This window comes from Drosophila obscura, unplaced genomic scaffold (genome assembly GCF_018151105.1).
Source record: "Drosophila obscura isolate BZ-5 IFL unplaced genomic scaffold, ASM1815110v1 contig_36, whole genome shotgun sequence".
In the NCBI taxonomy this organism is placed as follows: Eukaryota; Metazoa; Arthropoda; class Insecta; order Diptera; family Drosophilidae; genus Drosophila; species Drosophila obscura.
The window spans coordinates 79,104-151,192 of NW_024542824.1; the positions used below are offsets into that span (position 1 = coordinate 79,104).

The 72,089-nt window shown below is 43.9% G+C and overlaps 3 protein-coding genes across 3 annotated transcripts; 2 read left to right on the plus strand and 1 right to left on the minus strand.

Moving 5' to 3' along the window:
• Nucleotides 1-14,080: 14,080 nt before the first annotated feature.
• Nucleotides 14,081-14,958, plus strand: LOC121404705. Its single transcript, XM_041594768.1, has 2 exons — nt 14,081-14,302; nt 14,356-14,958. Exons 1-2 carry the CDS (start codon nt 14,081-14,083, stop codon nt 14,956-14,958), a joined length of 825 nt encoding a protein of 274 aa, XP_041450702.1.
• A 382-nt stretch (nt 14,959-15,340) lies between these two features.
• Nucleotides 15,341-16,852, plus strand: LOC121404706. Its single transcript, XM_041594769.1, has one exon. The coding sequence runs from the start codon at nt 15,341-15,343 to the stop codon at nt 16,850-16,852; it is 1,512 nt and encodes a 503-aa protein (XP_041450703.1).
• Nucleotides 16,853-67,908: 51,056 nt separating this feature from the next.
• On the minus strand, nt 67,909-68,259 carry LOC111076188 (40S ribosomal protein S26-like; the record flags this gene model as incomplete). The annotated part of the gene is made up of 2 exons (XM_041594770.1): nt 68,231-68,259; nt 67,909-68,152 (listed from the first exon to the last, which is right to left on the minus strand). Coding segments are annotated over exons 1-2 (273 nt in total), but the record flags the coding sequence as incomplete, so codon positions are not given.
• Between the last annotated feature and the right edge of the window lie 3,830 nt (nt 68,260-72,089).

Here is a 72,089-nt window from a genome sequence, read left to right on the forward strand (position 1 = left end):
TTAAAACAGAAACTTAAGAGAAAAATGTGGGAGTGATGGTATTGCACAGAGGTACAGCGGAACACAATAAATTTTAAATAAAACGAGGAGGAACGTGTGAGTCGCTTCTGGGGACGCGACTCTACTTATACCCGTACTCAGTCGGCATATAAATTTTTGAGCTTATGATTTTTTAGAATTAAAAAAAAAATTTAACATGTACATTTTTTTTGCTACATCAGTTATCTACTATGTAGATGTTATTTAGATTCTACATCTCCTCCGCTAGAGGGCGCTCGCGTACATAACGAGGCAGAGTGTGCGAGCGAGAAAGAGAATGAATAGCGGATGGGTTTTTCTGAAGGTGGCGGGGGAAGCAACTAAAAATTAATTTCTTCATTCTGGCTATAGTCAGTCTGGCTATAGTGGTAAAAATGGGTGAGTTTAACGCAGAGAAGGAAACGTTTCCGACCCTATAAAGTATATATATTCTTGATCAGCATCAATAGCCGAGTCTCTGTCTGTCTGTCCGTCCTGATGAGTGCCTAGTTCTCAGAGACAATAAGAGCTATGGCAACCAAATTTTTTTCCAGACTCATGTGATATCACAAAGCTACTAGTGAATTTCAAAATTTCGCAACACCCCTTCCGCCCCACAAAAGATGAAAATCTGGGGCAGCCACAACTTTGAAGATACGATAAAACTAAAAACGCAGTATAGTAGAGAATGACCATATCTACCAGACAGCCGAATTTTAATCAGATCGGGTGATTACACTACTCAACAAAATTGAAATTTTTATTTAGGTTGTGAACCAAAATGACTTTTTCTGATAGATTTTTGTAGTACTTTATTTTCTTTTTATGGTGTAATTTTTTGTTTAAGAATTTTTAAAATCTGGTATTTTTTTCACATAACTTAAGTATCTTATATCTGGTTGCATAGAACTTTGCAGTTCTGAAAAGCTGACAAATGCAGCTATTAATCGGAAGATATTAAGCTTTCAAATTAAAATGTTATCATTTTTTTGGTATTTTTTTTCTTCGAAATTTTGACTTTAAACACTCGGGAAAAGTTGCTGCAGATACAAAGTGTCTGGGTCCGATTTATAGCTGCTATTTCCGCCATTCTTCGCAACCAGTTCGGAATATAAATCTCGAAATAAAAATCCAAGTGCTGCTGGTTCGACCGATTCGGAATTTAATCAATTTAAGAAGTCTTCTATTAGGTATGGTAATCTCTTCCTCTTTCTATATCGATATTTACATATTACATACATGTTTGATAGCAATAAGCTTCTGTGAGTATGCACTGTAAGTACTTTCAATACAATTCAATATCTTAATGCTACAAATTCATTTTACTTATACAAATTACTAGTTTGCTCCCTGCCATAAGCCCTTTGCGCTAATTTGGCGTAAACATATTCCCGGCCTTGGAAGCCCCTTCCAACAATTCTACTCTGTGTCGCCAATAAGTAACGGGCAGATCTTGTGTATGTTGCGCTTGTAGAATCCTGATTTGGTTTTGGTGGTGACTACACGAACTACACCATCAGCGCTAGGATGAACTTGATGTACACGACCCAGAGCCCATTGTCCTGGGGTATGTTGTCTTCTCCAATTAAGACCAAAATGCCTGGTTGAATGTTGTTGCACCACTTGCTTCGCTCCTGCAACAACGTCAAATGCTCCATCGACCAGCGTCTCCAAAATGCATGGTTTACTGCGACGATTCTTTTCCATCGATAAGTAGCAGACAACTTCAAAATGTCCTCATCAAATGGCTCAGGCATGCAGTTCAGTGGTCGACCAATTAAGAAATGACCCGGCGTCAATGCCTCTAAGTCATTACTGTCCGACGAGAGTGGGTGAAGCGGTCGTGAGTTCATCACTGCCTCTGCTTGTGCTATCGCTTCGTAGTTAAGCGCTGTGCTATTGAAACTTCGCACCAATAATTGCTTGGCTACTTTCACCGCGCTCTCCCACAGTCCACCAAAAGGCGGCGATCGGGGTGGGATAAAATGGAAACTGACACTGAGGTGGCTGCACTGATCCACAATTTAGTGCTTGCCACTGTCATTCCTGATCAAATCCGCTATCGGCTTCAGCTCCCGTGAAGCACCAACAAAATTGGTGGCATTGTCACAAAACAGCTCTGCGCTGATCCCACGACGACTACGGTCCAGCGTAGTCGAGTCCAGTACGTTCAAAGGGCTTCACTCCTTGCTGCACTCGGCCTGCTGGTAAGGAACCCATAATTTGCGTAGCTAATATTGGACTTTGTTGAAAACATGCAATGGAACTCCTTACCGTACTGAGAGCTAGTTTTCTAGCATTGATGACCCAAAAACGCTGTCGCACAAAAGCACATAACGCTTGTGCTCCGACATGCATGTTGCTTCGATGCGTATATTCAAACAATGATTTTACAACAATATGTTTATTTGGTAAAAGCATGGGGTGTTTGGTGTCAAATGGTACATTAGCCCTAGACAGTCTGCCACCTAGACGAATTATTTCGATACCCTCAGACTGGTCTAGAAACGGGTTAATTGCTTGAATTTTTGAAGAACCTATAATTTTGCCACTGCATAATTTTTCGATCTCAGTGTAAAAACTTAACGCTTGCAAATTAAATACTACATAATTCAAGCCACCCTTTAATTCGAGTGCCGTTAGCGCTTTAGCTCTAGTCGAATCAATTCTTTGTGCAATTTGACGCCAACGATAAACATAACCAAATACTCTCGTTAGTTTTAAAAAATCTTTAGCATATTTGCTACCTCCTATTATATCATCTACTATAATCTTTGGACAGGCTAGCAGGCTAAATTTGTTGTTTCGCTGTTCGGGGAGCCCTCTATACCTTGCCATTACACAAGTGTCGACTGCTCATCCGGTAACTGCAAGAATTCTGGCCCTTGCCACCACAACGACGAAGCCTTTAGCTGACTTGTGTACAGCCCTCGAGAAACGATATCTGTCGGATTTTGCTTCGATTTTATTTTGTACCACTCCTGTGCGTTCGACAGCTCTTGAATTATAGCTACTCTGTAAAGTAACCGACCTTAGAAAAGGATTCGGGTGCACACCTTTTGATTTTTGCCATAAGCTGCGCTAACAGTCTTGCACCTTCTAATTCTAATCTAGGTAGCGATACTACTCGAACGGGTGCAACCTTCGATTTGGCTGCCAACAAATTTGCTGAAATGCCTCAATGCATATCAATGACGCGAACATATACCACCGCTCCATGGACTGCATGGACTGGCACTACAGCTCGAGGCAAAAAACACTCATAAACAAGTTCCAATTCGCTTCTGTATTTTTTCCATTGTAGCGCATAGCTTGGCGGCAACTCCTCATCCCATTGCTGCTTTAGCAGCCACAGTTCTTGCATTAAAATCTTTCCTAAAATCAGAAGCGGGCTTAGAAATCCTATTGGTTCAAACAACTGTGCTAACTCTGATAACACGATACGCTTCGTAATGCTATCCGAATTACTTGCGACGTACGAAAACTGAAACTTATCAACCCTCGAAGCCCAATATATTCCAAGCGTCTTTGCTGTGTCTGTTACCTGTAACTCTAACGGTTCTACTGCGTCTGCACGATCTCCATCACAATAGCTGTTAGAACGCCACTTATGAAGATCGAATAGCCCCAACTTTAACAACTCGGTAACTTCATTTTTATACCCGTACTCAAAAAAGAGTTAAGGGGTATATTAGATTTGTGGTAAAAGTGGATGTGTGTAACGCAGAGAAGGAAACGTTTCCGACACCATAAAGTATATATATTCTTGATCAGCATCAATAGTCGAGTCGATATAGCTATGTCCGTCTGTCCGTCCGTCTTGTTGAGCGCTTAGATCTCAGAGACTATAAGAGCAATGGCAACCAAATTTGGTTTCCAGGCTCATGTGATATCGCACTACTACAAGTGTATTTCAAAATTTCACCCCGCCAGCTTCCGCCCACACAAAGGACGAAAATCTGTGGCAGGCACAATTTTAAAGATACGATAAAACCAAAAAATCAGTATCGTAGAGAATGACCATATCTACCAGACTGCAGAATCTGAATCAGATCGGATCATATGTAACTATAGCCAGAATGAAGAGTGTAATTTTTAGTTACTTCCCTCGCCACCTTCAGAAAAACCCCTCCGCTATTCATTCTCTTTCTCGCTCGCACACTCTGCCTCATTATGTACGCGAGCGACCTCTAGCGGAGGAGATGTAGAATATAAATAACATCTACATAGTAGATGTCGATAACAGATGTAGCAAAGAAATGTAAAATGTTAAATTTGTTTTTAAATTCTAAAAAATCATAAGCTCAAAAATGTATATGCCGACTGAGTACGGGTATAAGTAGAGTCGCGTCCCCAGAAGCGACTCACACGTTCCTCCTCGTTTTTTTAAAATTTATTTTATTCCGCTGTACCGCTGTACAAAACCATCACTCTCAAACAAATTTTTGTTTCTTTTCAAGGGGACACCCCCCAATTCTGTTCTTTGTTATTCAATAAAATTATCCAGTTTTTTCATATTTTTAGTTTAAGTTGGATTGCTACCACGAAAAGAAAATAAAATTTTTTGGGTAAATATACATTAAAAAAAAAATTCAATTCAATAATATTGAAACTTAGAAACTAGTTCATATTGATAATAAGGTATTTTTATTTTTTTTTTAGTTACTGTTAAAAAATTAACGATTGGTGAAAATCAAGAAGTTCAGCTGAGGTTGATATATTTAGTAAACTAGTTCGCAAAAACTTGTGCGGATTTTTAACTGCCCCCTGCCCATCCACGCTAAACTGACTGCAGTACAGTACAACAGAGGCAGTACAACGCCTAGTCGCATCAGGCAATATGTCGCTGCAAGGATTCGGGCACAGTTCAATAGGCCGAGACATGATCAGTATATCTGACTACATGATCCCCCGAACTTGCCTGGACGTCAAAACAGCGATACACATGGGACCCGACGACTGGAAAGAAAGTTGGGATCAGAATGAGCACCTAAACATATACACGGATGGCTTCAAGATGCAGGTAGGAGTAGGTAAAACCGCGAAACAAAAGTCAGTGCGGATATATTGGGTTCCCAGCCACCAGGGCATCGAGGCTAAGGAAGGCGTCGGGCTGGCGAACGACAGGACTGAGAACGTGCCTGTCTCCCTCAGAACGCTTCAAAGCGATGTATTTATGTATGTCTTCGGCTCTAGCTTTCAATTTTTTGCACAAATACCTCAGGCTCTGCGTTCGGATCTTTAAGTCCAGCTGCCACTTTCCTCTTGCAGTCCGTGCAATAACAAGGGGCCATTCGTCTCCTGGGTTACAGCAACGGTGTCTGATGGTGAAGCGGCAGGTAACCAGCAGGGTAGCAGCAACGGTGAACGAGCAGGGGTAGCAGCAACGATCAGTAACAAGCGGGTGTGGGTATTGCGCGGCCGACACGATGGTTTTGGCAAGTTTTTTGTTATTGGATACACAACACGACGCGGGCAACGATACAATACACTTTTTATTCTATAATATAGAATTAATTAGTTATATTATTTATAAGTGTCTGTGTGTATGTATTTTTGTTACACTATTTGTGCTATCACTGTGTCACTGTCACTATTATTTGTTGCCTTTTAATTTGTTCTTTATCGTCTACCCGGGGGCGCCATGAAAAATTAGAATAGTTTTTCTAATAACGAAAACCGAAAGACTGTGGGTGGCGTAAAGTTTATTAAAAGAGCGGGGACGAAATATTTTGTATGCGTTCGATCGAATTCCAATTTTACGATTGTATTCTAAAAACTTCATACATTTCGTTCTAAGCCTAGCTAACCTACGGTGGCAAAGCGGGGCGAATTTGCCTTGAGCGAAAGAGTAAGCTTTTATTGCGCTCCCGCCTTGCCCTAACCTACTTACACTAGACTTCAAACAATTAAAAATAATCTCAACATTAAACATTGACTACGACGATGACATGACGAAACAGTAACAAAACTAGGAGGTGTTTGAATTTCGAAAACAAAAATTATTTGGCCCAATACACATACATGCAAGGAATTGGTTTATAGTATAACTGCAGTGATAAATGCGCTCTCAAAAATCGAAGAGATTTCCAAATTCCTCGAGGCGGACAAATATTCAACCATGCACTGGGCTATTCCTCGCGTTAATGCCTTTCAAACGTTCATAAAAAACTCAAAGACAGACTCGATTCAGTACTTTTAAAGTATGTTGGATTAATATTTTCCTGGGTTGGATCTGCCATCTTAACAAGGATTCTACATAAATACAGAATTACTCCGCTTGGCTCGTGGTGTGGGCAAACTCTCCAACTCAACTACTTTCTCGGTATTGCAAGCCAGAGCTCCGAGACAATTATTGCCCGTTATGCAATTTTCCTTTGTCTCTATATCTGTCTACCTCACACTCACTACCGCAGAGGAACACGGTAGACGTGCGCTCCCTTTCTCTCGCTCCTTTTATCCTTTCTGAGCGAGTTTCTCAGAATACACTTGCTAATGAACACATGGGCCGACATAGAAACAACTGCAACTCGGCCAAGGAGATGAAACATACTACAAAGAGCGAAGTACAAAAGAAACAGTGATAATACACTGAAAACAATCAAAAAGGGGATTCGTAGGCACTCGACAGACCAAAATACACTGGGAATACTATTATGATCCGACAAGGCCATTATGAGAATTACACGTCCTCGTCTAGTCGTCTCACAATGTCCAATAAATAACGTTTGAAATTTTAGAATAGTTTTTTTAAATTAAACTTTAACAAAAACCGAGTTTTATAACATCTTCTTAAGCCTAACTTAGCTAGGGCGGCGAAGCGGGGCGAATTCGCCAAGAGCGAGAGAGAGCTTTCTTGCGCTCCCGCTTCGCACTAAACTATCTTACACTAGACTTTAAAACTTAACAAAATATAAAACGTAGCGTCGTGACGCGACGCGACAACATTGACATAAAGTAATACAGTTTATGTTTTTTATAAACGAAGGGTATTTTTTTCATGAGAATATGTTTACCTTTCGATTTTAAATCAGTTTTTGCTTAACATTCTTCCTGTTATTTTTTTGATTAACGAAAATTACAAAATTCATTTTAATATAGTAATATATAGTAATATAGTTAATATAGTCACACCAACTTTTTCAATATTCTTTTCGTATAAGTTACGATTTCAGCAAAATATAAAAGAACTAAAATTCGATTTCTTTCAAATACCACCTTTGAATTGTCACCTGTATACCCAATCAGTATGAAATCATCATAGCTGACCCATCTGATTCGTTTACTTATTCAGTCCCACCTGGACTCCTCATCCCTACTGGACGGAATACGATAAGTCTCACCTGGACTGTTCATCCCTTCTGGACGGAATACTCATCACCCTTTTTAAGCGGCTCACACTTGTAACATCTCTTCTTATAGTAGCCCTAGCACTAGGTGGTAGGGGCGTCGGCTGTCGAGGCACTGTCGGTCGGGATTCACTGGTTCCGTGCTCTTTCGGTAACTTGGGGGGGGGGGGTTCGTTTGACCGCGTCTCGACTCCTACTACATAAAGTTAATATAGAATCCCTTGACTCTAAATGGAGCTAAACTCCGAAAACAACACACTGCATAAACATACCCTGTCTACATAAACAAACCGGGAATGAGAAAAAGAAAGGCTTTTGTCGATTCGCTCCGAAAGAGGTATGCGCGAGGCCTTGAGGTGGTATTCGACCCGCACTATTCTTTACCCGCCCTTCCATGATTTCCGATATGCGATACTTTTCCGGAAATCCCGTTTTTTTGTTCATCCTATCCCATTATGTCCCCATGTCACCAGGAAATTAATATCTTAACCGTCCATATTCATATTCATAAATTTCAGGTTATATTTCTGCACTTAGGCAGAGGCATCCTAACACAAAATGCAAGCAAAACTTAAAAGAACTAAAAAAAATATAGACATCCTAATTTAAGTAGTAGAAAAGAGGAGAAAAAATTGCTTAAACCATAACAAAAATATAAGAATATATCATATAAAAAATAATAAACATAACAAAAAAATCAACAATATATGTATAGCAGGATAGAAGTAGGTCGGTAAAATTAATTAGGAATATTCCATAATAATAAAAAAAGTTATAGAAAAATAATATAATTATTAAAACTACATCCTTTTAAGGCATTGGGCAAATTATTTATCCGAAACAAATTTAAAACGACAAGGTGATTTTAAGCCGCAATTAAAATTCAAAGAAAACCTTTCCTTTGTTGGCTAGTGTAGGTTTAATGCATTAGAAGAATGCAACCAATTCGAAAAACAAACAAACACGCAAAACGGAACTACCGACTAAACCTAACGGAAAGCTATGAGTAAAAGCTTTACTCAGGCATAGCGGCAGCCGAATATCGTAAGCGCAAGCCCGTTTGGCTTAAGAGAATACCCGCACAAAAGGGAAATGGGAAATCGTGTCTTTCTTTGCTCTCACTTACGGCTTACAGTGGTCCCTCGCTGAAAGGCGCCTTTTGCTGAGATTTTCTGTGGAGGCTGTGGAAAAATGTTACGGTTTGCCCATGTCGGGTGGTTATGCACAAGGGGGGTATATATATAGAAAGTTTTCTTCTTTTTAACCAAAAACAAAAAGTAAAATTTTGAAGATTAACAGCAGCGGTTTTTCTTTTTTTTTTTTGGGAGGTCTTACTTAAATAAATGCAAGTAAAGAGAGATATAAAAGCTACACTATACTACTCGAAATTTAATACGGCATCCTCAACGGCTTCATCTGCGCTACTTCCAGCAGCTTGCTCGGGGCAGCGACGGCAACGCTTGGCGGCTGCGCAAAGGTTATGGCCGGTGCAGGTTATGTAACCTCGCAAGGAAAATTCGGACGAGCTAAAGATCTAAACGGACTCCCGTGCTAAAGCTTCGCTTCGATGCGCTGCACTGCACTGGCTCAAGCTTAGCTCAGCTGTTCTAAGTCCAGAGCTTGCACGCACCCACCCGAAACTATGCTACAAACATAATTGGCATAAATAGGGAAATCAAGGTTATTGCATGCGAGAATTTTGAGCAACATAGCAATAAGCTTTTATTTGTTTTTGCTGCTCAACGGCGACCGTTACACACTCAGTCCCAACTGGACTCTTAGGCAAATTGATCTCTTCTCAAGTGATATCTAATTCATTCGGTATGCGACTACTGGCATGGTTCGTTCCTTCGATTATTATGCAAAGATTTGAACACATACCGATCCCCATCAAAAGTCTCTAATATAATAAATGGACTTTGCAATAAACGTTGTCTGATGCCTTTCTTCGCTTTTTATTAAAACATAGTCACTAGGCTGGGCCACTAACCATACAGTATATAGATGTGCCAGTTCATACAACGAAAGGGGCGCAAGCTGATTGTTCTGTCCTGGCTCCCAGCGCTTCGGCTCTGTGAGGCTGAGACACTCGGGTCGGGAGCCAGGCTATTCGGGTCGGGAGCTGGGCCGTTCGGCATGTATGACTCATGTCGGGAAGCGAAAGCAAGCTAAGAATTGCAAATGTATGTGTGTAAACAGACACGACAAAATTTTGTATCAATTCTTATTTTCCGAAACCGTTTTGAGTTTGTTTTGAGTTTCGTTTCCAGGTTACGTAAATGTGTGTGTGCCATGTATTCACACATACTGTGCTTGTGTGTGGGCTCAACAATTGTTGGCCGCTTGAATTGGTTTTTCGTTTTGTTTTGACGGCTGATGTGATGTAGCGACCTATTCAGGGCCGGATCAACCCTCAACCGGGCCCTGGGCAACCATCAATCTGGGGCCCTCCTTTATTTTGTATTTTTCTCAGTGGCTATTATATTTTTTATTCATTATTTGGAGTTTTGTTTTTCAACAAAATTTTTCTGTTATTTCTAGGAGGGCCCTATGCAACTGCTAGTCCGGCCCTGGACCTATTCCCGTCGTCAGACTTCATATTTTCTTGGTGTATTCTGTCGCTCGACTCGACGCGGGTCCGAAGCCGAAAGCAGAGGCAAAGGCTAACCTAAAAGAGAATGGAAGAAATACGCCGCGCGCCCGTCGCAACATCAGCTTTTCAAAACAAAACGAAAAAATATTTTATGAACGGCTTCGTCAATGCCTCGACCCGACCCGCGTCGAGTCGAGCGACAGAACACACCAAGAAAATATGAAGTCTGACGACGGGAATAGGTCCAGGGCCGGACTAGCAGTTGCATAGGGCCCTCCTAGAAATAACAGAAAAATTTTGTTGAAAAACAAAACTCCAAATAATGAATAAAAAATATAATAGCCACTGAGAAAAATACAAAATAAAGGAGGGCCCCAGATTGATGGTTGCCCAGGGCCCGGTTGAGGGTTGATCCGGCCCTGAATAGGTCGCTACATCACATCAGCCCTCAAAACAAAACGAAAAACCAATTCAAGCGGCCAACAATTGTAGAGCCCACACACAAGCACAGTATGTGTGAATACATGGCACACACACATTTACGTAACCTGGAAACGAAACTCAAAACAAACTCAAAACGGTTTCGGAAAATAAGAATTGATACAAAATTTTGTCGTGTCTGTTTACACACATACATTTGCAATTCTTAGTTTGCTTTCGCTTCCCGACATGAGTCATACATGCCGAACGGCCCAGCTCCCGACCCGAATGGCCTGGCTCCCGACCCGAGTGTCTCAGCCTCACAGAGCCGAAGCGCTGGGAGCCGGGACAGAACACTCAGCTTGCGCCCCTTTCGTTGTGTGAACTGGCACATCTATATACTGTATGGTTAGTGGCTGGGCCTAGTTTTTTTCGAAATTCAAACACCTCCTTTTTGTTACCTTGGATTTATTTTATTTATTTATTTTTTTTTTTTTTTAGAGCTTGCTACCGAATTTTACAAAAAAAATGTAATCATGAAAATTAAAAAAACAATTTTTGCTGAATGAGTTGGATAATTGGTGAAATCTATTGCATATATTGATACTATTCATATCGTCATTGTTCGGAGCAGCAGCCGTTAATAGTTCTTAAGAAATTAATATCACATAGTCACACATCATCTCTTATACTGAAAATCGCTCTCACAGTACGTTCCCGTACCCACACACATATTTCATTACTGCTAATAGTACATTGCTTCGCCCTGTTCTCGCATCAGTCCAAAATACTGGTCGAACGCATCGAATCGTAGTTCACGGCCACGGCCTCAACCCCTTGTAACCCGTCGAGAAATAAAAAACCTTTGTAAACTTTACCAACGGATTAAATTATTTGTAAATGTGGAGTCATAGTTGCCGAAAAAGCTCGTCAGCTTCCAGCATTTTGGTGACCCCGACGTGATTTCCGTGGACTTAAAGTGCGTTAAAAGTGTTTAAACCATTAAATTAATCCACATTTGAAGGTTTCACGTGATATTTGTGAAAAAAGTAGCGAACCAAAAGTCGTTGTGGCCGACCTTAGCAGTTCTAGCTGCCCGCTTTTCGTTTTCGTATTCTCTTTCACCGTCTGCTTTAGTCTGCGCAACGGACTGTCGAGACTGGCTGCATAGAGTTCTAAGCGTGGTCCGTTAGGTTTCTTCGCCTCCTCTTTGGTCGTTTGCTTCAGCCAGCTCTTGTGAGAGACTGCAGTAATACCCTCTGAAATTCGAACTCGAAAGCAGAGTACATCTCGAACGTTCTCTCTTTTTCATAATTGTTGGTTTTTCCGTAGTCGCTTCGTTGTTTTTATCGGTGCATGCATATCGCATATACAAGTGTCAAAAAAGTGAACGCAAAGGCGTTTGAACTCGCGCGTTGCGTAATCATATTTAATTGTGATCGACTAGAACCCTCCACGTCAACCGTTTTCTATAACCGAAAACATGGGCAAGAGAAAGAATAGTAGAAAGAGTTGATCGTTTGCTATGGGCAATGAAAGTGATTCGGTGACATTTGGCGCTGCTCCATCTGGTGAAAGTTTTAGTGCGAACGCAGCCAGCACCCATGTCCCTGTTCCGGTATCTTGTATTTCCTTCATGAGACTGAAGGCTAGAGCTATTTTCGATCGGCTAGAGTCCATACGCACAGAGATGAATAGTGAAAAGTTGCGCCAAATGGATGCATACGACTTGCGAGGGCTGTTGGAATCATTGACGGAGCTTTGGAGGAAGTGGATTTTGAGTCAATGTCCAGTGAAATTCCTGCCAAATTCGAGTCGTCCAACAATATTGTTGTTGAATACCATTCTTCAGCGCGAGCTTGGAAGTCGCTCGAGCAATAAGCATTGTTCGACATTCAACGCCAACTCTAGTGAATCGCAGTCAATCGTCATAATGTCCAATCGATCTCGGTTACCTCATCTGGAGCTGCCCAAATTCAGTGGAATTTGTACGGAGTGGGCCAATTTCTTCTCAATGTTCACCGCGATTATTGACAAGGAGTCTGTCTGAGCTGAGCCCAATCGAAAAGCTGCAGCATCTACGTTCCTACTTGAGTGGCGCGGCCCTGAATACCATCAGCTCGTTGGAAATAAATGAAGCTAATTATATCATAGCATTAGACATTCTGAAGCGACGCTTTGACAATAAACGTTTTATGTTGCAGGCACATATCAGAGGGATATTTGGGTTGGAGAAGGCTGATGCATCGGTGGGCAGATCGTTTGTAGCATCGAGCGCTCCAGTTTCCTGTGAATTGTGCGAGAGTACTCATCACATGATTGCCAATTGTCAACGAATTACAATTCTATCGCCGAATGATCGTCGCCTGGAAGCCAAGAGGCTCTTGCTATGCCTTAATTGCTACGAAAGGGCCATCAATTGAGAGCACCACACTCTTTTGCATTTCATTCGTCCAACAGAGTCTGCCCAATCTGTTCCTCCAATTGAAGCTTCACCAGCACAACTAAATCGTAACGCCATGGTTGCATTATCGGCCTCCTTGCCTTAAGCTTTTATGTCCCACAGTCCATCTGATGCTGTGCTTTTAGCCACCGCCGTCGCTCTCGTAAAAAACAGCGTTGAAACTTTCGTGCCATGTCGCGCATTTTTGGATTCGGGATCGCAATTGCATTTCATAACTAGTCGTCTAGCTAATCAGCTAAAACTTCGAACAACCAAATCGCTTACCGCTGTCTCTGGCATAGGAGATGCTAGCTTCCCAACAGAAGGTATCTCGGTGGATCTCGTTCTGAAATAGCGGATTTCAGAGTTCACCACTAGCATCACTGCCGTCGTTGCCCAGAAGATCACGGACCATCAACCTAGCCTCACAGTTAGCTCTGCTAATTGGCCTATACCGTCGAATATCCAGCTTGCTGACCCTTCGTTCCATAAGCCACAGCGGATTGACCTGCTCATCGGAGCCGAACTTTTCTTCGAGTTGTGTGTGGGGCAAATTCAGCTGGCGCCTGAACTACCGCTGCTTCAGAAAACACAGCTAGGATGGATTCTTTCTGGTGGCGAGCACTCAGCCCTCAATAACTTGTCGTTCATCGCAAACCAATCTTCGGATTACTCCAATCACAGCACTCGGCTCAATGAGTTGGTTCGTGAATTTTAGGAAGTGGAGCAAATCTTTGAGCCAATCGCTGGGGCAACAAAGGAGGAGCTGCACTGCGAGGACCACTTCGTCAACCATCACACTCGATTACCCTCAGGGGAATATTCCGTTAGCTTGCCCATGAAGCAAAGTCTGGAGTCCTTGGGCGATTCCTACTTGCAAGCAAAGCGACAGTTGGAAAATTTGGAGCGCAAGTTCGTGCGTAGTCCAGCTCTATATTTGAAATATTCGGCATTTATGAAGGAGTACCTGTCTCTTGATCCTATGTCTCTGGTGCCAAATGAAGATAGATACAAGTGCAGATATTGCCGCATCGTTGCGTCTTAAAAGAGGACAACTCCACGACAAAGATAAGAGTCGTATTCGACGGCTCTGCAGTTACCACATCTGGTCTCTCGTTGAATGATCTGCTTATGTCAGGTCCCACCATTCAAGCCAAGCTGTTTCACACTCTCCTTCGATTTCGGACATTTTCCATTGCTCTTACAGGCGATATCGGTCAAATGTATAGGTGCGTGCGTGTCTCAATGCCCGACACCATGCTCCAATGCATCTTGTGGAGGGACTCTGTTGACGACGATATACAGATCTTCAAGCTAAACACTGTCGCCTATGGGACTAAGCCTGCATCGTTTTTAGCTATTCGAGCTATTCATCAGCTGGCCATGGATGAGTCTTTTTCGTATCCATTGGGTTTGGAAACCATTCTACAGGACTTCTACGTGGACGATATGATTTCTGGTGGAAATTCAGTCGAGGATGTGCTGGATATTATGCGCCAACCACGGATCTTCTTGCTTGTGGCAATTTTCAGTTAAGGAAATGGTGTTCCAACTCTCCTGATGTTCTTCGTGAAGTCCCTGAGGCAGAAAGGGAAAGTTTTCTGAAGCTCGATGATGGCAGCGATGTGACCAAGGCGCTTGGACTCATCTGGGAACCCCATAGGGACAAGTTCTTGTTTACTTTTGCACCTCAAATCGGTGTTGGCAAGCACACTAAGCGATCAGTGTTGTCAACCATTGCACGGTGCTATGATCCTATGGGATTGATTGGACCCACATTGACAAGAGCGAAAATCATCATGCAGCGCATGTGGAGAGACAAGCTGCATTGGGATGAAAGTCTTTCTCAGCCACTGGAATCGGCTTGGGCTGAGTTTTGCAAGGACTTCGCTACTGTGGGTCACGCTACATTTCCGCGTTACATACTTCAACCTAATGCAAGGTTTGAGTTGCATGCCTTTTGTGATGCCAGCCTCCAGGCCTATGGGGCTTGTATCTATGCTCGTTCGTTTAAGGATACCGCCGATGAGGTACATTTGCTTTGCTCGAAGGCTAGAGTTGCACCATTGAAAACCCTCACGGTGCCTAAGCTTGAGCTATGTGCAGCGTTCCTATTAGCCAATTTACTTCGCTAAATTAGAAAAATGGATACCTTCGACTGCGCGATCTATTGCTGGTCGGATTCAACTGTGGTACTGTCTTGGTTGCGAGAGGAACCATCCAAATTTAACGTGTTCGTGTCTAACAAGATTTCTGCAATGCGACTTACGAGGGGCATGGATTGGCGCTATGTCCCAACTGAAATGAACCCGGCTGTCAAAAGGAGTAGCGCCTCAGGAGCTCTTGCAGTCTAGTTTGTGGAAGAATGGACCTTCTTTCTTGCAAGACGAAAGAAGTAGCTGGCCTGCACGTTGTTCGCCCGAACGTAGTCTTCCGGAAATTAGACATCGAGTATTGCTGTCGTCTGAGCGTGTCGACATCTCGCTTTCGTTTAAGCACATTAACTCATTCGGAGTCATGATGCGCATTTTTGGATATGTTCATAAGTTCCTCAGTAAAAAAAGGTCACCTGATCTCTCGTCTGAAGACCTTCGCCAAGGATCGCATTTGTTGTGTCGCATCATTCAACGCGCCCACCTGTATCCTGAGTACCGTGCTCTGCGGAAGGGGAACTGTGTGGAGTCCTCCAGCAGCATCATATCTCTCTCGCCTTTCATAGATGACTTTGGTTTGAGTCGTGTTGGTGGTCGCTTGCGGCACTCAACGCTTGGCTTCGATGCACGCCACTCAATCATTTTGCCCAGGGATCATCCATTGACGTTCGCCATCATCATACACTTTCATCGGAAGCATCACCATGCTGGGCCGCAGTCTCTACTGGGATCTATTCGCTTGCAGTTCTGGCCCATCGGCGGCATGAAAACTGTTGCTCGAGCGTTGCGGAAATGCATCATCTGCTGCAGGTCCAGACCTCGTCTTGTGGAGCACATAATGGCTGACCTAACGAGGGATCGAGTGCAGGATTCGCCTGCATTCAGCGTCACTGGAATCGACTACTGCGGTCCCTTCTATTACAAGCCAGATGGGCGCACTCGAACGCCTACAAAATGCTACATCAGCGTCTTCATCTGTTTTGCAACAAAGGCCGTTTGGTTGGAATTAGTGAAGGACCTCACAACTGCAGGATTTTTGAGTGCCCTCAACCGCTTCGTTGCCACGCGCGGCATACCCCGATGCATTTGGTCGGACAATGCCACCAATTTTGTGGGCGCAAGGAACGAGTTGGAGGACCTTCGGCGGCTGTTTATGAGCGAGAAGCACCGTGATGCAGATATAATATATAATCATTGCATCAACAATGGCTTCAATTGGAAGTTTATCCCGCCTCGCTCACCCCACTTCGGGGGCTTGTGGGACGCAGCAGCAGTGAAGATGGCCAAGCAGCATTTATATCGTTCCTTGGGATCGTCACTCTTTGGCTTTGACGAGCTGCGGACACTGGTCTGCCAAATCCAGGCTGTAATAAATTCTCGTCCTCTTCTCGCAATTTCAGAAAACCCTGAAGGTCTTGGCGTCCTTACACCAGGACATTTGCTAATTGGTCGTCCGCTAATGGAGTTTCCCGAGCCAGACTTTACTAATCTAAACTTTAACAGACTAGATTGCTGGCAAAGAGTCGCCTGTGCTCAGCAGATCTTTTGGAGGCGTTGGAGTGAGGAGTATTTGACTCTGCTCCAACAACGTGCCAAATGGCGCACACCGCAGCCATCGATCCAAGTCAACGACATCGTCTTTATCAAGGACGAAAACTTGCCGCCTTTGAAGTGGCCATTAGTGGTGATCGACGTCATCGCTGGAGCTGATGGGACTGTGCGAGTTGCCATCCTGAGAACACCATCTGGAACCACTCGTCGAGCTGTCAACGAGCTGTGCGTCCTACCCGTTGAGGATCCTGTTAAAAGCCGTGGTCTTTCAACGGGGGGGAGTATGTTCGGAGCAGCAGCCGTTAATAAGTTCTTAAGAAATTAATATCACATAGTCACACATCATCTCTTATATGAAAATCGCTCTCTCAGTACGTTCCCGTACCCACACACATATGTCATTACTGCTAATAGTACATTGCTAACTAACTTACATTAAAATCATTCTTTTACCGCGGGTGCATGCCTGATAATTGTGTAAAAACACAACTTATTTAATAAATTTTGTGCGTCGGTTAGTCGTGTGTTTGTGTTGTTGCTTTTCGTAAATACGCCCTCTCATGACATTTAGCCGCTCTTTGTCGTAGTTATTGCCATCTATCACTCTCTCTATCACCTATCTCTCAATAACTGTTCTTTCGCTCTCGCTCTTGTAACTTTTTGTGCAGTAACGCTCTCACTTATAAGCTGTTGCTGCAACCACTCTCCTCTCTCATCGTTTACCGATTCCGCTTAAAGCATTGCTCTAAGCATTTGCTCTGCACAGTGGTCTGATTGTTATTTGTTTTGAACTTTTTTTCCCAAAAGTAAAAAAAAAATAAAAGACATAAATATGGAATTTTCTGTCGTCTGTGCCAAAAAAACCTGCAAGAAGCAGATCACCCATGACCAGCCCAATATCCCCTGCTGGCTTTGCGAAAGCGTAGTACACGCAAAATGTGTAGGGATCTCGGGCCGTGTAGGAGACGCCATTTCCCAAAACAACGGCCTACATTATAGTTGTGAGGAATGCCGTGCTGTTCGTTCATGAGGTGGACGCGGAGTGGCTTCAAAGAGCTGATCGTAGGCTTTAAACAGCAATATGATCGGCTCTTGGCCATGAACACTCAGTTCAGCAGTTTACAGCTGCTGGCTGAGTCTCCGAGGCGCAAGAAGTCTACTCCGCGGGACTTGCAAGTGCCGACTGCCTCATGTCCACCGGCATCTGAAAAACTTACTCCGACCACTCCCTTAGTGCAGCAGTTGATTACGTTTGCTACTCCAAGGGCAACGATCGCTGCTGGTGATGCAGATTCGGGAGCCGAATGCTTCACTTCGGAGAGTATGCAGTTAGAAATGTCTGTAGAGTCCGTGTCCATCGAGTCCGCACCCTTAACTATCCCCTCAGTTTCGCTCCCACCAGCTAATAGATGTCCAGGACCACCGGATACTGCCATCACAGGTCCTAGGCCTGTGGTGCCAAAACCACTGGTAGGAGTCCCACCAAAGCGACAAGTTTTTGTCTCGTGGCTAGCCCCTGACCTCACATCCAATGATGTGACCGCTTTTATACAAAGCAAAATAAAAGCCGTCGGCTTAAAGGTGGAAAAATTTAACTTTTCTTACGCCAGGGAGATATCTTCCTTCAAGATAAGCGTCTCGCCAACTCAATTTGAAAACATTTGTTCCGCCAAGTTTTGGTCAGAGCACTTGGTGGTTAAAGAGTTTAAGGCTAAGAAAAAGAATAGGCCCCCCATTACTCTTCCTAGCATTCAGACCAGTGCTCCATCTCCATCCTCATCTTCCACCTCTACTTCCACCCATCCAAAAAACTAACTTCCTCTCTTGTAGTTACCTACCAGAATGCTAGAGGCTTGCGTAGTAAGCTCAGCACTCTTTTCCTTAAGAGACTCGCATTCTCATCCCATGTTATTGTGTTCACCGAGACCTGGTTAAAGCCGGACATCCTTAGTTCCGAAGTTTTGGCAGGTCTGTACACAATTTTTAGAAATGACCGTTTGTCTCGACGTGGAGGTGGGGTCCTTATTGCAGTGGACTCAAACTTCACGTCGGAACATTTCATGGTCCAGGTTCAACAAGACCTGGAATTCCTGTGCGTAAAACTGATTCTCCCAGGCTTTTCCATTTTCATTACTTGCTCGTATATTCCACCTTCCTCGGATATCTTAATATACGAGCATCACCTGTCCGCTTTAAAAACAGTTTCTTCCTCGCTATCAGATAAAGACCATATGATAGTTCTTGGTGATTTCAATTTGCCAGGTACTGTTTGGTCTTCGGTAAACGAGTCTAATAACCTTGTGCCCATGTCACGACATGACTTAATCGACGGCTTGCTAGTCCTATCCTTGTCTCAAGTCAACCATGTGAAAAATTCCTTGGGTCGATTGTGCTTTGTCTCGGATCCGACCATAGCGTTGTTAACCCGAGCCCTTCCGCTCAGTATACCTGAAGACTCCTAACATCCTACATTCGAAGTGTCAGTTGATATTGGCCCTGCTGTATTGGATCGAAAGGGTAGGCTATCTGAACGTGTCCGCTGCTTTCGTAAAGCCGAGTTTACGAAGCTTAATAACCTTATTAGGGATTTTGATTGGGCCGCTCTGTACTTGTGCACTGACGTTATGAAAGGCACAAACATTTTTTACAATGTACTTGACACATTTTTTGATTCTTGTGTCCCACTTTCTTGTCTGGTTAGATCTGGAAAGCCTCCTTGGTTTACCAAAGAGTTATCCAGTCTAAAAAATTTAAAATCAAGACTTTATAAAAAATTTCGAGAAATTGGTTCTCCCTCTTCTCTTTCTCACTATGTAATAGCTCGGTCAAATTTCTCCGTTCTTAACGCTCAATGCTATACAAACTACCTATCTCGATGCAGGATACGATTTTCACAGGACCCTAAACAGTTTTACAGCTTCGTAAATAGTAAGCGTAGAACGTCCGCACATCCATCCTCGTTATCTTTTCTCCATATGTCAGCAAACAATGATCAGGCAATTGCCGATCTTTTTGCCAAATTTTTCCAAACAACCTATTCTCATGAAAGCTACTCTGGTCAGCCGTATCCATACAGTTTACCAAGGTCGAATGGCATCTTCAGCCCCTTGTTAAATGAAAGCTCACTGCTTCATGATCTTCGACTAGTTAAGCCGGTGTTTTCACCAGGTCCCGACGGAGTTCCCGGCTGTGTACTTAGGTACTGTGCCGACGCTCTGTGTGGACCCTTGCTTAAACTATTCACCCTATCCATTAACTCTTCATGCTTCCCCCCCATCTGGAAGGAATCTTTTATTATTCCGCTCCATAAGAAAGGTAGAAAGTCTGATGCAAATAATTATAGAGGTATATCTAAGTTATCCGCTATTCCTAAAATGTTTGAAAAAATTTTAACTCCGCACTTGCAACATCTCTGCAAATCACTTATATCTCCGTCCCAGCACGGATTTATAAGGCGACGATCAACAACCACAAATTTATTAGAGCTTACCTCTTTTATCATTAAAGGCTTTCAAGGTAACTTGCAGACGGATGCCATTTACACTGATTTTAGTAAAGCATTCGATTCTGTAAACCATTCCCTTTTAGCACAAAAACTTGACCTTTTAGGGTTTCCGCCTAATCTTTTGAGATGGATTTCTAGCTACCTTCGTTCTAGGTCTCAAAGAGTCCTCTTCAAAAACTCCTTCTCTTCACCTGTTAAGGTTACTTCTGGAGTACCACAGGGCAGCCATCTAGGCCCCCTACTATTCACACTCTTTATTAATGATCTGCCTTCAGTATTAACAAACTCTCGAGTACTCATGTATGAGGATGATGTTAAACTTTGTGTCCAGTATAAGGACATTTCATTTCACTCTCGCTTGCCATCCGATCTCAATAACTTTCAATCATGGTGTTGTGCAAATATGTTACACCTAAATGCCTCGAAATGCAAAGTAATGACATTTCATCGCTCCAGCCCCCTTTTGGCTCCTTATAGCCTCTGCGGTGGTTCTCTTGAGAGAATTACCTTGGTTGATGATCTTGGTGTTAAATTAGACCCAAAGTTAAAGTTTTCTGAACACATTTCTACCATGGTAAATAAGGCCATGGGTGTGCTTGGGTTTATAAAGAGGTGGTCAAAGGAATTTGACGACCCCTATATAACGAAGACTCTCTACATCTCGCTTGTTCGTCCGATTTTAGAGTACGGCTCTTGTGTATGGTGCCCCCAGTACAAAGTACACCAGGACCGTATAGAATCAGTCCAGAAAAACTTTTTACTTTTTGCTCTGCGTGGCCTTAACTGGGATGCAGGTGTGAGACTGCCATCTTATCCTCGTAGATTGCTTTTAACAAACCTTCCAACCTTAGTTAGTCGTAGAAAAATGCTTGGTGTGATTTTTATGCACAACCTGATCAAGGGTGACGTAGATAGCCCTGACTTGTTGAGCCGCATAAACTTTACGATTCCTATTAGATCTACTAGAAACTTCATTCCTTTGTTCCTTCCGCTTTGTAGATCGAATTATTCCTTGCACGAACCATTTAGGGTACTTTGCTCGGACTTTAATTCCCTCTACCACATAATATCAACTATTAATTCCTTTCCTCTTCTTAAATCACTAATACTAACATACCTTTCCCGTATTTAGTTATATTTCTTAGCTATCTTTGCATGTTTAGCTCTTTGAGTTGTGTTTAGCTCTAATTTTCCTCGAATTTTAGTCTAACACCTATCTTTCCTGCATGCTCGCGATCGGTTCGGTAACACGCGTCGCGCGTCATGCGGCAGCGCCCCTCGGTCAGTTGGGCGGGAGGAGGGTTGCGTTTCTGCCTCGGTTCCGCGCGTAACAGGCTTCGGCTTGGTATCGCATTGGCCACTTGATGGTGCAGTCATTGCATATCAACGTCCAGAATTCGCAATGTTCTCGCATCAGTCCAAAATACTTGTCGAACGCATCGAATCGTAGTTCACGGCCACGGCCTCAACCCCTTGTAACCCGTCGAGAAATAAAAAACCTTTGTAAACTTTACCAACGGATTAAATTATTTGTAAATGTGGAGTCAGAGTTGCCGAAAAAGCTCGGCAGCTTCCAACAGCATATATTGCCGTATTCTGCTGCTTGTCCACAAAGGCTGTACATCTGGAGTTAGTTAGTGACAACCACAGATGCATTCTTGGCAGCACTCCGGCGATTCCTTAGCAGACGTGGGAAGTATCATTGCGACAACGCAACAAATTTCGTCGGCGCAAATAACAAGCAATAACAAGCTGAAAGAAGCAATATTTAGCGAAAAGGCACATGCTCTGATCACAAATCATTGCAACAAAAAACAAGTGGCCAATGGGTCGCATGTGGTTTATGTCTAAACATTGTATACAAACGCCCCATCAGTCGTCTCGCCCCATTTTTCTCAGAGGAGGTAGCAACAAAACGCTCCAAAATTGCTTATCAAGACATTGCGGAAACAGAGGAGCCACCAACACAGCGAAAAGGGTTATCATTACCTACACTAACATCCACATTGTTGGAACCTCAAGAATGACCACTTCCGAATGGACCATAATTATATATTACGACTTGGATCCATATTGGAAGGATATGCAATTCATGTCAGCCTGAATGTCCGAACTTAGACACACGTGCCCTGAACTAAAAAATGTTCCAGCGTGCAACTCCATATTTCAACACTTTCAACATATGTACAAATAACTACAAACAGGAAATATGCTAATGAAGGCCTCTCGACAACGCAGATCACCGCTGGATATAGTAGGAAACGTGGCACACCAACTGTTCGGTGTACTTGACTCTGCATATGCTGAGAAAATGGGGCGAAGTAATCGAAAAGGTACAAACCAACGAAGACTTTCTGCTACATCTACAACGAAATCAAACGTCAATGGTCGGACCTGTCGACTTGGAAGGAGACACAAGAGTCGATTGTCAAGTGCGGTTGTGTTTCAAAACGAGCTCCAAGTTTTCCGCAAAAAGAATCTGTGCCACGCCTGAAAAACAAAAGGAAGTCTGTTGAAAGCAGTCTTCACAGAACGCCGCAAGGTTGCCAGATCGGTGGAGATTGGTCAACCGGGTAGAAGTTGAGCGCCAACGGAAATTTAAAATATTGAATTTCCAAGTAGGAGGAATGGAGGAGGAGGAAAAAATGTCCTTCGAGAGGAGGAGCAGCGTTCCCCACCGCAGTGGCAGACGCCCAGAGGTGTCTGGCCAAAAGAGCAGGCCTTCGTGAAAATGGCCCAATTATGCCTTGGGACTCGCTCCCCATTAAAGGAGCCTCTGAAGTTGAGGCAGCACCCAACGCTGACTGTCTCGGCCCCTGCAGAAGCACCAGTCAATCTTTTCGACTTTAGCGGCGAGACTGGTGAGAGAAGCATTACGGGGACGGAAGTAGCCGCGGACCTGCGGACTATTCTCACGACTCTCGTCAGGTCGACAGAGCTACCAAAACAAAACAAATCTAAACAAGGACATGAAGGACCTGGCGCAGATGGTGCTGAGACTGCAAAAGTCCGCACTTTTCAGTTTCGACGCTAATTCCCGCACGAATGAGAAGGAGGGGCAGAAGGACCAGGAGACACAGTGGTCACCAAAACAGGACGATCCCAAAATGGATAGGCCAGCAAGGGAGCAAGAGGAGCAAGCATAAGCAAAAAAAAAGGACCCGCAGGTCAGCCCCCAGAGCAAGCTAACCTAAGGTCTGCTCGGCGGACGGAGACAGTCCCACCAGTTAATGAGTGGACGGAAGTCAAGGGCCGGACACGGGGTCGACAGCTGCGGCCGCGTGCAGATGTCATCATTATTGAGCCGAAGGACAAGATGTCGTACGCTGAGGTTTTAAACCTGGTAACACGTAACCAAAACGAAAAGTTGAGGAGTGTTGGCGAGAGCGGGCGCAGAGTAAAATGCACAGCCAAAGGGGCACTGTTGCTAGAGCTTAACGGCGCAGCGCTGGAGACAACCCAACAGATAAGGAATAGCATAAGCGAAGCCTTGCAAGGGAAGGTGGAGGCGAGAGCACTCACCCAACAGACGAGGCTGGAAGTGTGATCTGGATGAGATGGCCACGGTAGAAGATCTCCAACACGCCTTTAAAGATCTAACGGAGTCACGCTTGACGAGGCAGACATAAAAAGCCTGCGTCCAGCGTTTGGTGGCACGCAGCGCGCCATTATCAGCCTCACGGCAATCAGGGCTACAAAGGTCCTTTCCGTGGGAAAGATCAAAGTTGCCTGGTCAGTTTGCCGCATTCGGGAGCGAAACTTTCCCACCAGATGCTTTAGGTGCTTGGAGCAAGGCCATATAGCAGCAAACTGCCGCAACTCAGAGGAAAGAAGCGGATGGTGTATCCGATGTGGAGCCGACGACCACAAAATCCGAAACTGCCATAAGGAAGTGAAGTACTTTCATTGCGCCGGGAACGGAAAGCCGCACAACCACATGGCTGGAAGTCAGAGATTCCCAATGGCATCCAAGGCGAACGGGAGGATAAAAAACAACGGCTATGATTAGATGCTATCAGATCAATCTGAACCACTGCGAGGCTGCCACAAACTTACTTACTCAGTCAGTGCGCGACCTGAGGACGGATGTTTCTATCATCAGTGAGCCATATAGATCCCCAGCAGATGGATGTTGGGTCCATAGCTCGTCGGGGAAAGCGGCGATTTGGTCCTGCGGCATACCATGCATTCAGCCAACGGCATGCGCAAAGTATGGACATTTTGTTTGGGCGAAATTTGCGGGCCTCTGGATCTATAGCTGCTATCTACCACCTAGCCTGAGTCGCCAAAGTTTCGCAGCAGCAATAGATGATCTAGTTGAAGATGCCAGGCACCACAAGCCTGCTATAATAGCAGGTGATTTCAACGCGTGGGCTCAGGAGTGGGGTAGTGACATCTCAAAAAACAGCAGCTCGGATGCCATAGCAAAGGGACAGGCCCTTCTGGAGGCCTTCGCGACGCTGGACGTTGTTTTGCTGAATCAGGGCTCAGCGAACAAGTTCAATCGGGGAGGTGCGGGATCGGTCATCGATTTCACTTTCGTCACGAGCTCCCTCTCCCCTCAGGCCAAATAGAGTTTGGGAAATCACTACACTTCCAGCGACCACGAGGCACTGGTGTTCTCGATTGGTGGTGGACCTGGAAGAACCCAGAACCAGGCGACACGGAGACTAGCCTTAAAAACAGAGACTCTTCGGGTTCCTGTCTTTCTTGATGCGATTAGCGGCGTGGAAGTGGAAGGAACAGCGCAGCAGATGGCCACCCAGCTCTCAGACCAGGTTCTGCTCGCCTGCGACGCTAGCATTAACCGCAGGAAGACTTTCAGGGGCGCGCAGAAATCGACATACTGGTGGAGCGGCGAGATCGCGGAGACTAGGCGCACCGCCTGTCCGCCAGAAGGCGCTACCAAAGGGAACGCAGGCGAAACGACGGCGACTGGCTGGATCTACACATGGCCTATGAAGTAGCCAGGAGGACGCTAAAGACAGCAATCAAGAGGAGCAAACGGGTGTGCTTCCTGCAGCTCTGCGACTTAGCCGAGCATGACCCATGGGGACGAGCGATTACACGCCAGTAACGCAGGAGCGCCCTCGGAACCGGATCAACTTCGGGCCATCGTTGAGGTACTGTTCCCATCCAGGACAAGCAACCTCACCCTTGACAGCGAAGCACCCACCCCAGCCACAGCCGATGTGGAGCCGATGTGGAGCCAGTAACGGCGGAAGAGCTCCTCTCCGCGGCCCGCAGGATGAAGGCAAACAAGGCTCCGTGCCCCGATGGAATCCCCACTCGGGCGGTTAAGCTGGCCATCGCATACAAGCCGCACGAGTTCGCTTAGGTGTACACACAGTGTCTCCGCGAAGGACACTTTCCATCACAGTGGAAGATCCAACACCTAGTGCTAATCCCAAAACCAGGTAAGCCCTCAGATGACCCTTCCTCATACAGACCATATGCCTGATCGATGAATTGGCGAAGATCTTGGAGCAGATCGTATGCTCAAGGCTGGAGAGGGCGTTGGATGAGGCAGGAGGGCTATCTGCCAACCAGTTTGGGTTTCGGAAAGGAATGTCAACGGTGAACGCCATAGACAGGGTTGTCCGGACCGCGGCCGAAGCGGCAGAGGGAACTCGATGGAAGGGTGGCTCGAAAGAATACTGCTTAATTGCCACTCTTGATATTAAGAACGCTTTTAACTCGGTGAATTGGGACTCGATCATCGACACACTGATCCAGCGGGGCATCCCTCGATACCTCCAGGCGATCGTGGGTGGATACTTCAGAGATAAAAGGTTAAGATTCGACACGGATACTGACACTGAATACTACTGCGTTTCGGCAGGCGTCTCCCAAGAATCGGTGATGGGCCCACTGCTATGGAACGTAGTGTATGACGGAGTGATGCGGCATCCAACTGGATGCCAGGTAACGTGCTACGCTGACGACGTGGCTCTATCGGTAGTTGCCAAGCATTTGCATGCCGCAGAGGCAAACTGCAACGAGGCTATCCAAAGAATCGCAGACTGGCTACTGACTGCGGGGCTCAAGTTAGCTGCGCACAAAACGGAGGCAGTACTGTTTAGCACTCGTGCGCTGGTGGAGACGGCGCACATTCGGATTGGAGAGCAAACCATAGCATCGAAAAGAACCATCCGCTATTTCGGGGTTATGATTGATACCAGGCTCTGTTTCCGAGAGCACCTGAGCTATGTGCAGGAGAAATGCTGCTGTTCCGAATGCTGCTAAATACTCGGGGACCGAAACAAGAGAGAAGGCTGCTGCTGACCAGCGTTGTTCGATCAGCGATCACCTACGATGCAGCAGTGTGGGCGGACGGCATCAAAGTCGCCAGCTACGCCAGGGGCATCAGGTCCACTCACCGACTCTGCGCACTGCGGATATGCTGTGGCTTTAGGACCATGTCGGACGACGCCGCGCTTGTCATCGCAGGAGTTCTCCCCATTGATCTCCTAGTCGTCGAGGAGAAGAACGTGGCATTGGCCACCCGAGCAGGCGTCGAGCGGAAGGCGGCGCGAGAGCAGGCCAGAGAGGAGAATCTCATAGTCTGGCAAAGTCGCTGGGACAGCCGGTGGACCCACCGTCTCATCCCTGACATAAGAAGATGGACTAGCAGGAGCAAAGGCGCGGTTAACTTCGACACAACACAACTCCTCAGTGGACATGGGTGCTTTGCCCAGATTTGGGCACGAGAGCTCACCATGCTGCAGATGGTGCGGCAGAATGGTAGAGGACGCGGAGCACATTCTGTTTGTCTGCGGGCGCTTCGACCATATTAAGAGCGTGCTATGGCAATCCGCTGGAAGGCGGTTGTCACCCAGCAGCCGATGCAAGCCGATGTGCGGCGATGTAAGGAGACCCAAATGTATGGTCGGCAGTAAGCAACTTTGCTGCCGCCGCGATGAAGGAGCTCCGGAGATGCGAGCGGCTTAGAAGGGAGACAGCATAGGAGGAACCATCGTCCCTGCGAAGCAATGCTTCGCGGCAGTCCCGCAGGGACTCGGAACTTTCTACGGTCTCCACGTTTCCTGGTCGCAAACTTAATTTATCTTATATTACTTTGTAAGCTATCTGTTAATCTATGCGTAATAATAATAATAAAGAAGATAAGGAATTAAAAAAAAAAATTGTCGACTCCACAATGAACGTGATCAGAAGGGATAAGTCAGCCATGGACAACCGCCTAAAGGTATTGGAACAACAAGTGGCAACCATCAGCCGAGAAAGAAGAACGTATCACGGCGATCATCTAATGCAGTCATACCTAGCGCTCACAGCACAACTAACTCTGCTGACAACGAGTCTTCAACGTATGCAGTCCGACATATCTGATGTATTAATCGGCATTCACCATCGGACAATAAGCAATAAGCCAACGCTAGTATCTCCTGAGCAATTAAGCAACTAGACCAAATCCGGGATCACTTGCCAGCTGATCAAATGCTGCCTGTCACAACACAAAATGTGATACAATTATACAGGCTCATGCGAGCCGAAGGAACACTGACTGCCACACACGTCATTTTCAAGGTGACACTACCGTTAGTTTCAACAGTTCAGCTCGAAGTTTTCAGTATTATGCCAATTCCGGTCTGGGACTCAACAAGTTGGAGCTTGTTCAATCCCAAAACGACCATAATCACTGTAAACACTCACCGAGATCAATTCATGGGATTTACACCAGAATAATTTCGACGCTGTTTTAAGCTATTCAACGCAGAATACATCTGCTTTGATCATCAAACAGTCTTCAATGTCGACAATCTCTGTGAGTTTCAGTTGTTTAACAATAAAACAGCACCTTAATGTGAAGTGACCTACACGAAGGCGGACATGGTGTGGTCCAAAACTCAGCAAGCAAATAAATGGATTTTTGCAACACACTCTACAATGAGACTTCAGGCAGTTTGCAACGGGTCTCCGTCAACCATACAACTGGAAGGAATTGGCTTACTCTCACTGTCACCTGGATGCACTGCTAATAATACTGAAATAAGCTTCAGTACCTTCAGCACAACAATCAGTGAAGTCAAATCAACCTACACTCGATTTGGGGACATACGCTTACCAGCGACACCCCCTTCGCCAGCAACTGTACAATTGGAGAACCAGACATCAGACTATCTTCCAGAATTTGACGATTTACGACTGCAATTAGTGGCAATCAATCAACAAAGGCTGCCACACCATCTCAACACAGTGCAGCATCATCAAATCGCTACTTATGCTGCCCTAGCAATATCAATGCTATTGATTATTGCGTTCATTCTCCGGAAGAAGTATCAATCATGGAACCCAAGGCCGTCAACAATCAACCAAGCAGAGCCACGCGGATCATCACCCCCGATCCCCATTCCACGCCGCTTTTCAGTCGACTTGGGCGATGGTTGAACACCAGTTCAACGGCCGGGAGAATGTTCAGTCGCATATTTATGTATAAATTAATATTACATAATATACACTTATCGAATAAGTCAGGTCAACCCATGTAACGGGAGACATAATAACAAACAACAAAGCATTGTAGCTGAGTCAACAATAACCGCTTCAGCAGCAATTTCTACCAACGATGCGATCGCTCTTCAGAGGGCAAAAACACTGGTGCAATTGCTGACTGTCACAATTGCCCAATAACACAATATCATATTAGATCCAAATTAATTCAATATTAATTCCAATTCTCTTTTACCATATTCTTACTAGACTCAGCACTTTCTGTACCTTTTGTTAAGCATAGTATCCAGCACTGCGGAATCGAAAAATTCCTGTCAAACTCCATATAAAAAACACTGTGACAGGAATGTTTCGTTTACGTATTCCTGGAGTGTGTATCCAGCAACACGAGCCGAATCCACAGATTTATATCGATAGTTGCCTATCGGGACCGTGTGTGTACTGAGAGAACAGCTGATACCCTGCTCAGGAATATATACTTTACAATTCTTCCTGAAGTGAATGGTGCAAGATGTAGGCAAAAACTGTCCGCAAAACCAAAAAGAGAGATGAAAATTATTCTTTTTTGTTTTGCAGCAATATTTGCCGCCACCAACACAATCACTTCATCATCAGAGTGCATATTTTTCATTTTTTAATTTTAGCAGAATTTTACAGTTGCATCTGTTTACAAAACACAGCTGATTCATCAAAACTGTTTTAGCTATGTTCCACACCCTCACGGAATAACTAGCAAATTCCTTGCCGCAATTTTCCGCGGTGCTGGAGACCGGCCTTTACCTAAAAATATAATTTAAGTTTCTTGAATAAGATCAGTATCTGAAACAGTACCATCACTACCTGTTCACTCGTTCTCTACAACTGCAATTAACAGAGGCTGTCCCCGTGTCTTTAGACCCTCATTTGCTCACCGTAGGAAACACTCTCCGCAGTCCAACTGGTTCAAGTTCTAGTTGCGACGACAAAATTGTAAATGGATTATGTACCGTGTGCATATAAAATCACACACACACAAACACACATTAACAGAGTTACAAAACCATTCCTGACTCAAACTCAAAACACAATCTATTGAAACTAAACTCCTCTGAATTAACTGATTCTACTGCAAATGTAAACTTGGGCGCCAAAAATGTATGTAACATTTTTACATACCCGCGTCCAACTGGGTAGATATACAATACAGTAAGTCTCTTTAAAAACATGCCCCACGCTGGGCACCAAAAAGTTATGTAACATCTCCATATATTAGCCCTAGCACAAGCTGGTAGTGACTACGATTCTTTTTCCGGAAATCTCTTTACATGATCCATTATGTCCGCATGTCACCAGGAAATTAGCAGCATAACCGTTTATATTCATATTCATTAAATTTTTAAGTTATATTTCTGAACTTATGCAAAGGCATAACAAAAAATGCAAGCAAAACTTAAAAAAATAAATAAAATATCTGCATCCTAATCCAGACATAATAGCATTTAAATAATAGAAAAGAGAAGAAATGGTGGCTTAAAACATAATAAGAATATAAGAATAAATCATATAGATATTATAAAAAGTATAAAAAAATCCAAACTATATATATAACAGGGTATAAGTAGGTCGGTATAAATAATTCAGTAAGATACCATAACAATATAGAAAGATATATTTCCAAACCAAATGCCGAACCAAAAGGTGATTTTAATCCGCAATTAAAATTCAATTAAAAACATTTCCCTTGTTGGCTAGTGCAGGTGTAATGCATTAGAAGAATGCAAACATTTCGGGAAACAAACTAAAACACAAAACAGAACTACCGACTAATTCTAACGGAAAGCTCTGATTAAAAGCTTTACGCAGGCCTAGCGGCAGCCGAATATCGCACGCGCACGCGCGAACCCAGGCAGAAACGCAGCCCCTCCTCCCGCCCAACCGACCGAGGGGCGCTGCCGCATGACGCGAGACGCGTGTTACCGAACTGATCACGAGCATGCAGGAAAGATAGGTGTTAGACTAAAATTCGAGGAAAATATGAGCTAAACACAACTCAAAGAGCTAAACATGCGAAGATAGCTAAGAAATAGTACTATATATATATATAGAATAGTTTTTTATACCCGTACTCAAAAAAGAGTTAAGGGGTATATTGTATTTGTGGTAAAAGTGGATGCGTGTAACGCAGAGAAGGAAACGTTTCCGACCCCATAAAGTGTATGTAGGTTATGGAGGACCGAGAGAGACACGAAGCGGCCGTAGTTTCGTCGCGTCGTCTGTATAGGCAGCCTTCGGCTCTGAGAGAGCCGAGAGCAAAGAAGGAGATCAGTCGAAGTCGAAATTCAGAGACAGTCAGTCGTAATTCAGCCACGCATCGTACGAAAATCACACACATAAGTTAAGAACATAACTGTACCACAAATTGTACTTGGAGCTAAGAAATATATATAATAAGTTCAACATCCATACTTATAAATAAATTGCCATTAAGCAAACAAACTATCTACAAATTGGGGGCTCGTCCGAGAAATAAGCCCAAGACTACATCTAAATCTGTGGTTTGTGTGTGTTTTTGGAGCAATTTGGCGAACACGAGACTGTGTGCACTGGAAATCGGTCGCTGTGCGAAATTGAAGCGGAGTCTGGCGTACAAGTGCGAGAGAGACAACACCACAATTGTCGGAAAGAAAAACGCAAGAGTGTATGCAGATGTTCAAGGGCACGAGAAGCGACAAAGCGACGGGAGACAGCAAAGGACGCTAGAGCTACAGGGAGACAAGCGGCACAGAGACGACAATCTGAGCGCGTTCGTTCCAACGAAAGCAGAAGCGACAAAGCGACGAGAAACGGCAGTGGACGCTAGAGCTACAGGGAGACAAGCGGCACAGAGACGACAATCTGAGCGCGTTCGTTCCAACGAGAGCAGAAGCGACAAAGCGACGAGAGACAGCAAAGGACGCTAGAGCTACAAAGGGAAACAAGCGGCTACAGGGAGACAGCGGCACGGACAATCTGAGCGCGTTCGTTCCAACGAGAGCAGAAGCGACAAAGCGACGAGAGACGACAGAGGACACAGCAAAAATCAAAGAACATTGGTTGTTGTTGTGCATTGCGTCTAGGAGAGGCGTGAGCTACGAAAGGCAAGCGGCAAAGAGACGACCATCCGAGCGCGCTTGTATTCGTGAGCATAAGCAACGACGAACAACGAACAGCGAAGCAAGGCAAGCGGCAAAGAGACGACCATCAGAGCGCGCTTGTATTCGTGAGCATAAGCAACGACGAACAACGAACAGCGAAGCAAGGCAAGCGGCGAAGAGACGACCATCCGAGCGCGCTTGTATTCGTGAGCAGAAGCAAGGCAACAAAGAGAGGACGACCAAAGCAACATCGACAGTCAAGCGAGATCTGGATGTGGTATTGTGTGTGCGTCGTATTTGGAGTCTGGAAAGTTCTACGAGCGAAACAAGGGTAAAGCCCTAGTAAGGGGAGGTGAGTGTTAACAGAGAAGCGATCGTTAACAGAGGCTGTAAAGGCGAAGCTGTGTGTACATAGAAGATTGTTAACAGGCCACCGTTAAGACCTTAATTATTTGATTTATATCGTTTGATTTATATTGTTTGATTTAACTAAATTTCTTAGATTTAAGCTAATATTAATTAAATTGTATTTAAATCGTCACGATGCAAGTTGAAGAGATTATGACACTGAGAGTCGCAGATTTGCGAGTTAAGTTGAGAGAGCTTGCGTTACAGACGACGGGTCGGAAACGCGATTTGCAAGATAGACTGTTAGTTCATTTCGGTTACCAAGTTGAGGAAGATGAAAATGAAGGTTCAGATGATGAGTCTGTAGTTACAGCAATCGACGATACCGTGGCAGTCCAACGAGGTGCACGACAGTTAGAGAATAGATCATGGTTTACGCTGAAAGCCGTGGAAGGTAGCGTGTCACAATTTTCTGGTTCTAATAACCCCGACATTAATCAATGGATAGAGGAATTGGAGGAATGCGCATCTACTGTTCAGTGGAGTCAATTACAAATATTCATATATGCCAAGCAGTTGTTGGCTGGTGCCGCAAAATCGTTTTCTCGTAGTTTGCGTGATATTCGTGATTGGAGTTCGTTGAAGGCAGCTCTGTTGGAAGAGTTTAGTGTAAAACTATCGTCAGTGGAAGTACATAGGATGTTGCAAAAGCGTCAGCAGAAAAAGGGAGAGTCGTTGCATGAGTTTTTGTACGCGTTAATGGAGATAGCCAAGCCAATTAAACTAGATGATTCTAGCTTGATCGAATATTTTGTGGATGGTATCCCAGACGCAAGGACAAATAAGGCAATGCTGTACCAAGCTAGAAACATAAAGGAGCTTAAATTTCAGATTGACGTATACCAGAAATCAAGAGGCGGATCCAAGCCAGTGAGCAAGAATTGGTTGCAGGGTATCAAAATTGAGAATTCGGCGAAAGATTCGATAGCAGAGAATTTCAAGAAATGCTTTAAGTGTGGGGAAAAATCGCATTTAAGGAAAGACTGTCCCAAAAATGATTTTTGTTGTTTTAAGTGTGGTAAGCCAGGGCACCGTGCTGCTAATTGTGAAGTTAAGGTCGAAACCGGACAAGAAAGGAGGATGAATACGAACATTATTCGAGATAAGGAAGTCGTTGCTAAGCCGACAGGTATTTTCACTCCATCAGGTTTGGAATTAAAGAATGTAAAGTATGCTACATTTGTATTCCAAGGTTTAATTGACACGGGAGCAGATTTGTGTTTAATTCGTAGAGGTGTATTCTTGAAATTCGGAAATGTTAAACTGACCGGCCGCGAGAAATGTTTAACAGGTATTGGAGATAGTCAAGTTGTGACTTTCGGTAGCTTTTCGATACCAGTGAAAGTGGATAAGATTGAAATGGAGGTAGAATTTCATGTCATACCTGACGAGGATATTGGTTTTGAAGCCATTTTAGGAAGGACTATTCTTGATCATGTTGATATGCAAGTTTCTAAGGCAGGAACAAAGTTTGTTCGTAGAGTTTTTATTGAGGAAAAAGATCAGAAACCAAATAATGTAGAATCGTCGTCATGTGAGGAATTGTTTGATGAGTTTGGAGGCATTTGCATGTCAAGTATTGATGAAGTGGAGAAGGAGTTCTCAGTGGACGTATCGCATCTCAGTAAGTCAGATGCCAGATCAGTTATGAGTATGGTCAAAGAGTACCAGCCTCAGAGGAATGTTGATGCACCTGTCAAAATGAAAATCATATTAGCGGATGAGATTCCAGTTTTTCAGCATCCAAGACGTTTAGCGATGTGTGAGCAAGAAATCGTAGATAAGCAAGTGGAAGAGTGGTTGGCTCAGAAGATTATAAAGCCAAGTACATCGGAGTACGCATCACCAGTAGTGTTGGTAGGAAAAAGAATGGCAGCAAAAGGTTATGCTGTGACTACAGAAAGCTTAACGAGAAAATAATTCGCGAAAACTTTCCAATGTCACATATGGATACAGTGTTGGAGAAGCTGCAGGGTGCAAAGTATTTCACCACATTGGATTTAACGAATGGTTTTTTCCATGTACCAGTAGAAGTGGAGTCTCAAAAATATACGTCTTTTGTGACTCAAAAGGGCCAGTTCGAATTTTTATATGTACCATTTGGAATTTCGAACTCCCCAGCGGTATTTACCAGATTTATAATGGCAGTTTTGAGAGATTTGGTGAAGAATGACGAAGCAGCAGTCTATATGGATGACGTAATCATTTCGAGTCAAGACATAGAAGAGGGTTTGTTAAAGCTGAGAAAAGTTTTGAAGGTAGCTGAATTGAATCGGCTACGTATAAATTGGAGCAAGTGTCAGCTGTTACAACAAAAGGTTAATTTTCTAGGGTATATAGTAGAAAATAATACTATAAGACCAAGCGATGAGAAGACGTGAGCTGTCGAAAAGTTCCCAGTGCCAGGTGATAAGAAGGCAGTACAGCGTTTCATAGGATTGACTTCTTATTTCCGAAAGTTTATTGAGAGTTATGCTGCTATTGCAAAGACGTTGACAGATCTGTTGAGGAAGGATGTTAACTTTGAGTTTAAGGAGATCCATCAAGTTGCGTTTGAACAACTAAAGTTAGCATTGACTAGTAGGCCTGTTTTAGAAATATACAACCCGAAATTGGAGACAGAAATCCACACTGATGCTTCAAAATGGGGATACGGAGCAGTGTTATTGCAGAAGAATTTGGAAGACGGCCAATTCCATCCTGTTCAGTACAGGAGTCGTAGGACTAAGCCGTGTGAAGAAAAATATCCTTCGTATGATCTCGAGGTTCTGGCAATTATCGAAGCGTTAGTAAAATGGCGTGTATATGTTTTGGGTATACAGTTCAAAATCGTCACAGACTGTAATGCGTTTACAATGACGATAAAAAAGAAAGATGTTCCTTTGAGAGTAGCACGTTTGGCCATGTACCTCCAAGATTTCAATTATGTTATTGAACATCCCTCAGGCACGAAGATGGGGCACGTTGACGCGTTAAGTCGTGTAGCTTGTTTTATGTTGGAAGAAAGCATTAGTCATCGTCTCAAAGAAGCTCAGCTAACCGATGATTGGGTGAAGGCTGTTAAAGGTATTGTTGAGGACAAAGAATATGAGGATTATTATATTCAGAATCAGATTTTGTTTAAGGATCCAGACAGGGAGCTTATTGTAGTGCCAGCTCTAATGGAAAAAGAGATTATATCGATAGCTCATAACCAAGGGCATTTTTCAGCCAAAAAGACACAGGATATAATCGAAAAGTCGTATTATATTCCAAAATTGAAGAATAAAGTAGCGCAGGTAGTAAATAATTGTGTTCAATGTATCATCGTTAATGAAAAGTCAGGGAAACGTGAAGGTTATTTGCAACCGATAGACAAGGGCGACAGGCCACTATTAACTTATCACGTTGATCACGTTGGACCGATGGAAATGACCAAAAAGCAGTATAATTATATACTGGTAGTCGTTGATGGTTTTTCCAAGTTTGTTTGGTTGTATGGTACTCGTAGTACAGGCGTTGAAGAGGTCGTGAAGTGTTTAGAAGTTCAGGCAACTAACTTTGGTAATCCGAACAGAATAGTGACGGATAGAGGTGCAGCATTTACTTCCAATTTGTTCCGTGAGTACTGTGAGGGGCAGAAAATTCAGCATTTAATGATCGCCACAGGAGTTCCAAGAGGAAATGGGCAAGTTGAAATGATGCACAAGATAGTGATTCCTATGTTGTCGAAATTGTGTCAGGGTAGTTCTGGGAGTTGGTACAAACACCTAGGAAAGGTACAGCAGATGATCAACAGTGTTGAGCCACGAAGTACCAAGACAACGCCGTTTAAGATACTAACTGGATTAGACATGCACATACCTATTGATCCGAACATAAAAGAAACACTAGAACAATCGCTAATAGAAGAGTTTGATAAAGAGCGTGAAAAGATTAGAGAGGAAGTATTAGAGAACATAGCACGGATACAGCAGGAGAATAAGAAGAGTTTTGACTCAAACAGGAAGATAGATAGACAGTACAAGGAAAATGACTTGGTAGCTATAAAGCGCACTCAGTATGGTACTGGGCTAAAACTAAAAGGAAGGTACCTAGGGCCGTATAAAGTTACCAAGGTAAAGAATCATGGAAGGTACGAAGTCGAGAAGATTGGAGATACTGAGGGACCCTATAAGACTTCTACAGTTTCAGAGTATATGAAGTCTTGGCTAGACCCATCCGAGGCGAATGGTCCGTCAGGACAGCCGATTGTAGGTTATGGAGGACCGAGAGAGACACGAAGCGGCCGTAGTTTCGTCGCGTCGTCTGTATAGGCAGCCTTCGGCTCTGAGAGAGCCGAGAGCAAAGAAGGAGATCAGTCGAAGTCGAGAGTCAGAGACAGTCAGTCGTAATTCAGCCACGCATCGTACGAAAATCACACACATAAGTTAAGAACATAACTGTACCACAAATTGTACTTGGAGCTAAGAAATATATATAATAAGTTCAACATCCATACTTATAAATAAATTGCCATTAAGCAAACAAACTATCTACATGTATATATTATTGATCAGCATCAATAGCCGAGTCTGATCGCTGATTAATAGCCGATTCGAAGAGCAGGCGAAGCACATCAGCTGTAGCGTTAGGGAAGCCGAAGAATGAATGCTGCGTGAGATGGCTGAGAAGTTTGAGACTAAACTTCACAGTCTTTCGGACGAAGTCGAGAAACTTGGGAAACGAGTGGTAGAGCTTGAAGAGAGAAGCGATATAGTCCGTGCGCTATGCAGCTGGAGGAGTTAGAGGCAAAACTCCAAGCCAAAGGCAATGCAGATGCCGATGCACTCATTGCAAATGATGTGCAGGTACATCTCAATAACTTTCAATCATGGTGTTGTGCAAATATGTTACACCTAAATGCCTCGAAATGCAAAGTAATGACATTTCATCGCTCCAGCCCCCTATTGGCTCCTTATAGCCTCTGCGGTGGTTCTCTTGAGAGAATTACCTTGGTTGATGATCTTGGTGTTAAATTAGACCCAAAGTTGAAGTTTTCTGAACACATTTCTACCATGGTAAATAAGGCCATGGGTGTGCTTGGGTTTATAAAGAGGTGGTCAAAGGAATTTGACGACCCCTATATAACGAAGACTCTCTATATCTCGCTTGTTCGTCCGATTTTAGAATACGGCTGTATGGTGTATGTGTATGGTGCCCCCAGTACAAAGTACACCAGGACCGTATAGAATCAGTCCAGAAAAACTTTTTACTTTTTGCTCTGCGTGGCCTTAACTGGGATGCAGGTGTGAGACTGCCATCTTATCCTCGTAGATTGCTTTTAATAAACCTTCCAACCTTAGTTAGTCGTAGAAAAATGCTTGGTGTGATTTTTATGCACAACCTGATCAAGGGTGATGTAGATAGCCCTGACTTGTTGAGCCGCATAAACTTTACGATTCCTATTAGATCTACTAGAAACTTCATTCCTCTTTTCCTTCCGCTTTGTAGATCGAATTATTCCTTGCACGAACCATTTAGGGTACTTTGCTCGGACTTCAATTCCCTTTACCACATAATATCAACTACTAATTCCCTTCCTCTTCTTAAATCACTAATACTAACATACCTTTCCCGTAATTAGTTATATTTTTTAGCTATCTTTGCATGCTTAGCTCTTTGAGTTGTGTTTAGCTCTAATTTTCCTCGAATTTTAGTCTAACACCTATCTTTCCTGCATGCTCGCGATCGGTTCGGTAACACGCGTCGCGCGTCATGCGGCAGCGCCCCTCGGTCGGTTGGGCGGGAGGAGGGCTGCGTTTCTGCCTGGGTTCCGCGCGTAACAGGCTTCGGCTTGGTGTCGCATGGGCCACTTGATGGTGCAGTCATTGCATATCAACGTCCAGACATGGAGTGCCTGTAATGGACAACGAGAATTTAAAGGCTCTCTTTAATGGCCTTTTCTACTCGATAGGCCCACCACATAAAATTAAGGAGATTGGCTTGGAGTGGCTTGGCATATATTCCAAAACCCCTTTCTACATCAATTAGCAACTTAGTAGATGCAGCTACACCATCTGCAAGGAGGCCATGAAGATGAAGAAGCGTAATGTCTTGTCAGTTGACTTCACCCGGCGCGCTCTTGTCTATGCTCGGCAGAGTGTACACGGCTAATTTGTTTTCTTTAGGAGCATGGGAGATCTCTATGCCCTGCAGAGCCTAAGGCATGATGCTGCGACTGAGGAAGCGCCCCCATCCGGACGCCCCAACAACAACAATAATTTTCGTTAGATTGTCTCAGTTAATTTTCTTACTCAACATTATTTGTAAGAACCATTATCTTCACGTAGTAATTTTTGTTAGGAATCTCACTCTCTCCACATTATCTCCCCTGTTAACTCAGTGGTGCATGGATTGTCTCCTCTAACAGATGTCGGTTTCACTGACAATGGATGATAGTGCATGGACATCCAGTGCGATCAGCTATACATTGCTGAGAGTACTTGTGAATCAAGGAACAGGTTTGCGTGTCTGCGTGCCAAAGCTTGACTAAAAAAAATGGACGAATTTGGGTATATATTTGTCCAGTCCAATGTCGATGTCATATGTGTGTCTGAAACGTGGTTTTCGTCTAATGTTTATGATGTGATCGAGATAGTCACGTAGGAGGTGTAGCCATATATGTAAGTTGCTATTTAGGTATAGTTTATTGATATTATATCGCAGTGCACAGGTAATGGTAAGAATAGTTGGGCTTCTGTAACTTCTTGATGTCGGCTGATTTCTGCTGCTGCTGTTCAACGCTACGTCCGTCTGCTTCGGTTATCTTCTTACTACTCTCCTTCTTCTGATTTTCTTCTCTGCTGTGTTCTTCCTCTGCCTTTGCTCCTTATCTGCTTATCTGCTGTTGTTTCTCGTTCTGCTGCTAGTGCTGTTGATCTACTGTTACCGCTGCTGCTCTGCTGTGACTGCTGTTAGCCAATGCTCCTTCAGTGGGCCGACTTGCTCACTCCCTGTTACATATATGTATGTCAGTAAACGTCTAAATGCAAAATTTGTATGTAAACACCCTAGTGATAGTGTAGTCGAATGGATATTTGTCCAAGTCTCCAGTGCAATACACTCTTGAAAAATTTTAATTGGCTGTGTGTATAAACCTCAACGGTATATAGCACAATTTAGTTGACTTATTATCGACATTGACACTTACTTACACAGATGTAATACTAGCTGGGGACTTCAACAGTACTGAGGGAAAATCACTTATCGGATGACATAGAAGCTACGGGATTAAAGTTAGTAAACACATCTGAACCTACCCATTTTTCTAATTACTGTGATACTTCACTTGACTTATTTTTTGTAAACCATAGTCACAATGTTTCTAATCAGGATGACCGAATGTAACAGGGAGTGAGCAAGTCGGCCCACTGAAGGAGCATTGGGTAACAGCAGTCACAGCAGAGCAGCAGCGGTAACAGTAGATCAACAGCACTAGCAGCAGAACGAGAAACAACAGCAGATAAGCAGATAAGGAGCAAAGGCAGAGGAAGAACACAGCAGAGAAGAAAATCAGAAGAAGGAGAGTAGTAAGAAGATAACCGAAGCAGACGGACGTAGCGTTGAACAGCAGCAGCAGAAATCAGCCGACATCAAGAAGTTACAGAAGCCCAACTATTCTTACCATTACCTGTGCACTGCGATATAATATCAATAAACTATACCTAAATAACAACTTACATTTGGGGGCTCAACCGGTCGCGTATTGCCAGCGAAAAGTGAGGATTTGTATACCGTATGTCTCACAAACCGTCAGAAGATAAAGCGAGACAGAAGAAAAGTTTTGCGCCGCAAGTCTCAGAAGCCGCCAGCAGAAGAAGCGAGACAGCTAGACAGCGAGTGAGTGAAAAGCAGAACCGTGAAAAAAAGGTTGTTCCAAGCGGGCAGCCCGAAAAAGTACTGCGCAGTAGAATTATAACGCAAAATAAAAGCGTACCAACAGCCAAGAATATACAGCAAGACGAAGGCCCAAGTGGATCAGGGGCATGCGGGAACTATCGAAGAAACACAGACAATGAAGGGATGAGTGCAGCAGTCATAGCAGAAAACACACAGACACTCCAACAGTTAGTACAACTTCTCTCGATGAAAATTAGTGCTGATGAAATTGACAAGGAAAATGATGCAAGACTGGTAGTGGAAAATTTTGGCAAAATTATTCCAGAATTCTGTGGAGAAAATATGTCGGCACAGGAGTGGTTCAACAACTTCGAGCTAAGCGCTGATGCATATGGACTTAACGAAAAACAAAAATACGTCCAAGCCCGAGCAAAAATGACATGTACGGCCGCTCTTTTCCTCGAGTCCACAGCAGTGTATGAGTACGGCCAGTTACGTTAGGAACTTATACAGGAGTTTAAGAGTGATCGTTTATGCAGTGCCGAAATTCACAATCAGTTGTCGGTGCGAGTGAAAACTAACAATGAAAGTGTTCACGAATATATACTGCAGATGAAACGCATTGCTTCGCATGGGACAATAGACACGGAGTCGGTAATTCGATACATTGTCGATGGATTCAAGTTAAAAACGGATTACAAGTACACTTTGTATGTCTTTGTCTCTCAAAATCAATGTGCAAGTCAAGGGGCTCATAGACACCGGTGCAGATGTTTCCATTTTAAAAATGTCCGTATTCGGGAAAATGAGTGGCGTAATTCTGCAACCAAGCTCGTCAACTTTGAGAGGACTTGGAAACAACATCACACGCTCCGCTGGCCAGTTCATGGCAGAAGTGGAGGTCGACGGAATGTGTCTGGCACACAAGTTCCTTGTTGTGGCCGATAATGCCATCGGATGCGAATTGCTGCTGGGACACGACTTCATATCCAGATTAACAATGATGTCAACGCCGGGAGGATATCAGCAGACTACCGTGTGCCCGATCATGCTGAAGATCGTGCCGGATGAGAACATAGCACCGTTTCGACATGCGCCAAGTCGAGTGGCCATTAGCGAAGCCGATGTCGTTAAGCAGCAGGTCGATGAATGGGCCAACGCTGGGATAAAACGACGCTCATCATCGAATTTCGCCAGTCGGACAGTAATCTTCGAAAAAAAAAAGATGGGAGCAACCGGGTCTGCGTAGACTATCGTCAGTTGAATAAGATGGTCTTGAAAGATTGTTTTCATACGTTTTATTGGCTATGTATTTCAAAACCTCATAAATGAAAACGTTCTAGACTTGTACATGGACGATATCGTTATACACGCCGAAACCGCCGACGAATGCCTGGGAAAGCTGAAGAAGGTTTTTGAGGCAGCAGTTGAATACGGGCTGAAGATGAAGTGGAAGACCATTACATTTTTGGGCCATCAAGTTGGAGGAGGAGAGATCAAGCCTGGACTGGAGAAAACCAAAGCCATCAGAAAGTTTCCAATGCCGGAAGTCTGTGCAGTCCTTTTTAGGATTAACTGGTTTTTTCCGTAAATTTATAAAAAACTATTCACTAATCGCAAAACGAATCTTCTGCGAAAAGATGTCCAATTTAAAAAAGGTCTGGAAGAGCAGCAAGCGGTCGCCATACTAAAGGAAGCATTGGTGAACGAGCCGGTGTTGAGACTCTATCGCAGGAATACAAAAGCCGAGATACATACTGATGCGTCGAAGGACGGGTTCACAGCCGCGCTGTTACAGTGGCACGAAGGACAATTGCATCCGATCTTATTCTGGAGTAAGAAAACGTCAGAGTCTGAAGCACGACAGCATAGCTATATACAGGAAGCCAAAGCTATTTTTCTCGCATGCTAAAAATTTCGCCAGTACATGTACTTGGACCCAACTTTAAGCTCGTAACTGATTGCGCCGCTTTTAAGCAAACGTTAATCAAGAAGGACGTTCCGCGTGAGGTAGCCCAATGAGTTCTGTACCTGCAGGACTACGATTTCGAAGTGAAACACAGAGCAGGAGAACGTCTGAAGCATGTGGATTGTCTGAGCCGATACCCAATTGATGTGATGATGGTATCGTCGGAGGTCACAGCAAGAATAAGAAAGCCCAATAGGAGGATATGATGATCAAAGCAGTTTCCGAAATTCTGAAAAGTAGGCCATATGACAACTTCAAATTAAAGGCTGGTCTTGTGTACAAGGTTGTGAAAGGCACGGATTTTCTGGCGATACCGAAATCACTAGAGAGAGAAATAATAACCGAGGCTCAAAACGCAGGACACTTCGCCGCCCAAAAAACAATGCATGCCGTACAGCAGAGCTATTGGATCCCACATGGATATGGAAGGAAAATTACTGCAGATCATAGGGAAATGTATGAAATGCATAGTCTACAACAAAAAGCTGGACAAAAAGGAAGGATTTTTGCATAAAATCGACAAAGGATCAGAGCCGCTTCATACTCTACATGTGGATCACCTGGGGCCGATGGATGCTACTTCAAAGCAGTACAAGTACATCTTCGCGATGGTGGATAGCATCAGCATGTTCGTATGGATGTATCCCACGAAAACAACAGGCGCAGACGAAGTTCTCAAGAAGTTAAAGGAATGCTCTGATATCTTTGGAAATCCGGCTTGGATTGTAAGCGATCGTGGAGCAGCATTTACGTGTTCTAGTTTTGAGGAGTTTGTGAAGGAAAAGAACATCGAACACGTATGGGGCACCACAGGGGTGCCAAGAGGCAATGGACAAATTGAACGCGTAAACCGATCTATTCTGAGCATCATTTAAAAATTGTCGTTGGAGGAACCTGGAAGATGGTATAAGTTCGTACCCCGAGTTCAGAGGGCTATTAATAGCACTGTTCATGGATCTACAAAGCGTTGTCCATTTGAGCTGATGATCGGTGTAAAAATGCGTTGTGGACCAGATAGCGATATACTTCAGCTAATAAAAAAGGAGATGGTTGATAATTTTGACGACAAAAGACCGAAGATGCGACAAGAAGCAAAAGAAAACATTCAGCAGCCCCAGAACAGATACAAGGAACAATTCGATAAAAAGCGGAAATGTGAGTACGGATACAAAGTTGGAGATCTCGTGGCCATACGTAGAACACAATTCACAGCTGGAAGAAAGATGGCTAGCGAATTCTTAGGACCATACGAAATAACCAACGTGAAACGAGGCGGACGCTATAATGTTCGAAAAGCAGCAGACGTTGAAGGACCAAATAATACGACCACGAGCAACGATAATATGAAACTATGGAGATTTTCGGTAGAAAACGAGGACGCATGGTCATCAGGGACTGATGACTAATCAGGATGACTGATCTTCTGATCTTCTTCTCTGCTGTATTCTTCCTCTGCCTTTGCTCCTTATCTGCTTATCTGCTGTTGTTTCTCGTTCTGCTGCTAGTGCTGTTGATCTACTGTTACCGCTGCTGCTCTGCTGTGACTGCTGTTAGCCAATGCTCCTTCAGTGGGCCGACTTGCTCACTCCCTGTTACATATATGTATGTCAGTAAACGTCTAAATGCAAAATTTGTATGTAAACACCCTAGTGATAGTGTAGTCGAATGGATATTTGTCCAAGTCTCCAGTGCAATACACTCTTGAAAAATTTTAATTGGCTGTGTGTATAAACCTCAACGGTATATAGCACAATTTAGTTGACTTATTATCGACATTGACACTTACTTACACAGATGTAATACTAGCTGGGGACTTCAACAGTACTGAGAGAAAATCACTTATCGGATGACATAGAAGCTACGGGATTAATGTTAGTAAACACATCTGAACCTACCCATTTTTCTAATTACTGTGATACTTCACTTGACTTATTTTTTGTAAACCATAGTCACAATGTTTCTACGTTCAGTCAGCTGTCTATGCAAATGTTTTCGAAACATGACTTAATTTTCTTGACCTATAATTTTAATACAGACTTAACCGAAATAGTAATAGTTTATAGAGATTTTAAAAATATTGACTATGCCTTGCTAAGTGCTGACTTAAATACATGTGACTGGGACTTTATATATAACAATACTAATATTGACTCACAATTGACTGTCCTCCAAAATAATCTATCTATAACACTACTCGACAAAATCGAACTTTTTTTTTCCTCAAGGATCCAAACCGACTTTTTCTGATAGATATGGGGATTTAAAATTTTTTAAAGAATTATGGTTTTTTTTCTATGGCAGAACTTTTTTTTGAAGAATTTTTGAAGTCTGGTATTTTTTATACCCGTACTCAAAAAAGAGTTAAGGGGTATATTAGATTTGTGGTAAAAGTGGATGTGTGCAACGCAGAGAAGGAAACGTTTCCGACCCCATAAAGTATATATATTCTTGATCAGCATCAATAGCCGAGTCTATATAGCCATGTCCGTCTGTCCGTCCGTCTGTCCGTCCGTCCGTCTTGATGAGCGCCTGGATCTCAGAGACTATAAGAGCTAGAGAAACCAAATTTGGTTTCCAGACTCATGTGATATCACACTGCTACAAGTGTATTTCAAAATTTCGCCCCGCCCCCTTCCGCCCACACAAAGGACGAAAATCTGTGGCAGGCACAGTTTTAAAGATACGATAAAACTAAAAACGCAGTATCGTAGAAAATGCCCATATCTACCAGATTGCCGAATCTGAATCAGATCGGATCATAATTATAGCCAGAATGAAGAAATTAATTTTCAGTTGCTTCCCCTCCCCCTCCAACCACAAACGACAACGCATCTCATTTTCCTTCTCGCTCGCACACTCTGCCGCGTTCAGTGCGCGAGCAACCCCTAGCGGAGGAGATGTAGAATCTAATTGGAACATGTAAAATCTACATGTTAGATGTAGAATATACATTGTATATGTAGATGTAGATATCATATGTAGCAAAAAAAAGTAAAATGTAAAATTTTTTTTTTTTTCTAAAATTCTTAAAAATCATAAGCTCAAAAATGTTTATACTGACTGAGTACGGGTATAAGTAGAGCCGTGTCCCCAGAAACGACTCACACGTTCCTTCTCGTTTTTTTCTTTTTTCAGAGGTAGCGCTTGTTTTTTTCACATAAGCTCTAGTATCTTACGTCTGGTTGTAAAGAACTTTGCTATTTTAAAAAGATAATTAAAACAGCTAGAAGTTAAGCCCAAACACTTTGTGATTACAGGTTACCGTCTGGGAAATATAAAGCATTGAAATGCAAAAATGATGATTTTTGTGCGGTATTTTTTACGAAATTTTGACTTTAAAAACTCAGGAAAAGTCGAAAAAAAATTATATCCTGTGTCCTCTATTTTTTTGTGTATAGGTGCATTCATTTGGCGTCGTTCAAGGTATCGCTCATTAAAATCTATGGAGAGACGTTGGAGTTAAATTCGTTAACTAAACCTAAAATATGGAAAAAATGAACAAAAAATACCTTTTGGAAGGTTGCGAGCTCAACTCAGCTGTAATCACAAAGTGTTTGGGCTTAACTTCTAGCTGTTTTAATTATCTTTTCAAAATAGCAAAGATACTCAACGATCAGGCTGGTCATGGCATTGGCTGCAGAACACGGGTGGTATATGCACCAAATGGACGTTTCGTCAGCGTATCTTAATAGCGAGTTACATGATGTCATCTACATGCGTCAGCCGGAGGCATTCATTGATCATCAATATCCTGAGCGTGTGCTAAAGTTGCACAAATCTTTGTATGGTCTAAAGCAGAGCGGCAGGGAATGGAACGAGAAACTCAATTCTACACTCATCAAGCTTGGATTTCTACCATGTGCAAGCGAGCCGTGTTTGTATTCTAGAAAAGTTTCTACTAATATTTGTATTATTGTTGTATACGTAGATGATCTTCTAATAGCCAGTTCCGACAGAAGATATCTCGAAAGCGTCAAGACTGGCATTGCTGACGAGTTTAAAGTGTTCGATGGCGGCCAACTAAAGCATTTCCTAGGCATGGAATTGGAGAGAGATGGCGAGACCGGAAGCGTGAGGGTTGGCCACAAGCAGTATATAGAGGATCTACTCAGAGATTACTCTATGCAGTGCTGCAAGCCAAATGTTACACCACTAGAGGCAGGACATCAAGTAAAATGCGACAGTCCGAGCTGCGTACGTGTGAATCAGGTGGCCTATCAATCATTGATTGGGTCTCTGATGTATCTGGCTATCACCACGCGTCCCGGTAGCGAAATTGGCGCAACAGAATGCTGATCCCCACACTGAACATGAAGTTGCGGCCAAACATGTGCTTCGATATCTAAGAGGCACGGCTGATCGGCAGTTGCATTACCATCGTACTGGTCGTGCAATACATTGCTATGTAGACGCCGATTGGGCCAGCGATAACACGGACCGCAAATCATACAGCGGTTGGGCCTTCTTTGCTGCAGGAGCTGCATTTTCATTCGAATCCAAGAAGCAGAGTGTGGTTGCCCTTAGCAGTACGGAGGCTGAATACGTTGCACTATCAATGGCGTCTAAAGAAGCGGCCTACATTATCAAGCTGGTTGACGAATTGGGTGTTGGCGTTGGAAAGCTCCGTCCAGTGAAGATCTTCAGCGATAATCAGAGCGCTCAACATCTTGTTAAGAATGCGACCTTCCACGCACGAAGCAAACATATAGATATTAAGTATCATCATGTTAGGGAAATGTTTAAGAAAAATGTAATTGAAATAGAATATGTTCCCACTGAAGAAATGATATCTGATGTATTAACAAAAAATTTGTCTAAAGTTAAGCACGAGAAATGTATAAAATTAATGGGATTATGCTGATTGTAATTTGAAATGATATTTGTAAAGTCAAACATAATGCGTTGAGAAGGAGTGTTGAATATGTAAACTTAAACAACGCACTGTGTCTTCTCTATTTTTCTTTCTGTTATGCATTATCCAGCATAAGTAAACATGTATGTATGAGTCGCAATGAAGCGGCGTTCTCTCGTTTCCCTTTTTGATTTGTATTCCGTCTGCCTTTGACGGACATCTTTTTGCTCTTCATATTTAGTCACAAATAAATACCACAACGAATAGGAAGGTTGCGGGAACAAGGGTTGTACATTTGGTACCTGATCGCGTTCCTTTGTTCCCAATAGGCAGTTGGGCCCGCAACCTTCCAAAAGGTATTTTCTGTTGGTTTTAGCTCCAAAGTCTCTCCATAGATTTTAATGAGCGATACCTTAAACGACGCCAAATTAACGCACCTATACACAAAAAAATAGAGGAGACAAGATATAATTTTTTTTCGACTTTTCCTGTTTTTTTAAAGTCAAAATTTCGTAAAAAATACCGCACAAAAATCATCATTTTTGCATTTCAATGCTTTCTATTTCCCAGACGGTAAGCTGTAATCACAAAGTGTTTGGGCTTAACTTCTAGCTGTTTTAATTATCTTTTCAAAGTAGCAAAGTTCTTTACAACCAGACGTAAGATACTACAGTTATATGAAAAAAACAAGCGCTACCTCTGAAAAAAGCTTAAAAAAAATACCAGTTTTCAAAAATTCTTCAAAAAAAAGTTTCTGCCATAGAAAAAAAAAAAATATCATCTAACCATTTCTAAGCCCCAAATCTTTAAGAAAAAGTTCGTTTTGTTCCTTGAGGAAAAATCGTGTTGACTAGTGTAATATGCCTGGTCGATTAGGCGACGATGTGTCAAGTGCGAGTGCTGCGTCAAGACTCCGCTAAGGGCGCGGACCGAATTGCCCGTGCCCTAATGCAAGCGAGAGAAAGATAGATGAAGAGAGCGATAGCGAAGGCGAAAGAAAGAAGAAAGCTAGATGCATACATAAACCGCGATTCGTGTTTATATATGCGACGAAAGAAAGGTGCGAGAGATTGCAAAGGCATGCAAGTGCTAGACCAGATCATGACCATTGCGAAGGCATGTTAGGGCAGACGGACCGAATTGCCCGTGCCCTACGCGATGCTAACGAAATAGAGAGCGAGAGAGTGTTCGAGAGAACGAAAGAGCTAAAATGATCGATAGATCGAGAGAGCGACAGAGCGAGAATGATAGAAAGGAGAAAGGCGCGAGACGAAGAGACGAAAGAACGGTTGAAACGGCTACTACAGTGAGGGGGCGGGTGTAGATACATGTCGATTACAATTAGGTACAGTGGGCAGTGCAAATAACGAACAAATAACAGGAATTACTTTAAAGACCGACCGAACAAAAGCATTATTGAATATATTATTCAGGGAATTCCAGATTCCAACCAAAACAAATGTTGTTTTTACCAAGCAAAACATTTTAAGGAGTTGCGGGAGCAAATTAAAATTTATGAAAAAATCAGTGCAAATCAAGGCAGCGTGCAAAAGACAAAATTAAAGTTTGAGAACAGCTCGGTAAAAGCAATGGAGGAGAGGCGTTGTTTCAAATGTGGAGTTAGAAATCGTATTGCAAAAGATTGCAAAGAAAATGCGGTCAAATTTTTCAATTGCATCATCTCGGACATAAGGCAATGTCAGGCAAAGGGGCAACTAATGCAAAACACAGAAGAAAATGTCGCGTGTCCAGCAATTTTCTCAACAAATTTATTTATCGTGCTTTAAAAAATGTAGAAATTGGTAATTCTGTTTTAAAATATTAAATTTCTTTTATTTATTTTTTTCTTAGAAAAATGTAGATTCACATTTTTGTGCTGTGTGTTCTTTTTTCCACAGAACCTATTTAGATTTATTGATTTGCTCATGTTCGTAAGGCCGCCGGGCACTTCAACTGCATTGCCTTTAAAATAAAATGGGTTAATTAAAATATTTTTTTTCGAAATTTCTAAAATTTGTTCAATTTGTTAAGCAGTGCATTTGCGCCAAAAAAAAAAACACCCGCCAAGATATTTACCTTTTTTTCGTTGTTGGAAATGAAAATTTTCGTGCAAATCGCATATACATAATTTCGCAATATCACATTTTCTTCTTGCAACGCAAAATAGACGTATTTTTAATTAAATGAGACACTGCACTTTCCTGATAATAATTTTTCCCAAAATAAACAAAACCTCACTTTTCACCGCCAAATTCGAACAACGTTGTCGACGGCAAAACCGAATTCCTTAGGGTGTGATTAGAAGTGATGTTCTCAATTTTGTCAGTGCGAGCAAAGGGAAAATGCCGTGTGCTTTCATTCAATAAATAAAGAGACAAAAGTGTTGGATGTAGTCGATTCATCGGAAAATGAGTTTATTAGTGTTAGTTTTGAAAAGAGTGAAAGCGACCTAGAGCTCACTCAACATAGTGATACTAAAGTGACCAAGCCTTCAGAATCAGGAAATGTAATTGGTGACATGGAAAAGACATTCCATCAGATAATGTCGACCAATATTATCGAAGAGTTGTCACGAGGAATAGAGATGTCGCATTTGAACAATGAAATGAGGTTAGAAATAAAAGGTTCGGTTGAAATTATAGGCCGGTAAAGCCAGAGAACAGCCCGGTCGAAATTAAGCTAATATTGTCGGATGAAGTATCAGTCCGGCAAAGACCTAGACGTTTACCTCACGTTGACAATGAAACAGTCGATAGGCAGGTCAGGGATTGGTCAAAGGAGGTAATTATTCGTCACAGTGTTTTCCGAATATGCTGTGGTGCTTGTCGCAAAGAAGGATGGTTCAAAGAGACTTTGCTGCGATTATAGAAAGCTTAAAGAAAAGATCATTCTTGACAATTTTCCAATATAACTTCGCACCATTCGGGATTACTAACTCCCCTCCGATATTTATGAGGTACATATTTGCCGTTTTAAGACCATTGATAGACGACGGTACATTGACAATAGGACGATATTATTATTCCGTCAAGAGAAGAACAAGAAGGACTAGAAAAGTTACGGAAAGTATTGTCTCGCAGAGATTTCAGGATTGCGTATGAAATGGGAAAAAGCACAGGTGTTACAGAGCAAGGTTAATTTTTTGGGTAATATAATAGAGAATTCAACGATAAAGCCATCTAACAGAAAACTTCGGCAGTTGAAAACTTTCCAATTCCGAGAGTCAGGAAACAAGTTCAACGCTATTTGGGCCTAACTTCCTATTTTCGAAGATTTGTAAAGGATTTTGCTGTTATTGCCAGACCACTGACGAATTTAATTTGGAAAGATGTTTCTTTTAAAATGAATGAAAAATAGTTAGCAGCGTTCAATCAGTAAAAAGTTGATTTGAGATGCTCCCCGGTTTTTAAGTTGTTTGATCAGAAAGCCAATACAGAGGTGGAGGAGAGGTATGGAGCTATACTTTAACAAAAGGACTCAGAGGATCAATGTTTACACTCTGTTGAATACATGAGTCGTAAGACAACCCCAGCTGAAGAAAAGTATCCTTCATACCAATGGAGTTGAGATGGAGAAACAGTATAACCACATTTTAGTAGTTGTCGACGCTTTTTCTAAATTTGTTTGGCTTTATCCAACAAAGCGTACAGGCGCTGTTGAGGTGGTTGATAGGTTGCAGAAACAAGATGAAGTGTTTGGAAACCCAAAGCGTGTGATCACAGATAGGGGTAATGCATTTACTGCTAATGTTTTCGAGGAATGTTGTAAGGAACAGGGTATCCAACATTTGCTGACAGTTACAGGAGTACCACGTGGTATGGAGAGGTAGAGCGAATTAATAGAGTCGTTAATAGTATGCTAACCAAGCTTTGCGCAGAAGATCCAAAAGCCTGGTATAAGCATGTTGGTAGGGTACAATCGCTTATAAATTCCACTCCTCCGAGAAGTAATAGGATATCTCCATTTAAGATTTTGACAGGCTTTAATATGAAGACAAAATATGACATTTAGTTAGAAAAGCTTGTAAAAGAAAAATATATTATAGAGCTGCAGCAGGAAAAAGAAGAAAATAGTAAAATAGCCAAGGAGAACATAGCGCAGATAAAAAATGAAAATCGCAAGTCATTCAACAAGTTCCGGAAGCCAGAACGCGAACACCAAGTTAATGGGAGCTATCAAGCGTACACAATTTGGAGCTGGATTGAGGTTGAAGGGAAAATTTTGAGGTCCTTATATTGTGACACGTAAATTGAGACACGGCAGGTATATTGTTGAGAAAGTGGGTGATGGTGAAGGGCCTTTAAAGACCAATACCATGGCAGAGTATATGAAGATATGGTCTCAATCATTCGGGTCGGATGATGGGTCAGGACGGCCGATTGTAGATGGACAGTCCAGGATACCTTAAAAGAGTAAATATATCACAGACTAAGAGTTTAACTTCGGAAGCGAGATGGAGTGTGTTGCGTGCGTGAAAACTTCTACCAACTTTATCTTAATTTAAGCAATATATATATAATCTAATCAATATTATAACGAATGTGTTCGTGGTGGGAGTTCCTGCCAGTAATCTTGCAAAATTCCGCCTTTTTGTAGATGTGGTCGGCCATGATGATCTCGTTCGGAATGCGCAAGGGAAAAATGCGTGCGTGCTTCTTTTTTCAGTTTATTCGTAAAACTAACTTCACATTGCAAGCTTAACTCTAAGACACCTTCGAGCTCGTAAGTCGCCGCTCAGCAACATTTCCCTTGAGCTTTTGTCGTGGATGTTGCAGTTGCTTCATTTTGGGAAGGCGCATGGTGCATGTTTTTCGGCATGAACATCCTCCCCCCCTTGCAATACAATTGCAACAAAAGGGGGCGCCCAGGAACGGGGGGAGAGTTATCGTTGAGTTATGCTGTGCTGCATGTTCCGGATAGGGTCCACACAAACACCGTGTTTTGTGCCACCGGGAAGCCTTCAGAGCCTTCACTCCCGGCAGAATGATCTTTGGGTACACATCTGCTCCCAGTACCAACGACACTGTGCTCGGCCAATGAAAATTTTCGTCTGCCAGGTGAATATTTGCAAAGTGGTCCTTGATGTGGCTCAAAAGTTTTGCAGGTGTCCTTACTTGGAGTTGGGGTTGCGCAGTTAGCACGACTTCCAGCCTGACGTCGCTCCTTGTCCTTGATCGGATGAAGGCGGTGCAAGCACCATCCGCACCAACGCGAGTGACGGAGAGCCCGAAGGCCGTTGCCAATGATGCGCTGATGCAGCTGGTTGTGCTGCACGGATCGATGAGTGCACCAGTCTCGAAGTTCTTGTGGCCTGAGTCGATGACGACCCATGCCGTTGGAAGGATGCTGGTGCTCCTGGATTGTAGGAGCGATGCCAGCGTCGTCGGAGGAGCAGCGGACCTTGAAGACGATCTCGCTGGTGGGGAGCATGCCCTCGATGGAAGAGAGCGCGACTTCGGACGTGAAGTCTGGCGCGATCCGCCCAAGTGGAGGAGTGTGTGGTGGTTTTTCCCGCACACACGGCATGTGTCGCCGCTTCGGCATGAGTGCCCGGAGTGCAGGTGAGCCAGGCAATTGTGGCAGTACTTGTTGATCAGCACTGCCCGTAGACGCTTTTCCGTGTTAAGCTTCAGAAAGCGTTGGCACTTCCTTAGCGCGTGGACTCCTCGGCAGACCCGACAGCGGAAGCTGTTGGCTCCCCTTGGCTGGTTGCGCTCTACTGGACGACGGCGTGGTGTCATGCTTGGAAAGAGAAAAATGTGAAATATTAATGGGTTGGATCATATGCACCAAACAACATCAAACATATTGGTTAGTTGGATACCTGGACGTGGACAGTACTATCCATAGGAAGAAGAATGAGCTTTGCTACTGGCCGCTTAATGGTACCGCGGACAGAGGAAATGTCGACCACGTGGACCATGCCATCGAGACCTGGATATGTTCGCTTAATTCTTCCTAGGCGCCATTCATTGAGTGGTAGGTTGTTTTCCTTTACAACAACCATATCGCCTGCTTAAGGGTTTCGCGTTGGGAGGTTCCACTTATTCCTTTAGTGTAACTCTTTGAGATACTCTTCCTTCCAACGGAAACAGAACTGCTGGTTTTGAGCCTTAAGACGCTGTCATCTGTTAATGATTGACCCTGCGTCCTCTTTTATTTCTGGCTCTGCAATAGAAATCAGCGGGCCGCCAACCAGAAAGTGGCCCGGACTGAGGGCTAGGAGGTCAGTCGGATCTTCTGACATAGGGGAAATTGGACGCGAATTCAAGCACGCTTCTATTTTGGAGAGGCGGGTCGACAACTCTTCAAAAGTGTACTTCAATGTCGACGTGGACTTGTAGAAAAGCGTCTTGAAACTTTCACTGCGCTTGGAGGATTGAAACGCCAAGTGAGATGCTGTTGAGGATATGCGGCAATAACGCAGTTTCTTGTAGCTACCAGGAAATCATGGGAAAAGGCCTTTGCGGCTCCTACAACTGTTTTTCCATTATCGGAATACATTCGCCGAGGGCAGCCCCGTCTTGCCACAAACCGGTGAAAAGCGGCGAGGAACCTTTCGGTTGAGAGATCTGAGGTTGCCCTCAGATGGATCGCCTTCGTGCTGAAGCACACGAAGACACACACATATCCCTTGGTGATACGGCAAGCTCGACCTGTGTATGTCTTGATTTCGAATGGTCCAGCAAAATCAACACCCGTTCGAATGAATGGACGAGAGAACGTCGTCCTCTCCTCGGGCAAGTCCCCCATCAGCTGGGTTTGCAATTTTCGTCGATGGATCACACATACTCGACAGGAATTAAGAGTCGTCTTCACTTAGGTCCGCAGTTTCGGGACCAAATACTTGGACCGGATGAATCGAATCATAAGTTGATTTCCACCATGCAGGGAGATGCGGTGAGTATATTGAACAAGAAGACGCTTGAGTACGCTTGAATAAAGGAGAATGATCGGGTGTTTTTCATCATAACTTAATGACTCGGATGTTCTCACGCGACCGCATGCTCTGATGACCCCTTTTTGGTCGATAAATGGATTTAGGTTACTGATGCCGCTAGACGCTGGAAGTGGCTGCTTGTCTAGCAAGCGCTAGAATTCCTTTGCATACTCTGCGCGTTGAGTACAGATGACCATCCGATCTTGTGTCTCGGATAGCTCGTTGCTACTGAGCCGGAGAGGAAATCGAATGTCTGGCTTCTGACACCGTTTGATAAAACGGAAAACGTACGAAAGGACCCTCATGGCCTTTCCGAATTCTGAGAAGCGCTCGATGATAGTGGATTCCGGTGATGACTTGGATAAGTTACACTTCACCGTGCGTTGCTCCACCTCCGTCTCGTGCATAGGTGCAGCTGGGAACCATTGGTCTTGGTTCAATTGCAACCATTCTGGCCCGTGCCACCATAGATCGCTGCGAGACAAATCTTTGGTTGAAACCCCTCTGCTAGCAAGGTCAGCAGGGTTGTGCTCCGATCTTACGTGAGACCACGTTCCCTGGCTGACGGACTGGGTGATCTTTGTCACTCTGTTAGCTACAAATGTCGTCCATTTACATGGGGGCTTGCTTAGCCGGGCTAGCAAAATTGTGGAGTCTATCCAATAAAAGCGCTCGTGGCTATCAAGGGACAGTTGAGGAAGGAGAGACGAGGACAGCTCAGCAAGGAGAACAGCCCCGCACAGTTTCAAGCGTGGCAAGGACACGGTCTTTACCGGAGCAACTCTCGTCTTTGCTGTCAGTAGATGGACGAAGACCTGATGGTCACTCTCTACACGCACGTAGATGGCTGCGCCAAACGCGCGTTGGGATGCATCGAAAAACCCATGAAATTGTAATTTCGTGCTAGGGTGATACTGAACCCATCTCGGAATGCGAATTTGTTGAAGAGCAGGATAGCTAAGGAGAAAGTCCTGACATCTTGTGAGGAGGTCTTTTGGCAGAGAGTCATCCCACCCGAGCTCTTTAAGCCAGATTTCCTGCATAAAGATCTTTGCTCGGACTATGAAGGGAGCCAGCCATCCTGCTGGATCGAATAATTTCGATATTTGGGATAGGACTTCTCTTTTGGTGCAAGAGGAACTCAAGGCTACCCTTGATGGTTTAAAAAAGAATTCATCACTTTCCGCTTGCCACCGGATACCTAATGTCTTTGCTGCGCTAGCGTCCTCCATTTCAAGGAAATCGGCACACAGTAAATGGTCCTTAGGAATGTCCTGGAGGACTTGTTTCGCGTTAGAAGTCCACTTTCTCAGCGGGAACCCCGCACTATCTAGAGCAGCGCGAAGTTCCTTTATCACTGCGATTGCACCTTGGGTAGTGTGTGCGCCAGCAAGCACATCGTCAACATACATCGAATTGGATATGATGTCGCTTGCCAGTGGGAATCGCTTTAGGACATCATGCGCAAGTTCCTTCAGCACACGAATGGCCAAGAATGGACCCCTTTTTACGTAACAGTGGTAAGCTCATAATCACAGAGCTTGCCATCTACGTTTCTGGAAAGGATTCTTTGGCATCTCGTTTGCGAAGGATCGAGGGTAATTTGCCGGTACATTTTTGTGATGTCAGCATTAAAAACATATTGAAAGAACCGCCATTTCAGTATCTGAATAGTTAGATCTGATTGGAGAACTGGTCCTGGATGGAGAATGTCGTTTAGACTATTGCCATTTGAAGACGGAATGGAGGCATTAAAGACTACCCTTAACTTTGTAGTTTTGCTGTCCGGTTTTTGGACAGCATGATGGGGCAGATAGAAGTTATCGGAATCATTACTTGGAGGTACTTGGCACATATGACCTAAGTCAACGTACTCCTGGAGGACGCGATATACTGCTCTTTCAACGGAACGTTTCGTTTCAAACGACCTTCGTTTCAAAGGAACTGAGCTAGTGCAATTAATCTCGAATGACCTAAGTTGATGCATTCAGGATTCCGAAAGGGCAAAGAGACCATATATCTGCCACTTGCATCTCTACCGGTGCTTCGCATAAAATTGTCTTCACAGACGGTCTCAGAAGAATCTTCAACCAGCCTGGCTGGAAGATCTTCCACCTCCAAAAACTTCGCTAGAAGTTTTTCTAAGCGCTGCTCTGAGCTGACACTTATCCTTGTAGTAAAGGAGGAAATTGAGGTGCGAGTTGAATCAGCTACTGGTCCCGTGAGGATCCATCCAAATATGGTCTCCTGACCGAGTCCGAGATCCGAAAATATTGGGTTGGGAGCCGCCTAGTAAAATGGATGGAAGAATATCTGCACCTAGAAGCACATCTATCTGCGAGCTCTTATAGAAAGAAGGGTCAGCCAGAGGAATATTTGGCAGGTCCTTTATAAAATCTTGAGAAATTGGATACGAGGGCAAGGTACCTGCCACATTTGGAAGAACAAAGCCCGAGGTATCTATGTGAATTCTCGGCTTTGTTGGGGAGCCTATCTGGAAGTGGCATATCTTCTGAGGCCTTGCAGCTATTGCCTGGTTCAAACCCGACACTTGCACTTAAACTGGATGGAAAGGGAGCTTAATGATTCTGAACAAGCGCTCTGAGATGAACGTTGCTTCCGACCCAGAATCGATCAACGCACGTGCTTTATAGCTAGTGCCCAAGTGGCATATATTTATAATAGCCGTGCCTAGCAGAACACCCTGTGTGTTTGCTTTGAAATAATTCTGGATATTGGAGGCTGAAGTGGACTGTATTGTTTGACTTGGGTTTGGATTGGAGGGAACTGACGTAGAGGGCTCTGAAGGGGGGTTACCACGATGCAGAAGCGTGTGGTGGCGACCATTGCATGTGAAGCAATTATGCTGACTCGTGCAGTCTTTGATTTGGTGCCCTCTAGCAAAACAGTTCAAACATAATTTTTGTTGCTTTATGTAGTTGGATCTATCATGAGCAGTCATTTTCAGAAAGCGTGGTGTGATTTTCCTTTGAGCAAAGGTTGCATGTTCGCATCTTGACGCTGACCTTTGCCTCAAACGAATTAATCCTTTTGGAGGAAGTCTCTTTTCTTTCGGATCTGGAAGTCAGTAAAATGGAGGTACCTGCATTTTCCATTGCCTCGCGCGATATTGGGGTGGGTGTATTTTGGAATGTGTATGTAGGTATGTTCGTCTATTTGTTACGGGAACCGCTCTTATGGGCTGGAATACATGCACATATGCTCGGAATGTAATTGTAGTTAGTGAGGCTGGATTATGGTGATTCATTTTGTTAATTCACAGTGGAGAAATCGGATGCACAGACAAATGAAATTAGAGAACTACCGTAGCACTGGTAGTTGGATTGTAGGATTCGAGCGCGCGAGCTAACGGACGCTCGTTCCATAACGACGTTAATCCAAGCAAGAGCACATGCGATCTCTGTTCCAAAGATAATGACCCTATCCGACTATGTCCTCACTTCCTGCACATGACCGTTGAGGCTCGTTCCAGCTGCATTAAGCAAAAGAAACTTTGTTTAAACTGCTTTGCAAAAGGCCATCAACTTCGAGAATGCCAAAGCACCTACAATGGCATCACTTGTGGGGGCCGGCACCACACGCTTCTCCATCGTATCAATCCAGTTTCCAGAGAGTCCAATTCCACATCCGTACTCAATTCCACAGCTTGGCCAGACGTAAGCCGGCAAGTACCTGCTCATTTAAGAACTTGCTCATGGCTGGACAGGATGGAATCTCGCTTTTACTGGGCAACGAATGTTCCCACAGTGACAAGGTTATCTGCCGCAACTTGGAGAAAACTACGAACACCAGCACGCCGTCCGCGAAGCGGTTATTAATGGTCACTTCGGAGTGTTCAAGGCCGTCAGGCATCCTTGGACAGCACTCTGGAGATCTATCAAAGCAGCTCCGGATTCTTTGTGGATAGGAAGAAAACTGAAAAGGATCTTCCGCTGGCTATTAACTAGTGTTCTTCTATTTTCACTATTTTCTATTTTTACTTTGAGAGCGGACAATGCGGATTCAAACCCCTCGTTTTCCACGATAGCCTTCGCTTCCCCGCGAGTCTTATGGCTGAGTTGATATAGTTTTTCCACCTGCGATAATCTTGAATTGTTCGTGTAGATGACAGTGAATAGGTCCCGGAACGTGGGCCATTTCAGATAATCGCCGGAGAACACCTCGGTTTCAAGGGGTGGTAGCCTGCAGCCTCGTTGCTGGAAACTAGGTACCGATACAGGAGCTGGATTCGCCGCATTTTCGATACGCTCTTGTATGGTCGGCTGTACATCTTTCATAAACTTCATAGCAATGGTCAAATTTCGCGTTCATAGAGTGAAACGTTTCGCTCTCAGGTTCAGGCAAATTGAGAGTCTTGCTGCAGCGCTCACATTCTACCCGTACCTTTTCCCATAAGTTCTTTACTTCCTCCAGAAGGATCTTAAGAGTGAAGAGCAAAAAAACCTCCACGGAGGATGGAGTGGCAATTTTTGCCTCGAATTTACTGAGACGGTCTGATGAAGCGATAAAATCAACTAAAGACATTTTTTTTGACTCAGAAACCTAGGTTGTTACGGAACGAGTGACACGTGGATCTGGACTTTTTCGTCCTATGGAATATCCGTGTTCCGAAACCGAAGGGTCTTCTTCAACGGAGGCCGATATAGGTCGCGAGCTTGGAATTTTGAGAAGATTCTCTGACTCGCGGTCACTCTACATAATATTCATAGCGAAACGATGGCTTTATAGTTGGAAATTTAGGGCGAGCACTAAGTGTAGAATTTTTTTTTGGCCTCCCAAAAAGCGGAACGATGGAATAGTACGTGTGAAGACCGTGGTCACTTTCGAGGATTTACCACACAAATTAAACCAAAAATTTAAATATGATAATATTGTATGGGGGTTTTTTTATTAGAGGAATGATGGAATGGAATTCTTAATAAACTTGGATTACATTTTTTATATGTTCGTATATATAATAATGTAAGAAAAAAATATATTCGAAGTTCCGAACACTTAAAACAAATATACCCGTCTTGTGCTGGGTATCGGAAGCCAATGCACCAAGAGGAATACGCAACAGCTTCTAGCTATGCTCATACATGTGTATGTCCGTACATAAGTATGTGCATGCGTTATGCGCTATGTTTCTACCCTGCAGTACCAGAAGTGAGCGATGACAAATGTCAACTACGCGTCATTCAGGATTTTTTCTCTGCCGCTGCGCTTCGGTCAGACCAAATTCTTTTTTTTCTTTGTTTCTTTCTGTTACGACGCGTGCCATAACAGAATTCGGTTTTGTCGTCGGCGTCGATAACGTTATTAGAATTGTGCAGTGAAAACTGAGACGCAGGTTTTGTTTATTTTGGGAAAAATTATTATCAGGTAAGTGCAGTGTTTCATTTAATTAAAATAGTCTATTGTGCGTTGTAAAAAATGAAGAAAATGTGATATTGCGAAATTAAATGCGTTTTGGACGAAATTTTTCATTTCCAACAACGAAAACAGAAAAAAAAACCACCCGAGTGGTTCTTGCGAATCTTGAGTCGAACAGGTACATATCTTGGTGGGTGTTTTGTTTTTGGCGCAAATGCACAATGCAGAGAGCATTGTTAACAAATTGAGAAATATTTTAATTAACCCATCTTATTTTAAAGGCGATTCAGTTGAAGTGCCCGGAATGACCACGACGGCCTTACGAACATGAGCAAATCAAAAAAACTAAAAAGGTTCTGTGGAAAAAAGAACACACAGCACAAAAATGTGAATATGTATACATTTTTATAAGAAAACAATAAATAGGTTAGGTTAGGTTAAGGCGGCTGTCGGGATCGTCAGAAACCCTACACACCTAGACCGGCTTCGGCCCGTTGTGATACCGCATAGGTCGTTCCCTCTTCCCTCGTGAGACACTATGTTATCCGTTGTCCCATCCGGATGCCCTTATGAAGCCTGCGATCCGTCTAGGATTGATTGTAGACATGTCCGAAATGTCAATTAGGAAAGGTGCACCCAAGTATTGATGTCTCCTTCTACTGAGGGCCGGACAGGAGCAGACCAGGTGTTCCACAGTCTCCTCCTCGTCCTCATCTCTACAGCTCCGACAGAAGTCGTTATAGGGGGCACCCAGCCTGTTAGCATGGGTGCCTATTAGCCAATGTCCCGTAAGGGAGCGTATGACTGAGCTGCACCTGCTCCTACTGAATTTGCAAAGCTCATCGGTGCGCTTCCTAGTAATGTTAGGCCATGTTTGCCGAGTTATGCGACATAGTGGCACTGCTTGCCATCTGTCATTTATTAGTTGCTTAAAATGCTCTTTTATTTTGAGCTTGCAGGTGGCCATTGGCATACGAATATCCTCCTTATCATAGAGAAGGAGATTGTTGTACCAGCTCTGGCTAGCTCGTCTGCTATACAGTTGCCTTCAATGTCCTGGTGGCCCGGGACCCATATTAAGCTGATGACAAACTGATAAGCCATCTCATGGAGTGATTTGCGACATTTTGCCACGGTAGCCGAACTTGTTGTTATCGCATTCAGCGATTTGATCGCAGCTTGGCTATCAGTATAGATATTTATATGAGTTGCCGTAGGGGCACGTTCCTGAAGGCAGCTCAAAGCTTCTCTGATCGCTATGAGTACCGCTTGGAAGACACTGCAGTGATCTGGGAGCCTAAAAGAGTGTCTTATATTCAGATGTTCGGAGTAGATTCCTCCTCCGACTTTGTTGTCCAGCTTTGAGCCATCAGTAAAGATATGAATGGCTCCATCTGGGCCAGGTGGTCCCTCGAGCCAGTTGGTTCTGTGAGGGATGATTGTTACAAAAGGGGTAACTGTATATTCCCTCGGAACGCAGTAGTCCGTTCTTGTGGGGACGATTTTGTTTCCATTTAGGATGGACGCATGGCCGGTGTGATGTGACACCCATTGGTCAGAGTCTCTAAGACGGACTGGTGCCATTTCTGCCTGCTCCTTACCTGCAAGGTCCAGGCCCTGCAGGCATAGGATAGCATTTAACGCATCCATTGGTGTGGTGCTCAGAGCTCCACTGATTCATAGGGCTGCAGTGCGCTGCACCTTGCCCAGTTGTTTAGTGACGGTCCCCTTCGATAGGGCAGGCCACCACACTGCGACTCCATAGAGTAGTATTGGTCTAACTATTGCCAGGTATATCCATTGGACTATTCTTGGGTTCATGCCCCATTTTAGCCCAATGGCCTTCTTGCAAGTGTAGAGGGCTATCGTAGCCTTCTTCACTCTGTCTTTGATGCTCAGGTTCCAGCTAAGCTTTTTGTTAATTACCAACCCTAAGTAACTGGCGCTGTCGCTGAAGGAGAGCCTGCATCCGTTTAGTATTGGGGGGTTGAGAGACGGGATTTTGTATTTGGTTGTAAACAACACAAGTTTCGGTTTAGAGGGATTAACTCCCAGTCCACGCGACTTTGTCCATTCTGACAGTCGCGCGAGCTTTGCGGTCATTAGATCGCAGAGTGTTTGAGGGAATTTTCCCGAGAAGATAATGGCAACGTCATCCGCGTATGCTACCACCTTGCAGCCCTCCCCTTCCAGGACACACAGAATCTTGTTGACTGCTATGTTCCATAGAAGGGGGGACAGGACACCACCTTGCGGGGTGCCTCTGTTGACATACCTTGACTGAGTGGACGATCCCATTGATGATGTCACCGTCCTGCATGTGAGCAATTGATCTATGAGCATCACCAAGTGACGATCCACTCCCAGGTCAGTCAGGGCCTCTGTGATGGCTCCCGGTATGACGTTGTTAAAAGCCCCCTCGATATCTAGGAAAGCTATTAGGGAGTATTCTTTGATGTGTAGGGATTTCTCTACTGTCGAGATTACTTCATGGAGTGCCGTTTCCGTGGATTTTCCTTTTCGGTAGGCATGTTGTGCGCCTGACAGCCACTGAGGATTTATGGTTGTTCTCAGCTGCAGCCCAACTAGTCTCTCAAAGGTTTTGAGAAGAAAGGACGATAGACTTATTGGTCTGAAGTCTTTTGGGGTTGTGTGTGAGGGTTTCCCTGCTTTGGGGATAAAGACTATTTTAGCCTTTAGCCAAGCGCGGGGGATTTTTCCCACTGTCAGTATCTTCCTGAAGATACTTTGCAGCCAGTTGATGGCCATGTCCCCGGCTTTTTATAACTGAGCCGGAATGACTTGGTCTGGACCAGTCGATTTGAAGGATTTAAAGCTGTTTACTGCCCAGCTAATATTCCGTTTTGTGAGGATGTGCACCATCGAGGTTTTCGGGCCTTCACTTGGGGTGTCTGCCGGGGCACCCAGGGAAATGAGTATCGAGTAGAATATGTAGGGAGTCCTCACTAGAGTTTGTCCACGTACCATCCATTCTCTTGAGATATCCCACCGATGTTTCTGACAGGATCTTGCGTAGCCTTGCGGCTTCTGATGTGTCTTCGATTTCGGAGCAAAATTTTTGCCAAGAGGCTCTTTTTGCTCCCCTAGTTTCTTTTTTGTATAGGGTTAATTTGCTTTTGTAATTTTCCCAGTGCGCTTCCTCGCTGCTGCTTTTGGCTCTGTTAAAGAGAGTCCTGCAGTCTTTCCGGAGGGTGTCTATTTGTTTAGACCAGCAGGGGGGTTTCTTTTTCCCTCTTGGTTTGGTTGAGGGGCAGGCTGCCACGAAGGCCTTATTGCAAGCTTCCGTGAAGCTGTCCACAAGACGATTAAGATCGTCTTGTGTGTCTGGGCAGTTTGGTGCTAGGGGAGGGAGTAATTCCTCCATTTTTGCACTATATATATCCCAGTTGGCTTTCCTGGGGTTAATATAGTTAGTGGGTTTGGTGCTTTCGAGCGATAGAACTGTCTCGATGTACCTGTGGTCTGAGAAGGAGTGGTCCTCTAGGACTCTCCAACTCTTCATTATGTCCAACAGTTTGTGAGTGGGGTCATTACCCCGATTACCAATAACTAGGTTGGAGTTTAGGATGAAGCTGAAAAGTGACTCACCCCTTACATTTGTATCCGAGCTCCCACATTGGGTGTGGTGAGCGTTGGCATCGCAGCCTATTATTAGGCTTGTATCCGACCTTTCGCTGTCGCTGGCTATCTTGCGAACGAGGTCACTGGGAGGATCGCTTTCCTCGTGAGCCATGTAGGACGACACCAGGTTCAGGTGTGTCCCCTGTAGCTCTAGGCTAGCCGCCGTGTTGTCGCCATTGATAAAATAGTGGAGCAGAAAGATATTTAGGTGCTTTCTTGCTAGTATGCAGGTTCTAATTTTACCTTCAGTTTGGGCTACAATCAGCTTGTAGTCCTTCGTCGCTAATCCACAGACCTTGCCTCCTACCACCCAAGGCTCTTTGATTAGGACTATGTCCCCTCCGCTCGCGACTAAGCGGAGTATTAGGGCAGCGGATGCTGCTTTACAGTGGTGGAGATTTATCTGCAGAAGCCTCAGAGACTTCATTAGAGTTACTCTCCACCACTGTTATGTCGGCGTCAGAGTCGTCGAGAATCTCGTCACGACACAACGCCTCAAAATCGAGCATCAGCTCCGTCTCCGAGGAGTAGCTCTCCAGGGCCGGCTCCTGGTCTACGTCGGGTGCCTCGATCTCCGAGGCAACGTCCCGCTCAACTGGGTTGTTGACAGGGCGCGCCTCGGCCGCTGCAACCGACTTGTAGACCTTCATGGTCACCGAGCTGAACCCGAAGCGGAGCTCTCCCTTGGCTGCCTCGATCGGGGCTAGTGACTCCTTATTCAGGATTATCACTGCCTGGTTAGTGGGGCCTTTCGATGCCTCCACTTTGACCACTTTCCAGTCTGTGGTTGGCAATGTTGGGTTGCATCTCTGCAACATCCTGAGGATCCGCTCGGGCTCCTTAAAAGTGGCCGGCACCCATATGCGAGCCCTTGGTCTACTGGGCACCTCGCTCCAGTCCACAGCGACGAGCTTCGCCCCAGCGTAGACTTCTCCGATTTGCGCCACCGCAGCTTTGTATAGCTTCACGGCGCGTTCATCTTCGCAGGCTACCACTTTGATGCTTCCCTGGAACCATCCCATGTCTTTGCAGACTGGGGGTGGCCCGGGATCCTTCTCAAGAAGCTCGAAGCAGCGGTCGGCCAGTGCCGCTTCCACCCACTTCCATTGGCTTCTAGGTATTTTTCCCTCCGCGCTGCCGTTGTCGAGAACGCCTACCAGCGTCCTCTCCTTGGCAATCTGCGCGAAGGATACGCTGGGAAGCACTCTGGAGCGCTTCGTGGCAGGTCCGGGCGTCTCTTGCGAGCGCTGCCTTTTCGGTTGTGCAGCCACCTTCTGTGGCTCCACACTGAAGTTGGGCAGCACCGCCGAGGCCCATTCCACCTTTTTCAGCCAGTCTGCTGTTGGACTAGCTTCTTTACTGGCGTTCTGCCGACGGAGTATGTGCCCAGCACTCCTCTTTTCGGCATAGCTAAATTTTTTGGCTTGGACACTGGTTGATGGCAAGCCATCACCCGCAGCTTCACCGGAAGGTTGGGCAGCCGCAATATTGCTTAGCTGCCGTTCCATGGTATCAGTTTTGGGTGTTGATTTTCCACCCATCCCAGATTTGGGATGGGACCCACTTGGGTTCATACCCGCGTCTTTCACCGTGCAGGTCTTTCCTGCATCTGAGCGGATCGGGCCAGGCCTTTGGGCCGCTGCCTTCTCCCGATTGGGATTGCTCCCAGCCGGCATTTGGGGAGTGCCTCTCTCATTTTTGTTTTTGTTTTTATTTATATTATCGTTTTTATCCATGTAGTTCCCACGAGCTGCAGAGAAGGGGAACGGTCCACCCCGGCAGAGCTCTACTTTACCCGGGTAAGGCATAATTAGAACAGGGGGCTGCCAAGTCCCTGAGCTCTCCGTTCACGACTGGGCTAGTTTTGTACCGGGCCATCAGCCAGGCTGACTCTTGGCACGGGTCGAGTGACACCTTAGTCCGGCCCGGTGTGAGGTGAGTGTTGGGGATGGGATGTGGGTAGGTAATGTGTAGGGATGGGAGTGTGTGAGCTACTTAATGAGAGGCGGCACCACAAGCGCATCGTCAGTGTTGCTGCGTCGCGAACACGCTGGCTGTCCGGGACTGCTTATTTCCGGTACTCTCCCTCAGAGCCAACTTAGTTGATTCTCTTTGGGATGCCCGCTTATTACCTCCCTACTAGGGTAGGCCCTTCGCTATCCGCAACCTGCGACCCGTCCGGTGGCCTCAGCTAGGCCCCCTCTGAGCCACCTCAAAGCCCAATAGGATCATCGGAAAACAATAAATAAAAGAAATTTAATATTTTAAAAAGGAATTTACCCATGTCTTTTTCCTCAAAATATCAAAATTTTGTACTTAAATACTTCACTTATTAGGGCCTTACTTTTCAAGGGAAATTCATCGCTTATTAAGGCCTTACTTTTTAAGGGAAATTCATCGCTTATTAAGGCCTGACTTTCGGCTAATTCTCGCTTACTATGTCATCGATTATGCTCCTAGGACATCCCTGTGTTAAAGTAAACAGCCCATCGTATGGCAGGTCATCGCTTATGTCATCGAGCTGCATGACGTTGCCATCGATGTGTGGTTGCTTACACATCGCTTACCCGTATTGCAGGGTAACCATACAGTAGTATCACACATACAATGCTTGTGTGTGGGCTCTACAATTTTTTTCCGCTTGAACTGAATTTCGGTTTTTCGTTTTGTTTTGAAGGGCTGATGTAGTGATCTGAGCTGACCTGCCGCAAAATAAATGAGGAATAGGCAGAGTGGTTGGGGTTAGGAAATAAATACAATATTTCTATATATAAAAGAAAGTCGTGTCTGTTACAACACTTATAACTCGAGAACGATTGCCATGGTTTTTGATTTGTTGGATTTGTTTCCGTCCCGAATAGCAGAATACAAAAAAAAAAACTCGATATGCGCAATGAATAGATGCATTTCAATAGATTTTGATTTTTTTATTACAAATATCGAGTTTTCATTGATTTTCTTTCTCCATGTCAAACATTTGTTGTCCAATCCTGTCAAATAGATTTATTCTACAGTATTCTACATAAAATCATCGGAAAGGAACGGAATTTAGGGAATAAAAAATCAGTTTGGTGGTTTTATGCGAGTGCACATTTTAATAACAATGCCGCGTCCCAGAAGATATAATCTTTCTCAGCGAAGCCGTAATGCAATTAGGCAACGGAATATCGTGAGTCAATTATATGATGGAGAACGAGAAATTGCACGAGAACAGCGACGTGTTAGTATGGAGCAAAGAAGGGCCTTAATTCGTGCTTCTCAAAGACAAGAGCAAAGAGAGGCAGCCCTTGAAACGGCTAGGTTAGAAAGGAGAAATCGTCGAGCTTATCGTACAGATGAACAGAGGAACAATCTTCGCAGTGCAAGAAGAAATGGTTCAAGTATTGATTTGAATCGAGCAGCGTTTCTGTATGACGTGAACGTGAATATGATCCACATGAACTAATCCAATTAGTTCAAACGAATGTACCTCTGTAGAATCCTAAGCAGAGGGAAGTCTATGATACACTGATTAATGCAATTGATGATGGAAATGGGGGCTTATTTTTTTTGGATGCCCCCGGTGGAACTGGGAAGACATTACTCATGTCATTGATTTTGGCCATTGTACGTGCGAGATCCGAAATTGCGGTTGCAATTGCTTCTTCTGGAATAGCGGCCACATTGTTAGACGGATGCCGTACGGCTCACTCAGCGTTAAAATTGCCATTAAACCTTCAAACTACTGAACAACCGACATGTAACATTTCGAAACACTCCGCAATGGCCAAAGTTTTAGTAGCATCAAAAATCATCATATGGGACGAATGCACAATGGCGCACAAACGCGCATTGGAAGCACTAGACCGAACATTAAAAGATCTGCGCAATGACTCGAGATGTTTTGGTGGTGCAATGATTTTGTTATCTGGCGATTTCCGACAAACACTACCAGTCATTCCAAGATCTACAGCTGCCGACGAAATAAACGCTTGCCTCAAAGCATCAAATCTGTGGCGATATGTAAAGAAACTTCAACTGTCTGTAAATATGAGAGTTGCATTGTTGAACGATCTATCTGCTGATGATTTCTCGAAGCAATTGCTGACTATCGGTAATGGCCGTGTTCCTGTTGACAAATCGAGCGGTTTGATTTCATTTCCTCCAAATTTTTGCAATTTCGTATCATCAAAAGACGAGCTTATCAACAAAGTATTCCCGGATATAATTGCTAACCACAAAAATACTAAATTGTTAAGTGAGCGGGGCCGCTAAAAATAAAGATGTAGATGACCTCAATTTTATAATTCAAAATCAAATCGTAGGTACTCTGTATTCATTCAAATCTATCGACTGTGTAACAAACGAAGAAGAAGCCACTAATTATCCAACTGAATTTTCAAACTCCTTGGATGTGCCTGGTTTACCACCGCACAATTTAAAACTTAAAGTTGGCTCGGTAGTCATCATGCTTAGAAATTTAAACCAACCAAAACTGTGTAATGGAACGCGTTTGGTGATAAGAAAACTGATGAGCAATGTGATTAACGCGTCGATACTTAAGGGAAAATTTAAAGATGAGGAAGTTCTTATTCCAAGGATTCCGATGATCCCAACGGATATGCCCTTTGAGTTTAAACGAATTCAATTCCCGATTCGTCTTGCCTTCGCCATGACGATCAATAAATCACAGGGCCAATCCTTTACTATTTGTGGCCTCAATCTAGAAAATGCATGTTTTTCTCATGCTCAATTGTAAGTGGCATGCTCACGTGTCGGCAAACCATCCGTTTTATTTGTTCTTGCGCCTGACCAAAAAATAAAGAATGCCGTTTACCACAAAGTGCTTGAATGAAAATAAAGCCTAAATTAGTTCAACTAAAAAGTAACACGACATTCATTGACTGTTAGGCGGTACGAAGTTTGCCGGGTCAGCTAGTATACAAATAAAGGATGTTATTGTTGAAATGTATCGATAGTTCTTACTCATCCCTATATTATCATCTCACGGACTCAAGTAGTTGTCTTCGAGCCGCCGACAAGCGCATTACAAATATCCACAATAAACATGTAGTATTACTTTAAACCTAACAACGAGCTGCGTATTTATTAACAACAGGTTATGGGCCCAGCACGATTCCACTGCGCCACTCCTCTTTTAGCCGGTTAGACCAGTGCCATATCGAAAACTTTTTCTAGTTTTAAGTTGATGGATTCTAGTTGATTATTTGCTGCTGCTTCCGCTGCTGCTGCTGTTGTTGGTGTGTAGCCGCCGCCATAAGCATTCTGGTTGTTGCGGGCCATGTCCTTGGGGAAGGAGCGGAGTGGCAGCGTACGGATGCGACGTGCCTCACGGGAACGTTTGCGCACCACCTTGGAGTGAATTGCGCACGACACGCAGTAATGCAATTTGGCGTAGAGTTTGGGGAGCACGTACGAGTCCCAGATGCTTGCCTCGGTGATGTCGCGCACAGCAGCCGCCTCCACAATGTTGCGGATGACAAGACTTCTTAAAAGCGAAGGTATAAAACATGAGCTAACTATAGACTATACCCCCCAGCAAAACGGAATAGCGGAACGGAAAAACCGAACGTTGGTCGAGATGGCACGCTGCATGATGCTTCAGGGTGGGTTAGCTCCAAGTTTTTGGGCTGAAGCAATATTGACAGCAAATTATGTGAGGAATCGATGCCCATCAAGGAGTTTGGACGGCGAAATTCCGTATTACCAGTGGACCCAGAAGAAACCGATACTCAAGTATCTATAAGTTTTCGGCACCGTTGCATACATGTTGAACAAAACGCCAGGAAAAGGTAAATTTCAATCGAAAAGCAGAAAATGCATATTCATAGGGTACGAGCCACAATCAAAGGGCTACAGACTTTGGTGCCCAAAAGAAGGAAAAATCTACAAAAGCCGAGATGTAAAATTCCTTGATAACTTCCAAAACGTTAACGAGTATGAAGACTTTGTTGAAGAAAACATTACGAAAAATTCAAATCATGAAATACTGGTCAAACTTTTGTTAGATCAAAAAGGGGAAGATCCACAAACAAAATCACAAGATGTTCCAGAGGCCCAGGGTACGGCGAGCGACACACCAAGCAATGATACTACCGAAGTGGAATCGACTCCAAAGCGACGTCGTGGGCGCCCAAGAAAGCACAGAATCATTCCAGTAGAAGACACAGTTGAAGAAGAAGCAAGCGAACACATCGCAAACGATGTAGAAGAGAACGATCCAAACAACGCAGATGAAGTACTAACATGCCCTAGAAGTAAAGAATGGAAAGCAGCAATGCTCCAGGAGTACCAAGCTTTAAAAAAGAATAAAACATGGATCTTGGTAGATCGACCAAACAATGCTGAAATCATAAAAACGAAATGGGTTCTACGAACAAAAAGGAATTCTGATGGAACAATCGAAAGGCGAAATTCACGGCTTGTCGCAAAAGGCTTTGCTCAAAGTCCAGGTACGAGCTATAATGAAACTTTCGCACCTGTGGCACGCATGAGCTCCATCCGTTTGCTCATGGCCTTATCTATCGAACTTGGTATGCAGATACAACAATTAGACTTTACAAGCGCATATTTAAACCGCGAAATAAACGAAGATGTCCACATAGAGATTCCGAAAGAATTTGAAATAATTTTGGACAAGAACGAACGCAGTAAATACACGTCGCAAAAAGTATGCAAAATACAAAAGGCGTTATATGGCCTCAAGCAGTCCGGAAGGCAATGGTACCGGAAACTAGATGAAAAGCTTAAAGCATTAGGCATGCAACCACTCAGCGCAGATCCTTGTGTATACACCATAAATCAAAATGATATATTAGTAGTTGTGTTAATCTACGTTGACGACTTAATGATTGCATCCAATGATCCAAGGGCACTCGGCGCTAGCCAACATTTTTGATATGAAAGATTTGGGACTACTGCCTTGGTATAGACTTTGAACAGGACTTTGAGAAAAAGGAGATCAAGATGAATCCACGCAAATATGAAAATGAAGTCATCCAACGTTTCGGTATGGAAAACTCCAACACTGTCACAACCCCTTTAGCATCGAACCAGAAACTGACGAAGGAGACTAAAGAAGAAGAAACATTCAGAAGGGAAAATGTAGCATACCAGAATCTCATAGGTTCTCTGATGTATCTGGCAGTTTGCCAGATTTAGCTCATGCAGTAAGTTTATTGAGTCAATTTAATTCAAATTTTTCTCAGCAGCACTGGATGGCGGCCAAGAGAGTCCTTCTCTATCTAAAGGCAAGCAACGACAGTGGGTTGGTATTCAAGAAAACCGGCAAGAACCTTTACGGTTACACTGACTCGGACTGGGGCTCCACTAGGTGACAGGCTATGCATTTATACTTTCTAATGCAGCAGTCAGTTGGGAGTCACGAAAACAACGCATAGTGGCACTCTCTACCACCGAGGCTGAATACTTGGCGATATCTGATGCATCAAAGGAAGCAATCCACCTGAAACTGTTCCTGAAAGAAGTTTTAGGCTCTGATGGCGTTGTTGAAATATTCAACGACAACCAAGGCGCTGGCGAGCTAACCAGGAATCCAGTATTCCACAGCCGGACTAAGCACGTGGACATTCGTCATCATTTCATTCGTGAGATAGTCGAGAAGAAAGAAATCATCATCAAGTACATTCCAACCGAGAAGATGCGAGCAGATGTGTTGACCAAAGGTTTATTAACGACCAAACATAATGAATGCATTTTGGGTTTGGGTATGATTTAAAGTAAAGGATAAATTGTTTAACATCAAATTTGAGGGGAAGTGTTGAAATGTATCAAATTATATGTATCGATAGTTCTTACGCATCCCTATATTATCATCTCACGGACTCAACACGCATTAAAAATATTCACAATAAACATGTAGTATTACTTTAAACCTAACAACGAGCTGCGTATTTATTAACAACAGTTATCTCTTCTCATATCTCCTATACTAAAATTATCTTGAAAATTAGATTCGCTAAAGCACTGGAAAATGTTCTCCAAGATGTGTACATTTATTTTATTCAAAGCGTTCATAAAATATTTTTTAATTTTGCCACCTCTTTTCGGCCCCACTGTAAATACAAACAAATAACTTTAAATTTTAAAGTTTAAAACCAAAATCGCCCTATTCAGGGCCGGATCAACCTACAACCGGGCCCTGGGCAACCATCAATCTAGGGCCCTCCATTTTTTCACGCCAGTTCCCTTTTTTCATTTGAAATAAAAACTTATAAATTTAATGTTTGTTTAATTAATTTGTATGTTTATCAGTGGCTATTATATTTTGTATCCATTATTTGGAGTTTTTTTTTTTCAACAAATTTTTCTGTTAGCCCTAGGCAACTCTAGGCAACCCTAGGCCCTCGGCAACAGCTAATGTGGCCCTGGACCTATTCCCGTCGTCAGACTTCATATTTTGTTGGCGTATTCTGTCGCTCGATTCGACGCGGGCCGAGGCATTTACAGAGGCAAAGGCTAGCCTGAAAGAGAATGGAAGAAATACTCCGCGCGCCCATCGCTACAACCGCCCATCAAAACAAAACGAAAAACCTAAATTCAGTTCAAGCGGCAAAAAATTGTAGAGCCCACACACAAGCATAGTATGTGTGAATACACACACATTTACGTAACCTGCAAACGAAACTCAAAAGAAACTCAAATCGGTTTCGGAAAATAAGAACTGATAAATAACACTAGTCAACACTAGAATTAGGCTGTGGCCAAAAATATAGATTCTTATAGATTTCGGGGTTTAAAAATTTGTAACGCTTTCAAATTTCATCATTTTTTGCGCGATATTTTTTTTGTTCGAAATTTTTTCGTCGTTAAAGGTATTGTTCCAACCAAACCTCAAAAGTGAAAAAATAGACATAAAATACTTTTTACCAAAAATTCAACCCCTTTTCGTTTGCTTTGTTTCCAATTGGCATTTGGGCCCGCAACCTTCCAAAAAGTATTTTTTGTCTATTTTTGCAGATTTTTGGCGAAGAAAACTTGGAGAGTTGATCTATATATGTACATATATGGAAAAAAAATGGCAGTCCTTCTTGTCTTCTTCGCCCCTTTCTCTTTTTTGTTGTTTTCACATGTACTTTTCTTTCTATGGAAATCCTCCACACACCATACACAGGCACACACAGAACTTTTACCAATGATTAATTGGAATTTTAGTACTTAGCTGGCAGATTCTCTGGAGCAAGCTGTGGCGAGCGGATTGGGGGGATGGCTATCCTTGACTTTCTTGTGGAAAAATCCAATGTAGGTATCTGGCTCGAAGGACCAATGTTCGTGGTAGGAGTTCCTGCCAGTAATTTTGTAAAATTCCGCCTTTTTGTAGATGGGATGGGGGTGATCTCGCTCGGGATGCGCAAGGGAAAAATGCGTGCGTGCTTCTTTTTTCAGTTTATTCGTAAAACTAACTT

Bases quoted from the DNA above. Each gene is read 5' to 3' on its own strand.
- LOC121404705 (XM_041594768.1), top strand. From the start codon at position 14,081: ATGCTCCAATGCATCTTGTGGAGGGACTCTGTTGACGACGATATACAG. The intron at 14,303-14,355 runs GTGCTGGATATT...GGCAATTTTCAG, and splicing joins GTGGAAATTCAGTCGAGGAT to TTAAGGAAATGGTGTTCCAA.
- LOC121404706 (XM_041594769.1), top strand. From the start codon at position 15,341: ATGATGCGCATTTTTGGATATGTTCATAAGTTCCTCAGTAAAAAAAGG.